The 65119-nt window shown below is 45.0% G+C and overlaps 2 protein-coding genes across 4 annotated transcripts; one reads left to right on the top strand and one right to left on the bottom strand.

The window, feature by feature from the left end:
* The first annotated feature begins 4466 nt into the window (after window positions 1–4466).
* Window positions 4467–39812, top strand: caln1 (calneuron 1). Its single transcript, XM_056611692.1, has 5 exons — window positions 4467–4581; window positions 11889–12032; window positions 17146–17258; window positions 35160–35313; window positions 39685–39812. The coding sequence occupies exons 1-5, from the start codon at window positions 4467–4469 to the stop codon at window positions 39810–39812; spliced, it is 654 nt and encodes a 217-aa protein (XP_056467667.1).
* Window positions 39813–47566: 7754 nt separating this feature from the next.
* galnt17 (polypeptide N-acetylgalactosaminyltransferase 17) lies at window positions 47567–60457 on the bottom strand. Of its 3 annotated transcripts, XM_056612293.1 has the most exons (13): window positions 60389–60457; window positions 59929–60009; window positions 59389–59770; window positions 58672–58855; window positions 57701–57867; window positions 54700–54874; window positions 53101–53298; window positions 52358–52475; window positions 50885–51070; window positions 50290–50427; window positions 49893–49988; window positions 48290–48451; window positions 47567–47757 (listed from the first exon to the last, which is right to left on the bottom strand). In XM_056612293.1, exons 3-13 carry the CDS (start codon window positions 59651–59653, stop codon window positions 47611–47613), a joined length of 1836 nt encoding a protein of 611 aa, XP_056468268.1. In that variant the 5' UTR covers window positions 59654–59770; window positions 59929–60009; window positions 60389–60457; the 3' UTR covers window positions 47567–47610. The 3 variants fall into 3 exon arrangements, with proteins under 3 accessions (XP_056468268.1, XP_056468267.1, XP_056468269.1); XM_056612292.1 differs by having other exon boundaries at window positions 59929–60452; XM_056612294.1 differs by having other exon boundaries at window positions 59389–59636; window positions 59929–60452.
* Window positions 60458–65119: the final 4662 nt, after the last annotated feature.

Genomic DNA, 65119 nt, shown 5'->3' with positions numbered 1-65119 from the left:
CCTTAACGATCCGTATTCACTGTAATTTGTCTTTTGTCTTTGGCTTAAGCTGTCTCCAGACCCTAGTCAATATTTATTCACCTCTCCATAACTTCTGGAGTTGGCTTACGTACTGATAGCTGGCCGATGGCTCACTTCAGACTCGCTGGGAGCGGACACTATTCATCTCCCTGCCCTGCTTTACAAAGGGCATTGGACAAGAAAGCTAGCAATAGCAGCTAGCCGCTAGAGAAGAGATGCTAGAGAGCAACTTGTGCAAGCAGCTAGTTCATGGACAGGACACGCTAGAATCTTTTAAGCTAGCTGACGGACAGCAGATGTTAGCTCTAGCACCTAGCAGCTGGGCAGGAGATGCTAGCAACTGTCCAACTAGTTGTCCTGTCCTGTTGGACCGGAACAGCCAGTGAAAGCAGCCATCTGTTGTACAGGAACAGCTAGCATGTCACGGTGACTCATGGGCAACTACTTGCGCTGCCATTAGCGAGCAAACGACCTCTAAATGTCAACTGTATAATTATCTCCATTCCAGAGCTGCTTTAATTGGCTGTTATTATAATTGCAGTTATTATGGTTGTGTTGTTATACTGAATTGCATTGCATTGCATTCAATGCATTCTGGATTGTAGTGTCCTCAAACACAGACATGAACTCAAACACACCCATGCACACAAGCTAAGAAACACACGAACACACACATAAGCGTCGCACACACTTACCTCCACACTTACCTACACACACCTACCCACAGGCGCAGCAGACAGGGTGGTGGCAGAGGTTTAGTTTATTTTCTGTGCTGTAATTGAGTCGGACCGAGCCGGGGGCAACGTCACCTGATGACCTATAGAACCTGTCTGACAATGGACAACCTCATTAGAGAGAGAGAGAGAGAGAGAGAGAGAGAGAGAGATGAGAGAGAGAGAGAGAGATGAGAGAGAGAGAGAGAGATGAGAGAGAGAGAGAGAGAGAGAGAGAGAGAGAGAGAGAGAGAGAGAGAGAGAGAGAGAGAGAGAGAGAGAGAGAGAGAGAGAGAGAGAGAGAGAGAGAGAGAGAGAGAGAGAGAGAGAGAGAGAGAGAGAGAGAGAGAGAGAGATAAGTGGAGGGAGGGAGGGAGAGAGGGTGTGGATAGTTTGATGAATGTCTGGGCAGCTTGATAAAGCTTGATAGATAAACAACGAACACAACAGAAAAGCACAATCTGAGTTGTGGACGTGGAGGACCATCCGCCCCCCCTCCTCCCCCCCTCCTCCCCCCCCTCCTCCCCCCCTCCTCCCCCCAGCAGTCGTTTCAGATAACTTTTTCCTTCCCTGAGACCCTCACTGTTAATTTAGCATTCTGGAAAACTGTTGATTTGACATAAACGTTAACTGAGTATGCATGTGCATCTTACGCAGAGAGCCACTGCGTGAACGAATATTTGTCTACGTAACCTTGTTTTAAATCTGTTTAGTTAATGTATTTAATGAGCATCTACTGAGCATTCCCTCCCGTTCACAGCAACACAAGTAGGAGGACTAAATCTCCCACTTCAGCAGAAAGTGTTGAGGGAGTTCAGTCATAAAGTTGAGATCAACAGTTCAAGCTTCATGAGTCAGCCCCCTGATAGCTGCAGCGCTCTGTTCTGCGTTGACCAGCGATTATGTGGAGAGGAGGACTCAGTTTGAATGGGACTCACCTTGGTGCCTCTCTAGGATGTCTGGGTGCCAGTAATTACACCTCCCCCCCCCCCCCCCCCAAAGGAGTGGGGGAGTGTGTTCAGTTCAGACCTCCATACGCTTAATCAGATCTAATGTGGGAGAGAGAGAGAGAGAGAGAGAGAGAGAGAGAGAGAGAGAGAGAGAGAGAGAGAGAGAGAGAGAGAGAGAGAGAGAGAGAGAGAGAGAGAACGTCCTCATGCCCCCGGGCGAGAGACACCATCATCTCATTGTTTCATTGCACAGATCGGATTCCTGCAGTATTAAACACAGTGAGTCAGAGCCACAGAAAATCATTTGTGTGCTATTCTTCTCTCGATTAGATTCCCCTAGTAACTGGTCCACTGCAGGGGCTGTAAGTGGATGGAATATGATATTGATTAACTCTATCACGCATTTGTGTGTGTGTGTGTGGTCTTGTGTTTGGTTGACATGCTTTGTGTGTGTGTGTGTGTGTGTGTGTGTGTGTGTGTGTGTGTGTGTGTGGTGTGTGTGTGTGTGTGTGTGTGTGTGTGTGTGTGTGTGTGATGTTGAACTTGGTGCACGTGTGGTTAGGCTGGTGTGCTTTCTCAATTAATAAGGCTGAAGGTAAGTAACTAACTGTCTCTGAGGTGGTTGAATGAGCTGGTTTTGACGCAACTTGAATCGCGGCAGTGTTTTTTTTTTGCACTGTGCTCCCGCCTCTGTTCAGAAGCAGACATTTTGAATGTCGCGCTCGCAATCAGATGCGCACAGCTGAAGAGATTGCGACCACCTGGAGAACAAACGGACAAGCATGACATCACCCACTGTCGCCATGGCTACGATGGCACAACATCTCAAGCATACGCACAAACAATCACACACACACACACACACACACAGACACAGACACACTTCTAAGAACCTTAAATAATGTGACGAAACGTCTCCTGTAGAGAGCACAGAGATTGAAAACATGACAGGATTTCATAACAGCTTACGATCACAAACTGTTGGTCTGCTTTCCCATTGAATAACAAACTCATTTGGAGAACATAACTTCCAGAAATCAATGTATATATTCAACATGGTAGCACATGGAAGTCATGCACATTACATTATGGATTACCACTTAGAAGCCAATTATTGTAATCAATGTGATTAACAGTCTGGTTGCATCAGACACCGAGACAAATTGGCAACAGACCTCACATGGCTGGCTGGCGGATTGGGTCGTGTGACAGGCAATCAGTCGGAAATGAAAACTGACAGCTGTGAGGTGATTGGATAGGTCATGTTTTTATTTTTAAATACAACATCCTGACACGGTGGATTAGCAAATGTGTCTGCCCTAGGAGCGCTTATCATGGTTAGAGGTTCAGTGATCATCGATAAGACCGAGGAAGCAGATGGCAAGTGTAGATCAGAGAGTTGTGTGAGGTGTACTTTAATAACTTTACAGCGTTATCAACCCTCCCTCACTCCTAGGACTGGGTGTCGTTGGGAAATTGTTCAATACCAGCCGCCGACGGCACTACCTGGATGGCGGGATACATGTCAAATCAATACTCTTGACACATGCTTTGAGTGTAAACACATTTTTCTACAATGAAAAAACAAATAACATGACCATCTCTCCCGCAATACTCCAGGGGATTTGTAATCTTGTCAATAACACCAATGCCCCTACCTGCGTTTCGGTTGCAATATCTAATGAATGCCTTGTTTTCACTGCTTGACTCTTCTGGAAAGCACTGCTTTTCTGCAATAAATTAACAAACTTGAAAACCAGCTACCACAAGGTAGGTGTGGGGTGGTGTAGCATCTGTACCAGTTGATATTTCAACACGCAACAATCACATACAAGATCATCTGGGCATATAATGCCATCTGCTCCTGGGTAGCACTGGCGTGCGGCTTACAAGCTATCGTGTAATCTGTTCATGCACATTATTTGTCATCTGCCAAGAACCAAACATGCTGTACGAACTGTTTGTGTCAGTGTCTATGTATTGATGTATATTACTCAGGCGTTCTTTCCCCTTTTATATATTTAATACTATTATGTCCATGCCATATTCTGTGGACCCATATTCCAGTATGTATATTGTAGTGTACACAGGATGTAGTATAGGATAACCCTTCTTCCTAATTTGCTGGTTTGTGCCACTTCACTTCAAGAAAGTATAACAAAATGAAACCCAGATTTAATTTGAAAGATTTAGCATAATTCTCTAGTGCTTTAATAGGGTTGCGATCTATGATTATTTTTTAATTATCATCTACTATGTAGATCTGACGTTGGCAAACACTAATTGGTTTCAATAAATAGAAGAACTGTTTGAACAATTTGACTTCAAACGTCATGCAGGACAATAGATGGGGAATAATGGTCTATGGTGAACGACTAAATACTGGCATTCCTCAGGAGAAAGCGTAGTTCCTGAACGACAATTGCTTTGCCCTTGCTAAATGATGGGCATTGTTCGAAACTGGCTACTTCAGTTTTTCCCAAAGATTCAGTTTCTTGGGGAGAACAATTATTCTGTTCCATGCCTGTAGATACTCTGTGTGAGATAATTAATAAGGGGAAGGATTTTGTATGGCCTCCATACCAAAAGTAACTGTGTTTGATCCCCAATGCCCACAGTTGTCCTAAATATCCTTAATGACATGCATCTTAAATTAAAGTTGCTTTGGATAAAAGCATCTGCCAAACAGTAAGCTACAACTCAACAGCTGCATTTGCATTCCTTTTGGTCCAATCTAAGCCCTTTCCTGTTCATTTCCTGTTTCCCGGCCAATAGGGAGAAGATGCCATTCCACTCTGTGACGGCAGGGCTGCTCTACAAGGGGAACTACCTGAGCCAGTCGCTGTCGGACACCGACAGTGACGTGTTGGCCAGCATCTCTGTGGAGGAGCTGGGTGGTAAGAAATCTTAAAACGTTAAGCCCAAAGCCCACAGAGCCCACATTTTTGTTTCATATTTGAAGCGTGCTACGTTCCGGCTCTGTGTGCTTTGCTCCGTTTAGAAGTGACATGACTTTATTTCTCTTTTTGGTTCACCCTTCAGAATATGAACCAGAATTTGAGCTCCCTGTGCTTTGGGCTTTAGACTCCACCTCTGGTAACTGTGCTCTCTCTGCTTCTGCTATTGCTTATACCGATTGGCTGATTTAACCGTCAGGTTGGAGGGTGATTAGTCATCCACCCACCGTATGTCTGGGGGGGACACTCCCACCCGCGAGGCCACCAGCGCACACCTGGTGCTTAAATATGGGCCCCTTCGAACAACACCATGGCTTTCCTCTGGGCAAAATGTGACTCCTCTCTCATAAGGCCAGGGCAAGAAAGACACAGTGAGACTTGACATGTTTTCATCGACTCCGCTTCAAACTCAGACCGCCGTAACCTGACAGCCATTAGTCTTTTCTCTTTTCACGAAAGCGTTGACTTGAGTGTCCACTCTGTCGGCTGTTTGGTAGTCAGTTGGCAGTCCTGTGCGTGTGTGTGTGTGTGTGTGTGTGTGTGTGTGTGTGTGTGTGTGTGTGTGTGTGTGTGTGTGTGTGTGTGTGTGTGTGTGTGTGTGTGTGTGTGTGTGTGTGTGTGTGTGTGTGTGTGTGTGTGTGTGTGCGTGTGTGCTGGCGTGCGTGCGTGCGTGCGTGCGTGCGTGCGTGCGTGCGTGCGTGCGTGTGTGTTTCCCCACACAGATCCCTAAGAACCTCGGTAGGGGTTGGGGGGGGGGGGGGCGTGGGCAGTATAGGGTGAACCCAGAGAACGGCTCCTCTAACCCAACGGCACCGTGCCAGTCAGCGCCAGCTCTCCTTGTTCCCTTTGTCCTCGCTTATCTCCGCGCCAGCAGTCACACTCTGCTTCCCGCCGTCCCTTTAGTTATCCAGCCGACCTCAGAGTTATCACCCCCGGCCCTGCTTGATAAAAGCCCCTCTCTCCCAGAGTCGGGAGGGGGGTCTGAGCTCGGACGGAGAGAGCGCCCTGCCGTGAGGGGATGTCCCCTTATTAATCCAGCGACGCCACATTAGGCGTCTGGTCGGCAGATTGGAGGCCGGCCGCGCTCACTGTAATAACCCAGCGGCTCTCTTTGGTGTTTTAATATGCATAGGTTTCATGCGGTGATACGTGCCAATTGAATGCGCCGCGAGGCTCATATGAAAGACAATGCGTTTTCCGGCCCAAAGTGGTCTGCTTAAGGTCTGCCGAATCCCATCCGGATTCAGCCGGAACTGTTGGCAGTTTGGATAAACGGAAGACATTTTTACTTATTTTTACTTATTACAGCTTGTGTCATTTGGCGGTCTGAAATCTGTTTAATACTTTTATTTGATCTGCTTTTGATGTGGAGACAGCTGCGCCAAATAAATTTGTTTTGGTTTTTCACGACAGAAAATATGTGAGCAATGTGCTAAGCGGCTCAACCACAGCCTCTTGCAGCGTGATATTTAGGATTTTGACGAGTGGGGGGCATTTATTTCAAGCTCCTCTTAGGATTTAAGAAGCCCAGGAAAGGCAAACTCTTCAAAACATCCACCACACTTTAGGTCATTTTCTATAATCGTAAGCAACAGATCTATTGATCATTCCTTCCAGGACTGCATGTTCAACAGTTTTTTGCCCGACAACAGTATATGAAGCGCTGTAGTTATTTGTTTTAATGGTGTGGAGTTCTGCTGAAACGTAGTGTCTTGTTCAGCCGAACAGAGCCCAGTGTGGACCGTAGAGACAGGAAGTAAAACATGAATGGCCCTTACGTCTTGATCACAGCTCTGACAGCGTCGTAATAGTGTCGTTTGGGAAAGCGTATATATAACACAGGACTACTGTTTGACAGTGTTGCTGGAAAGGGACATTGATTTACGAATAAAATCCCTAGCCTCTATACCGACCCTCTGTTATGTTCTTCATTTGCCATGGCACATCACATACGTGCAAGCAAGTCAGCAATTTTGATTTGTATTATTTTGCTTTGTCTTTTAAGGAATAAATATATATTCAACATTTGAGTTTATAACAACACCAGATTGTCTCAAGACGGCTCTGTAGGAAAGTTAAGAAACTGGCCGTTTTCCCAGTAAGATGTTGAGCCAGGCTGTGTGGGCGACATATAGCCATACATAAAGAACCTATTTTTCATACATTTAGAACCTATTTTCTCCTACAGTACATATTTACTGTCCTCAGTCCAAAGGTCTTTGAAATGTACTGTATGTATGTCTATACAACCAAATAAACAACACAATGCTAAGATATGCAAGCATATATATCAGTGTTTTTGTTTGACTCCTGCTGTTTAGTGATCATCCTAAACAAACACATCAGGAGACCCAGCCATCTCTCGGGTGTTGTGGTGCTGGTAGAGCGACTGAATCTGTCCTAATCATAAAGATAATACTAGAGAGCTCTAGAGAGGGGGGGGGGGGGGGGGTTGGCTTGGCTCGTAGTGAATAGCTCGCACACAGAGCACTGCAGGGGGCCTCTGAAGAAACCTCAGTAGAGAACTAACTCTGAGAAACTCCTGCTTGTAAGAAGAACCTTAACGAAGAACTCTGCTTTCCTTCTACCCTCCCTTGTTAATTTCTTCTGCTTTTCTATGTGTCTTTTATTAGCTTTTTATCTCTCCATCCTGCCCCCTCTCTCATTCAAATCGTACATTATCTTCTGGGGTATAGGTAACTAAATTCTTCCTCATATTCTTAAGCTCCTTCCTAATAGTTTCCCCACTGTCTGCCTCCTCTTTGCTCTATGTGCGGTTTCATGTCAGACTGGATCCTGATTGGTCAATAACATTGGGTGTGCATTTTCAACAATGGACACCGCTGCCATTTTTCAGCCCTAGTTCAATATATAACAAATCCAACATTTACAACAATGGTCACATACAATTATCCACCAGAAATGTCCTTGCGCACGCTTAAACAATAGCTGATTAAGTTGATAAAACGTTATGGATGAAAGTATGTGATTTGCAATAACGGTTGGTAACTGCGGGTCAACAGGAATAAACCACCCTGGGTTGGTTCAATATTGTTCCATATCGGTTACACAGTATACACAAACGCATGTTTTGCATTCTGTATTCAAACAACAACAAAACTTACAATTTGGAGATTTGTGTTTGCCCTAGTTTTTCGATCCCTTCGGTGAACAAACTGAACTTTGATAACAACTCTCCCTCTCGCCCCTATGGTGTTGTGTTGGACTCGAGGGAGCAGTTTGTGTGTAGCTTAAGTCACATTCAAACATACAGACGCTGAGAGCCTTTGTTCCATTAAAACAGCTCCCAGAGTGATACAGGGACGCACCCTCCTTTACTCCTGCGAGTGCTCCTAAAGTGTATGAAGAATGACGAGGGATGCATCTTTATAGCTTTGAACTGTGTGTGTGTACGTGAGTGTGCATGTGTGTGTTTGTGCGCCTGAGTGTGATAATCAACGGTTATAACATGCCTTTGTACATTTGTGGTGGCCTTTTTAATGACTCTGTTACATAATGAATATTTGTATTCAAGTGATACAATAACTCGTACTTACTTTCTAAACTTCAACTGTATTTACCTGTGTCTGTGTGTGTGTGTGTGTGTGTGTGTGTGTGTGTGTGTGTGTGTGTGTGTGTGTGTGTGTGGTGTGTGTGTGTGGTGTGTGTGTGTGTGTGTGTGTGTGTGTGTGTGTGTGTGTGTGTCTGTGTGTGTGTGTGTGTGTGTGTGTGTGCATGTCTGTGTGTGCGTGTGTGTGTGTGTGTGTGTGTGTGTGCGTGTGTGTGTGTGTGTGTGTGTGTGTGTGTGTGTGTGTGTGTGTGTGCATGTCTGTGTGTGTGTGTGCATGTCTGTGTGTGCATGTCTGTCTGTGTGTGTGTGTGTGTGTGTGTGTGTGTGTGTGTGTGTGTGTGTGTGTGTGTGTGTGTGTGTGTGTGTGTGTGCGTGTGCGCGCACCATTCTTTTAGTGTGTATGTGTTTGCATATTTGTCTTTATGTGACATCTATCGTTATCATGTGTGTGTGTGTGTGTGCAGGTGCGTGTTTTTTTTTAAGTGTGTGTGTTTTTGTGTGTATTCTGCAGCAGAAGCTGAGGGCTTTAGTGAAAGCAGGGGCTGTGGTTCGCATTTTGGTTCGCATTTTCAAGGGCCCGTTGGAAGTTGCTCTGTCGCATGCAGAACCACACACACACACACACATTCCAAACCAATTGTATTTACAACTCAGGACTCAGGACAGCCTTTTAACAATGGGATTCCTGTGATTTATAACAGGCATTTTCTGAAAAGTGATATATCATGGAATATCATGGTTCATTTGTCTAGTGTAAAAGCAGACCAATAAAACGTTTTGAGGATTGTTGTTTTTATTAAATACACTTGAACATACAATGAAGTCGCAGACAAGTAAAAAGCATTCTTCATGAAATACAAGGTAAACCCTAACATAATTATTATATATTTTTTTACAAATATCACCAAACTAAAGATCTCGGTTTGTAAAATCATCATATGAATAAAGTTTGATATCTTTATTATTAGGCAGAAATGAACCACCTGGAGCGAGGACTTTAATATCCTTCTAACAGATCTTTTGTGAGTTTATGGAAAACATTTAAAATGGCCGACCAGGGAAATGGGACAGAGTGTGAACAGGGTGGAAAATAAGAAGTTTATTGGATTTGTCTCTGTGTCTCTGTACCCGCGTGATAAAGACCACCAAACCGTCCCTTTTGTTGCTCTTCGGAAAGAAAGCCATGTATTACATTCACAGTCTCAAATTATTCAGTGTTCAAAAGTGTGCTCATGCATGCCATGCAATCATTGAGGTCTTTTGGAGATGTGAAAAAATACACAAGCTGTCTCTCTCCCTTTTCCTCTTCCTCCCTCTTCTCTCTCTTTCTCTGTCCTCTGCCCTCTCTCTTTCACTCCTTTCCTCTGCTTGTTTTCTATTTCTCTCTGTTCCGCTCCCCCTCATTTCTCTTTCATCCCTCCCTCTCTCTCTCCCTCCCCTCTCCCTCTCTCTGTCCCCTGCCCCCTCAGTTTAATCTCTCCCTCTCTCCCTCTCTCTCATTCACTCCGTCTGTCTGTCTGTCTCTCTCTCTCTCTCTCTCACTCTCGCTCCCTCCCTCCCTCCCTCTCCCTCCCTCCCTCTGTTCTGTGCTGGCACATTTATGAAACATGCGTTTATGAGAGCTCATCAGTGGATCCCGCTGCCTGGCTTCAGCGGGCACTGGGCTTCACGCGGTGGCGTCGGGGAACCAGTGGTTGCTGACTCAACTGTGTACTTTTTTTGAGAGGCGCGTTGGCGTCGCCATAGTGACAGGGAGCAGACAGGGGAAATGCAATATCAATTTCACTCGCAGTGCGACAGCTCATTGAGCGGGCGCAATGTGGTCAGTAATGTGTTCACACGTCGATTAAATGTATATTTATATATACGTATATATATATATAGTATTCACAAATTCTGTATCGACAGGAGAAACTTTTGGCTGATCTGTTAAGGCTTCATTCATTACTTGTTGAAATATTTGGCCATTCAGTATTCAGTACAACGTATACATCCATACTCACAGTCAAGCCTATATGCAATATTCAAGTATACTAGAGTATATTCCCATATTCATATAATTAAGAATGAAACATTGCTGAGAAAACGGTTCCATGCAATCAGGCTTGGTTGCTCTCGTCTCCTTTCAGCCAATTATATAGTCTGCAGTCAATCAATCCACATCTCTGCTATGATTGGTCCTTTAGTAATTGCCCCTTGTTACCGTGTATGATGGACAAACGATAAGCTTGGAGATTTACAGAGTTTTCAGAACTCATTTTAAGGGCAGCAGGAGGAGTGGGAACACACACACACACACACACACACACACACACACACACACACACACACACACACACACACACACACACACACACACATTCAACTTTGTATCAACATTCATAGCTTGGCTCTGGTGTGTGTTTGGCCAGAGGCCAGGCTTTATGTGGGCTTGCTTGTTGTGTTCAATCTCTCTGGACTGAGGCACTTTAAAACGTACTATGCCAAGGTAGCATCTATAAACACCTTACACAACACACGCTGTGTTTCAGGTAACGCACTGCCTTTGCATGCCGCAATCTCCATAGCATCTGTTTAGAAATGTATTACCGGTATATAGTTCAGATTTATATTAGTAGTACGAGTATACACATTTTAATGCGTGCGTCAGTATAGTCACCAGACCACAGACCACAAACCTGTCTACATCCTGTTGTAGTGCAAGCCATCAAAAACCACTTGAGATAGAAACCGAGTACCTTTGAGTGACTATCACAAAAGCAGAGATTATAGATGAATAGATGGACGGATAATGGAACGACGATGTGATTGATGATGGATGTATGGATGGATGATATATGGATGGGTGAACAGAGGTGAATGGAAGAGAGCGAGAGTGGCTGTCGAGGGAGAGAAGGGAGATTATGAATTGACGACAGGGCTTGATCACGTTAAAGCAGTAGAGCGAGGCCCCAAAATCACATCACACACACTCAGAACCTGTGAGGGGAGGGTGGGGAGCGAGAGGGAGAGAGAGGGGGATGACAGAAGGAGAGCGGGCGAATGGATGGATGGAAAGGAGAAGACGAGGGGAGAAGGGACAGAGGGAGAGAAAGAGAGGGAGAGGCTGGAGGGAAGTGTGTAAAACGATGATGATGAATGGCAGAGAAAGAGCAACATAGATTAAAAAAAGTTTTGCCGTAAAGCCCAAGGAGAGAGACCCCCCCCCCCCCCCCCCCACAAACCCTATCCCTCACCACAGAGGGAGAGAGGAGGCACTGGGAGGCTAGAGAGTAACACAGGTGATATTCTTCTCAGGGCATCACAAGCCTTCAAACCCATCAGGACTTTAACGGGAAGGGGGGTGGAAAGAGAACTATAGAGAGCGATGGATAGGGAGATGAATAGTTTTTGTGAGTGGGGGTTGATGATAAGATATACACTTTATGGTTCCCAGAGGGGGAAAGTGGGTTTCACAGCAGCAGAATTACAAGTTGTAAAATAATTCAAAAGAGATTACATTTTGTTATTGTTACATACATTGTCTGCAGAGAGAGAGAGAGAGAGAGAGAGAGAGAGAGAGAGACAAACATACACACAGTTAGAGCGATAGAGTATAGGTGAGAGTGTTCAAGAAAGAGAGAGAGATGTGTTCCTGTGTGTTCCTGAGCATGTTCCCATGTTGTTTGTTGCGCAGAGATCCGCGAGGCGTTCCGGGTCTTGGACCGGGACGGGAACGGCTTCATCTCCAAGCAGGAGCTGGGCATGGCCATGCGCTCCCTGGGGTACATGCCCAGTGAGGTGGAGCTGGCCATCATCATGCAGAGACTAGATATGGACGGTGAGCACACAGACACACACACACACACACACATGCGCGCAAGCACACACATTATATGCATCATTGTATGTCAATTCAATCACATGACAACACACACTCATCCCATATCAACGCACTCACTCACTCACTCACTCACTCACTCACTCACTCACTCACTCACTCACTCACTCACTCACTGGCTCACTCACTCACTCACTCACTCACTCACTCACTCACTCACTCACTCACTCACTCACTCACTCACTCACTCACTCACTCACTCACTCACTCACTCACTCACTCACTCACTCACTCACTCATCACATGCCAAAACAATCACACCCATACTAAACCAAATGCATCAATACCTATAGTAATACGTGTTTGGTCTGCCTGCCTGAAACACAATACATGACACACACTACGCACCATTAGGTAAACAAACAATCGCTTCTTCCAGAGACATAACCAAACATACATTGAACCATGATTGAAGTATATACACACATAACCACACACACACACAAACACACACACTGTTCTTCCACGCGTGAAAACCATTTCCTGTTTGTATTTTCTAAGATAGTGATGCACGATCATCAACCGGAACGAACGTGAATGCATACATTTCACGCTCGCCTGCACCACGCATGCCACGCGAAACATCTGTGCACACACGTGTGGCTGTGTTCCCCGTTGAGGTGATGATCAAGTGGCCCATGGATGTGTGTGTGCTTCATAGACAGCATGTACCCAGTCAGTCCCCAGAGAGAGTGAAGCCAGAGGGGAAGCTGTGTGATTATGATTATGATCTGCCGATCGGGGGAGAATTGATTCAGAAACACCGTTTCAGTTTCATCATACAGGTAGCTACGCTTCACTCATGTTTTACTCAGAGGAAAACACAGACTGAGCTGGAGATTAATCCAGACCCGCAGTGAGGAAACATTGCGTTACTGGATTCCAGGGGGTCGCAGGTATAAAGCACAAGGTATAAAGTTAGATGTTTTAGATAGAGTTAGATTGAAATGTCGGGTACATACAAGGAGTCCTGCCTAATGACTCGTACCCACGAGCCAACGACCTCATATAAACAAATGTGCTGCGACACCAGTGGCTCCACCAGGCAGGAACCTGGGTCTGGTTCTGGCTTTGATGAACACAGACACCGAGAGCAGTCCATCTCTACCTTATATGATTATACGTTATATGATATGATTTCCTCCTGAGGAATTGTGTTTGGCACAATCCTCGATATGCATTATGTAAATGTGAGGCACTGCGAGAAGGAGAGATGGCTAAAGGCTTTTGGACTTTTCCCAGAGTGACAGGAAGATCTAGTGTTTAATGCAGATCGCCTAGACGGGCACTCTGTTTCACTCCTTAAGTATTTAGGAGTCATTCAGCAGATGCTGTTATCCCATGCAACTTAAAGCGCCTTTTAGATGCAAGTCATTATAGGAGCAGGCAGGCGTTAGGGCATCTTGCTCAAGGATACCTATGGGTTAGGCTGTGGACACTGGGGATCGAACCCAGAACCTATTGGCTGGGAATACCGTTCTCACTGAAGCCTTTCCTTCAGAGGTTCTGGTTCCTGAGCCCCACACCTACTTACTACTTACAAAAGACACCCTGGTGTTTGATTCCGAACGGAACATTTTGATTTTCAGTGTCAAGGTCGCCTTCATACATTTCAGTCCTAAAGGTCTTAAACATTAAATATGACCGACAAGTGATAGACTTCCGTTTTGTTGATATCTTTGTTGAGGTCCGCTGTAGTTCTGGTTCCTTTGTCGGCCCATGTACACGTTTATAATGTGCGTCCGGTTTGGCAGTTTTATGTAACATATTATGTCACCTTTGGTTGCACGGATTCCCCAAGCTCCTGCTCCTAGTGAACTAACAACGCGGTCTCCTTCTCTTTCTGACGGCCATTTTAGGCGATTTGTTCTGCATAAACGACTGGAAGCGGGGGAGAGATCTCAGACAAGAGATGAAAGTGAATGCTTTATGTTGCTGTAAATATAAACATTACTGAATATAAAGTAGTACATTCCGCCCAGAAGCCTGCAGTCCTCTGTGTTAATGTGAGAGAGAGAGAGAGAGAGAGAGAGAGAGAGAGAGAGAGAGAGAGAGAGAGAGAGAGAGAGAGAGAGAGAGAGAGAGAGAGAGAGAGAGAGAGAGAGAGAGAGAGAGAGAGAGAGAGAGAGAGAGAGAGAGAGAGAGAGAGGGACTGTAAGTAAGAGAGAGAAGGCAGTGGCGGTGAAGGTCATGAAATGCTAGCAGTAGGAAGAGAAGTAAGAGCTCAAGTGAGAGAGGTGAGAGAAGACGCTGGCCTTTTAAGATGGGCTAGTAGTCACACTCTCTTAAAGAGCTTGCCAGTCTGGGTGATTCAAAGCATTAAAATCATCTCTCCTTGCTTCCCGAAAGCCTCTGCTACCAATACCAATATAATTAGTGTAAATTGCTTTGACAGATCGATTCTGCACTTCCATCTTTAGAAATCTTCACTCCAGTTCTACTGGTTTTGATTTAGTTTGTTCGGAGACAAACTCATGATAAATGCTCTTGGGCAGAATTGGCACTATGACAGCCAGGAGAGACGGTTATCATGGTTTACTCACCCGGACCAGTGTTAAGTTCTTCTATAGTCATACATTATCATCAATAGAATATCACTGTGATGCCAAGTCAATCTAGCATGAATAATAGTATTAGGGTCGATACTAATGTATTATCACGTTACCTTTCACATTTCCTTACGGTACGTTACCCGCAAGGTGGATATCGGTGAACGCCTGTGATGTATGAAGGAAAACTAGGAATTTAGCCTTCACTGTAGACAAGGACCAAGCAATCCTGTGCTTTGTTCTAGCAACACCACCAAACATTTTGCTTTGTTTAATAAGGATATTGATTTGTGAATACAAGCCCAGCAATTTTAACAGCTTTAATAATTGATGAAGGGCAGGATATTTATTTGTATTATTTATATACCCTTCAAACATAATGGAATTACATTTTAAAGAAATATAAAGGACAATCGACAAGGGCCCTGGAGAAGCAGTAAGCAGAGCTGCCCAGGGCGACCTTAAAGCTCCCCTGTCCTCATAACACAGAAAAAGGTTTAATAAACAATCAGAATCATTTTATTTCCGCCTTATGGGGGTTGGCAAGGACAGCAAAGAGGCAATTTTTGGTTTCATCAATCGCTCGGAATGGGGTCCAGCCTGTTGCTATGGCGATATTGTTATTATCTATCTCTATGAAGACGGCCGCTGTTCAACTTAGTGAAATTCTTTGTAGGCGGGTTCCTGATCGTAGTCACATGCACGCTCATGTTCCTCGTGCACGGTGGCTACAAAAAAGGCGAGCGCTGATCAAAAGAGCAGAGCTTCAAAGGGAAGCTTGCCAGCCTAAGCAGCTGAATGGGAAACCAGTTCGAGGGTTGTGACTGTATCTCAGCAAGCATTGCCGTTCAGAACCGATGCCTCCTCTCCGTACATCGATCGCCGGGCGCCTGCAGTGTGTCCAGGTCTCCGTCCGATCACTGTGAGGAAGATAGGTTATCTGTTGGTTCTTGTCTGTGTGTCGATGTGATAGCCATGGACCTTTGTGTGCCCTTCACGCTCTCTGCTATGCTCTTAATCTAGAGTGAGTGCCTTTGTCTGCTCAATCAGTTGTTGTTATTTTTGCTGTTAGGTTTTTGGAGCAAAGAGTCAATCGATGTTCGTTTAGTTTTTCTGTCCTCCGAGACTGGCTGAGGGTGAAGTGTCCTTGAACTGTTGTCGACGGCTGTAGAATACTTACAAATACAAACGCATCAGAGATCACGTGTTATCTAATCGTTTGTTAAGGTAGGCTAACAAATGTAATAAATCATTCCCCTTTTTGGTTCAACAGTGTTTTACACTATATACAGTGAACATTGCACTTACAACCATGGTTAAGAGAAGTCTTCCAACCTGTAAATAAAGACTTTCAAACCATCTCATTCAGAAATCCTGAAATGTGCACAAAAAGCACAAATTAGCATAATGTGTCCTCATTTTGACCCCTAATTAGATATGTGTGTTTGCCACTGCTGCAGGCCCCCCCCCCCCCACCCCTCACCCCCCCCCCCCCCCCCACCCCTGTGGCCACAACCCCCAATCTGGGAACCACCTTCAGAATAAGAATAGGGATGGGTGTGTTTGGTGATGAACTCCCTGTCCGTTCTTATCGCTCTCCTTCTATCCTCTCCCTGCAATCCATGATCTCCGCACTTTCTCCTGGCCTGGCCTTCACTTACACACGCACACAAACACACACACACAAACACATCCACACACACACACGCACGCACGCACACGCACGCACGCACGCACGCACGCACGCACGCACGCACGCACGCACGCACGCACGCACGCACGCACGCACGCACGCACACACACACACACACACACACACACACACACACACAAACACATCCACACACACACACACACACACGCACGCACGCACGCACGCACGCACGCACGCACACACACACACACACACACACACACACACACACACACACACACACACACACACACACACACACACACACACACACACACACACACACACACACACACACACACACAAACCTGCCTGCGCGGCTACACACACACATACTCTCAGGCATTCATCCGCACACGTAAACATACATACACACCGACATGCACAGAGAACTGCATATTCATGTGCAGGGAGGCGATCAATGATAAATTCTGTTGCCACGGTCACCGCCTCCACCAGGTCAGGTGACCGAGGTCTACTCTTTATTTTTCAGGTCACTTTACTGTTAGTGTTGTGGGGGCTCAGGGAATTTCATCATATAGGCTACTTACAATACTTATACTTATATGTATAAAATATAGAAGTTAACTTCTGTATTTAACTATTTAAGTGTTCAATAGTTTAAGTTTAACTGTGTTTTTGTTTTCATTTCAATAAAATATGTCGAAGAATAAGAGTCGTTGGTTTGTCATGTGACATAAAACCACATAACACCACAACGTTAAAAAATAAAGGTATTTCCCATCATTGAATTGTTTTAAAACGGCCCTGATGCTTAGTACTGTGTGAACTGATGTGGTTCCTCCCTCAGGCGACGGCCAGGTGGACTTTGAGGAGTTCATGACCATCCTGGGACCCAAGCTGCTGTCGTCCGAGACCAGAGAGGGATTCCTGGGCAGCACCATAGACACCATCTTCTGGCAGGTAGAAGGCTCCCTGACGGCAACCCTCCCTCTTCTCATGCTCAAATCTGCTGTGTCTTTGGTTGGGTTTTAACATTTTCGTCGACATCACCGTCGTTTATCGACCTTATGGTGATGTGTTTGAACAACAACACCTACGGAGATGTGTAGTTGTACCTCAGAGTCAGATTAGATGTCTGTAATTCTCACACACATTGTGTGGAACAGCTATTGGAATTGGGATTGGAATGCGTGCGTGTGTGCGTGCGTGTGTGCGTGCGTGTGTGCGTGCGTGCGTGTTGACCCGAGTGCTCGCCTGCATGAGAGAGAGACAGATCCAGGTGAGCATTTCCGAGGGGTTGTATTGTCCTCGTGTAAAGACGTAAGGGTGAGGAGCAGAGATCACTTTTCACGGTTGGTTATGAACATTACATCTCCCCTGTAAACGCTGTCCCATGACCTGCTGAGGTGTGTGTGTTCCTCCACGGCTCTAGTTCCAAGAATCACTTTCACCTGTCAAGATGGCTTCTGGGCAGCTGCGCCAGGAGAGAGTGTCTTCACTGGCTTTATTTGATTTGGCTTCGGTTGTGCTGTTTGTTTTTATTGTGTCTTTGTTCCTTGGCGTTGGTCGGATGGTTTTGCCGTCTATGTGGGGATTGTTTTTGGTTGCGGCCCGCCTCACTTCAAACTGTCAGTGAGGTGTTTACAGGTCTGTTGAGTTGTGTACATTTGGGCATGCGATACTGAGAGAGAGAGAGAGAGAGAGAGAGAGAGAGAGAGAGAGAGAGAGAGAGAGAGAGAGAGAGAGAGAGAGAGGAGAGAGAGAGAGAGAGAGAGAGAGAGAGAGAGAGAGAGAGAGAGAGAGGGAGGGAGGGAGGGGAAGAGGTAACGGTTAGTTTCTCAAGGTGAGAGAGAGACCCAAGGTGGGTGAAGTTAACTTTGAAGCTGAGACAAGGGGGGCAATTGGCAGGGATGACTGCGCTTGGCAAGCCCCCCCCCCCCCCCCCCCCCATCATACCCATTAACCGGGGGCTCTCTGGGGCCTTGTGTGTTGTGTTGGTTTAATCTGTGACATCACAAATCTTCCAGCTGAACGGATCCCCAGCCGGTCCCAGGCTGGCTGGCAGGGTGAACTCGGCTGGTGCCAGGAGAGCAGACTGAGACCTGAGACATTGAGAATAATCCTGGGGGGGCAGAAGGTAGTGTAGCGGTTAAGATGTTTGACCTAGTGGAAAGGTCCTGGGTTTGATCCCCCACATCCTAAGTCCACCTGTAGGCATCCTTCAACAAGCCAGCTGACCCCCATCTGCTCATTTATGACGTATGACATAAATAAATAATCGTCATGGAGGACGGGTTTGTGGTTTATTATGATGGTTCCACACATCGCTAGTGATTGTCAATAAAGAGAGGAAGTGATTGTTTGTCAAGCAACCCCTTATGATCAGGACCAGGAAATGAATAAGAGTCCTCTTCAAAAACATTCGATTCTGAAGCATGGTTTAAAAGGAAAGTCATTACATTTAAAATAAATTGGGTCCAGGGAACAGGTGTGAGAAGATACAAAATAGAAACTCAATTGCCAGCAGAAGAATTGAAAATGCTGTTGAACAGAACACACAGTATTTGTGACCAATAAATCCTTCTCAACAGCTCGGTTGAAATGTGAATAAATTAGTATGGCCAGCGGATCCATAGCGCATGAGTCACTCCGCTGAGCAGTCGGACATGAGCATTACAAATCCGTATTGCATTATGCCTCACCGATGTATTCATTAATGATGTGTTTGATAAATATTCCCGTTCTGTGACCAGCTGCTTCTGTAGTCAAGTCTGAACCCAACACGTGAAGTGAACACATTTACAAGCCTTCTGTCATCCACAGTCCAATTAAAACATCTAAAGGTTGGCCTCAAATGACTGAAGCTTTTGATTCCTCGTATTTCTGCAGCCAAACCGGATAAAAGACCGACCACCAACCTTGTTACATACTGTATGAATGTGGGACCTTTTCCCCACCTTTCACCCTAAACCTTATATAAGGCCTGTGAAGTGCGAGGACAAGATCCAGAAGCTTTCAGCTGTGAGTCAAACCCCCAACCACTAGAACTCAGGAGTATACTCAGGGGTTCAGATGATGACAGCTGTTACACCTTGGGTACACTCCGAGATGTACTCTCTCTCTCTCTCTCTCTCTCTCTCTCTCTCTCTCTCTCTCTCTCTCTCTCTCTCTCTCTCTCTCTCTCTCTCTCAGCCCCCTTCCCTTTATTTCTCTCTCTCTCTGCTCTTTCTTCCTCTTTTCCTGTTGCGCTCTCTCACTCTCTCTCTCTCTCTCTCTACCTCTCCCTCTCTCTCTCTGCTTGCTCTTTCTCTATGCTCGCTCTCCCTCTCTCTCTCTCTCTCTGCTCCCTCTCCCTCTCTCCCTGTTGCACTCTCTCTCTCTCTCTCTCTCACTCTCTCTCTCTCTCTCTCTCTCTCCTCCCCTCTCCTCCCTGTTGCACTCTCTCTCTCTCTCTCTCTCTCTTCTCTCTCTCTCTCTCTCTCTCTCTCTCTCTCTCTCTCTCTCTCTCTCTCTCCCTCTCCCTCTCTCCCTGTTGCACTCTCTCTCTCTCTCTCTCTCTCTCTCTCTCTCTCTCTCTCTCTCTCTCTCTCTCTCTCTCTCTCTCTCTCTCTCTCTCTCTCTCCCATGTTGCTCTCTCTCTCCTACGTCTCTCTCTGTGTATCGGCCTGGCTGTTCCTCTGTTTCTCTGTTTCTCCCCACCGAGCCTTGAATGAACCTCCATTGGGTTAAGGGGTTCTGGTTCTAAATTATTAAGAAACCGGGGCTGGTTTATTGATTAGCTCTAACATATCCGATTGGTATTGGAGGAATTAAATATTAATGAGAACTGTTGAAATAACGCTTGAGGCCTTTTTGCAGCTCAGCTGCATACACAGCCCATCCCTGTTGCTCGAGGCTACTGTTTGTTATTTTGCTGTAAATATGTTAATAACATTAATTTATGCATTTACACTTATATTTTCCAATATTATAGATTCTATAGTAGTTATTCATTCAAAACATTGTTAGACGGAAGGAAGCTGATACATTATGAGAAGTGAAGCAACCGTTTTTTTTGCTGTTAAAGTGTCCTTTTTTTCTTCTCGAAGAGCCGAGAAGATTGCTGTTAACATCCCGGATCGATAAGCACTATCGACGGCGGCAGTAGCGTGATAAACATCGTAACGATCGCCATCCGTCTGTCATCGCCTCCATTAATCTCCTTCCTCTTTCTTTTAGCGTTGTCTCTGTTGTTCTCTCTCCTCCACTCTCTGTCTTCTGATTGGTATTTGCCTCGAGAGGTCGGTTTCGAGGTTGAGCATTAAAAGAGACAGCTGACGCCGGCCTTTGCACATTCAGTATCGCGGTCTGTCTTTAAGTCTGTCTATTTATCTCCCTCTTCATCCCACTGTCAGCCCCTCCTCGTCACCCGTCCATCTTCCCTGTCGCCATCTCTCTCCCTCGTACTCTCTGTCTCTCTACCTCCCTCGTTCCTCTCACTGCCGGGGCCAAGTGTCGCATCTCAACCAGCTGGAGAGATTAGGGGATGATTCATTTTCGGCTTCCTACACGCTCACAGTCACTTAATGCTTCCAATTACCCTGTTTGGATTTCTCACGGGCGCGTGATTCAACCGCCGCAAACTTCTTCCTGTGTGTTGTTTGCTTAGGGAGAATCACGGCTGGCGTTCACAGGCCCGCTCCTGTGATGTACGACCACAGGGACAGGCTAATTGCTGCACAATTAGTTGGGATTAATGTCTGCGCGGCCCTTTTTGCTAATCAAGCTGTATGTATTACAACGTACTCCCTAGCCGTATCTGCAACCGTAGTCCTGGAGACGCCTCGGTCTGGCCCAACGCCATTGCGTTGTATTCCTTTTCCCACCAGTACAGACGGAGTGGTGATGGTGGGGGTGGAGGTGATGGTGATGGTGGTGGAAGTGATCTCAGTGTAGGGGATGGTGTCGCTGGTGGTGGTCGTGGTGAACTCTGGAGTAAAGGCAAAGGTTCCCTCTGCTTTACTTCTGCCTCTGAGTTTGGTCTGTCGTCTGGTCCCATCTGTAGTGCAGATGGGGGCCAGTGGGGCAGTGGATCAGCTACATGAAGAGCTGCACTTCTTCCCCTTAACCCTCTGGTACTAACGCTCCACAGGAGCATGCTCCCCCAACCGTCCCCTCGTTATTTAAACATTAAGATGGTACTGGGTGGTCGTGTCCTTATTTAATATTGAAATCTTGAACATTTACACGCTGGTTTTACAAAGATGTGGAGATGAGATTAACACTTGCTCCCTCAGGGGGAAACTTGGCCGTCCTCTTGGGTGAAGAGATCTCTCTCTCTCTCTCTCTCTCTCTCTCTCTCTCTCTCTCTCTCTCTCTCTCTCTCTCTCTCTCTCTGTCTTATTCCTTCTTTTTCCTGTTCTATTCCTTGTCTCTCTCTCTGTCTATCTCTCTCTCTCCCTCTCTCTCTCTCTCTGCTCTCTCTCTCTTCTCGTCTCTCTACTCTCTCTGGTCTCTCTCTTCTCTCTCTCTCCTCTTCTCCTCTCTATCTCTCTCTCTCTCCTCTCTCTCTCTCCTCTCTCTCCTCTCTCTCTCGCTCTCTCTCTCTGCGTTTCACGGCCGTCTGACATTTCACTCCCACCGACTGGCACTGGAACCCAGCAGAGCACACTTTGAGAGACCTTCAACCAAATGGACTTGAAATGTGGAGAACATATTTGGAGGATTGAACCCAGTACGACCTGGTGTTATAGCAAAAAAAAATGAATGCAATGATTATGATACATTTTGCTCTATTCATCTCATATTGGAAATTTGGGAATAAAAAGAAAAATACAAATTGTCAATGACTTTAGGGTTAGGGTTAGGGTTAGAGCTTAGGGTTAGGGTTGGAGCTCATACAGGAAACCTGAAAATATTTATTTTACTTTTGGGGACATCCTGGTAGCCAGCTGTTGATTATAAAGGTGACCGGACCTCCCACTCTATGTCTGAAAGAGAGCTGCATGATGCAGTATTTTCTCCAGTGAACTGTGTCTTCAAATTGTCCTAAATGTTAAACACATTAATGTGCATGAGAGGTCAAGCACAAAAATCACTTAGTCAAACAAAAGAGGGATTTTGTCTGCTGCCTTATTAAGCATATCTCTGAACTCCCCATGTGTATTTATGTTTCTATATCCCTCCCAGAAGAGGGAGTTTAGAAATGTTCCCCACTAAAGGCCAGTTTTTTTTATTTTTAGTCTTTTAAAATAACTTTGTTCATTATAGATTCCTGTTCCTTTCCACAATCATACTAATGGGTTAGTATCACATATTCAGGTCTAGAGTCATTAATCCAAATCCACACTTTTGACCATTATTATTATATTATTACAATTATAATTAAATATTCGTAATTATTATTAATATTTGTATTGTTATCATTGGTATACAAACAAAAAGTATATTCCTTTGTATCATATTAATTACAAGATCTGCTTATTAATTCAACTCTACAAAAACTAATCTCATTCTCACCATAGCCTGTCCTCTGCTTAGTTTAAAAAAGATTTCCAGCTTTGTATCATAATACGTCAATTTGTCAATCCATGACAATGAATACCACTGCTGTCATCGGCCATCTGTCCATGCAGCCCAACTGACTGAAGACCCAGAGGAGCTGCATGCTACCTCCTTCCCCACACCCTGTCCAGCCATCCATGGTATTACCACTGTTATGCTACTTAGCTCTGGCAGCCTCTGGGGTTGCATTCAGATAGGAGTGGCTGGCTGTGGTACCCCTCTAAATTACCTTCATTTCTATGGCTTGCATGACAAAAGCCCACTCACTCCTACCTCTTTCTCACCAACCTCATCTATCAATTCAAGATGTTTTCCGTGACCCGTGGCGTCCCACAAGGCTCTGTACTTTGGCCTCTTCTGTTGCATACATTTAGGAGTTGTGTCAACTCTACCTTGCCTGAATCATGACCAATGTCCCTTCATCTCAGTTAATATCCTGGGAAGAGACAGGAAAACGTTTTAGTTGAAGAAAAATGAAACAGGAACGCCTCGACTTCTTTGACCTTAAATCTCCCATATATTTATTTGAGGCTGAGGGGAGAGATTGAACCTGCGCGGCGTGGTAATGCCTCTCCCCTCCATGGCACCACGGTTCCACTTGAGGCCTCCTGTCTGCATCGTGTCCTGCATCATTTCCCCAATGTTTATGTGGAGGTTACCAGTTTGCTCCTCTCTCCAAAGACGAGGCAGGGCAGGAATATTAACAACCCGGTGTGTTTGGGATACAGGCTGCATCCTCTGTGTCTTCCTGCCCGTGCTAAGGGAAAGATAAATGATCCCCCATGTGAATCGTGTTCATAGAATACCTTCTGTTGGCATTGCTGTTAACACAATAGTTCTGCTAAGACTAACCTGGCAGAGAGTTATGCAGAGGGAGTGTCTCCTCTCCCCTGTTGTGCTCATCAAAGCACAAACAAAAACTGAGAACACAGAGGCATGAGGGACCAACATATCTCATGGTAAAGAGCATTGCAAATTTAAAACCGGAAAAAGGCAAAAAGCACTTATCTCTGTGTGCCGTCCGGTTAAACAGTGGATCGATTCCATCACAAAGGCTCTTTTTTCCCAAGATCTTTTTTTACAAGGGTTAAAATAAGAATCCCCTTCCTCTTGAGGCAAATCGCCCTGGTGTCCATCAATAAGAAGTCAATGAAGTGTCATTCTGTGGTTGCTGAGGGAGTTAGCGGGATATTGACTTTCTTGTACAACGGACTAACACTTCTGAAAGTTCGCAAGTGCAGCAGCAGATTAGATCATTTAAACTTTAAGGATTTCGCTGGTTTCCATGGGTGATTGGTTGAAGTGTCGAGATTTAAATTAGCCACATTTTTTGTTGAACTCACCCCCTCTCGCGGAGCGCTAGCCGTCCAAATTTGCCAATTTTGCGAATAATTTAAGTCGATTCTATTCCAAACGAGTGATTAGAAGCTGCCACTTTTTTTATACTAATTTTTATACTAACTGCCCTGGCTTGGTATTTGTCTCCAATAGTGCCCACAAACGAACAAATCTACTGTGTTGACACACCACCCTTCGCATGCTCACAGACTGAAGCAGGCACAGTATTGTGGCTGAATTACAGGCAGTGTAATTAGTGCAAAGAAATATTTCAATAACCCACAAGGATGGGGGAGTTCTTTTAACTGGTTGGAACGCAGCCTAAGCGTTCACATCTGTATCGAGATAAAGTGCTCGGTTCCCTGTTGTATGGACGTACCCAGAACGAGACTGAACACACTTCATCTCCCACAGAGTCAGTCCATTGCAACCGTTGGGTTGAAGAAATAACAATTTCACAGTTCCATCTGAAACTCAACAGTGGGCTCATGAGCAGGACATTTAACATTCACAGTCTCAAAGTATCAGTCTCTCAGTCCCTCAGTCTCTAAGTCTATGAGCAGACTGGATTATAAAGGTGTTTGTTTGTTTGTTTGTTTGTTTGTTTGTTTGTTTGTTTGTTTGTTTGTTTGTTTGTTTGTTTGTTTGTTTGTTTGTTTGTTTGTTTGTTTGTTTGTTTGTTGGTGTTGGATACAACCACCGAACCAGGGTAGTTTCCTCAACAACAGACATTTTCTGATGGCTCTCGCTATCCCAGATCAAATAGTGAAGAATAACGTTTTATAGAAGTGTGATTGTTTGTCTTGGTCTAATGATGAGAAAATGGGCTAGAAATGATTACTAATTAGTGATTTAGTAAAATACTTTTTTACTGTTCGATCAATTGATCAGGGCCCCGTTTCCCGATAACGATGGATCCACGCTCGTACGATCATTCTCACGATGGATCTTGCGATCCATCGTCAATTTCTTTGGAGCGTTTCCCGAAACTCCTCTTAACGTGAACGCGCATTCGCTGCACTCACGACGTCGTAGGATTGTAACTGTCTACTGACACGGTGCTGAAATGGGCTCCGTAGGAGGGGGAGACGCAGGAATGTCGCAGGAAAATTGTGTTAAAAAGGGTTAAAATATATCCCCATCAAGGACAACAGCAGTGTAGCCTACAAAAAAATAGACTGCAATTATATGAATGCTAAAGACATTAAAACACAATTGATTAGGCTTAAACCGACATATATCAGTCCTAATCCTGAATGCACTGTGCGTTTCACGGCATTTTCCCCCCTGAAATAATTCCTCTTCACACCTGTGAATAACCCGGGAGACGTCCATGATGAGGAATACAACGAAGCCCACCGTCTGGCCCGGTGCATCGTTGAGCGCACGATCGGGAGGTGGAAGTTGCGCTTAGATGCCTTCACAAAGTCAGGCGGAGGGCTCCAGTTTTCGCCGGCCAAGTCATGCGCCGTGATATGTGTGACGGCTATGTTGCACAACATTGCAGCTAAGGCTGGGGTGGCATTGCTTGAACCGGAGGCGTTGAGGACGATGACGATGAGGAAGATCGGTGTGAGGACGGCCTCCCTCATAACTACGCGGCTGGTTTTCATGCGCGTCGAATAGTGATTGAGACTTTTTTTAACCCCTCCACCCTCCCTCATGTCACTAAACATTCCGTCAACGTGACCAATCCCCACCATATCCAGCCTTTTGCCTGCTCCTTTGCTTGTTTTTTATATTTTTTTTATTTCTTTATGTTTTATTTTTTTAATTTATTTTATTTCGTTTTTTTTTTTATTTTTTAATTTGTTTAATTAATTTTTTTTTACATTATTTTATGCTATGTTTTATGAGTAGCCTATGTCAGTCTGCACAAATCCCCCCACTTTCTCTCACACATTTTGAGTGCCCTGCCTGCGCAAACATTTTCTGGACTGTCCCGTTTTATTTTGGCCATTTTAACATCTTTATTAATAAATTAATTAATAATCTTTATTAATTACCAAACTAAGGACATAAAGGCGCAATGCTTTTTAATAAAACGCATCCAATAGACGGAATGTCCGATGGTTGTCGCCACTGAGGCTATAGCTGACGATGCTCTTAGCGTCCTACGAGTACCTACGAGCACCCCTGGAGTACTCGTTAGCTACGAGCGTTTTCAAGACGTTCGTTCCCCACGATGCTTTCGGGAAACGCGGTGAAAACTCTACGATGCCCTTTCGACGCACTTCACGATCCACTTAGGCTAACGACGCTTTCGGGAAACGGGGCCCAGATCTTTTTTACCCAATCGTCTTCGATGAGATTATTTATTAATAATAATAATAATAATAATAATAATAATATGTTTATTTTATATAGCGCCTTTCTCACACTCAGTTATACTTTACAGATTCATGAGCACAAACACACACACACACACACACACACACACACACACACACACACACACACACACACACACACATTTAGGAGCGGGTGGGCGGTTAAAGATTAAAAAAACGTAATCAATCAATTCATTATTCAATAAATCAGTCAATCAATTCCTCAATTAAGGTTTAAATGTTTGGCCTTAATAAATGTTTGGCCTTAGTGATTCGACTCCTTAAAGGAGCTTCTGTGTTCAAGGTGCAGAACTGCCCTGACCGTGCAGAGGGACAGTAATGGTGGGCCTATCTCAAACAGATATCTCTTTCTGAATCCCCTCTTGGCTTCTTGGCCTGCAAAGGATTGACGCTTTTCCCCGTATTCGTTAGCCCTTCTGAAACCTCCTATTGTAAATCGAATCTAGTTACCTTCAAGTTCCTATCCTTTTTTCCTGGGTGCGATTTGTGATTCATAATGTTTTTGAATCACCTCACCTCTGATGAATAAATCATGTACCCGAAGGAGAGCTAAACTGCTACTCAGTTAGCCTGTCAGAATGGGGACTGGGGAGCTAATGCTATTCTCTGTAATCATTTCTCGTTTGACTGATTTCCTGTTGAATGGATCACCCATCACCGGGCAGTGAAGCTAATTTTCTGGAAGTGAATTGCTCTGAACACAATTTGCATTACAGCACTTCAAATATATATGAAATGTTTTCTCACTGTTTAAGCTTTGCAGCATCTTTGAGTTATGCACAGCACATTTAGTAGAATCGCTGAAATGCATTTAATATCAAATACATTTCCATATGCCTTTGATATAGGCCTACAGCTAGCTTATCACTATAAAGGATTCACAGTCATTTAATTATTCTGGGACCAATGTGTTTTTCATTTTCAGGCAGACATTTAAAGATGGTCATGGTCACTCAGTCATGGGCTGGGCGGGGGATTATCTTCAGAGAAGAGAGACGGGTTGGGTGTTTAAAGATGGAGGGAGATATTTACACTCTAGTTAGTGAATATTGCAAACCTAACGGAGGGCTGTACTGTTGGCACTTAGTGACTTGCAGTCAGCGTTTTATTGACAGCAGTGCCAACCTCTGGGGCGCTTGTACTTCGTGGGAGCCATTGAACTGTTTGGAACTGCCACTGGGACTGCCGTCTCATGCAAGATTAGCCTTGGTTATGGTTTATATACGGTTATATATATATATATATATATATATATATATATATATATATATATATATATATTTATACAGAGACAGACAGACAGAGAGATTGACTTGGACAGTACCGAAATCAACCCTATATATACTGTATATATATATATATATATATATATATATAGGGTTGATTTCGGTACTGTCCAAGTCAATCTCTCGCCAACTCTATCCCTGTGTCTGTCTGTCTGTCTCCGTCGTTCTATCCACTGGAAAGCCTGCCTCTCTCTCTCCATCTCCCTCTGTTACGTCGGTAACCATGTCGCTGGTACCTCTGATTATTTTAGTATGTCTGTTAGTGTCTCTCTCTCTGTGTGTCTGTCTGTCTGTCTGTCTCTCTCTCTCTCTCTCTCTCTCTCTCTCTCTCTCTCTCTCTCTCTCTCTCTCCTCTCCTCTTCTCTCTCTCTCTCTCTCTCTCTCTCTCCTCTCTCTCCCTCTCTCTAATGTAGGTCTGTGTGTACCTGAACTTATTTTTAAATGCGCCCTCAACGGCGTCGAGATGTTCCATGTAGTTTTAATTACATGTGAGTCACCTTGAGAAACTAACCATTACCTCTCTCTCTCTCTCTCTCTCTCTCTCTCTCTCTCTCTCTCTCTCTCTCTCTCTGCCCCTCTTCCTCTGCCTCTCCTTTTCTCTCTCTTTCTCTCTCTCTGCCAGGGCTGGGAATAGACAGCAACACGCTGCTCCTTCCATCTCTCCCTGTCTCTGCTCTCCATCTCTTCAAGCCTTTCTTTGTCCATTTCTCATTTCTATTTCCTTGTTTTCTTTCCCAGTGTTCTCCATCTCTTTCCATTTCTTTGTCACTTTCTTACTCCTCTCTTATGCTTTCTCTCTCTCTCTCCTACTCTATCTCTCTCTTGATCACGCTCTCACTCACGCTGTAACCCTCGTTCTCTCTCTCACACTCTCTCTCTATCTCTCTCACAAACATACACACACACACACACACACACACACACACACACACACACACACACACACACACAGACGCAAACACAAACACGTGTTTGTGGGTGTCTTGAGGGCTTGTGAGAGCAGAATACTGATGATGTTTCTATCAGTTGGATTGAACACCTCGGACGATGTCATGTGACCGTGTTTGTATTGAATGAACGAATGCAACTGAGAGAGAGAGAGAGAGAAAGAGAGAGAGAGAGAGAGAGACATATTCTTGGATTTCCTCTTCGTTGGCTCGTGTGAGAAGCAGGATGTGTTCTTCCGATATCATCATCTGCCTTATCACCAACATCACTCCTATGTTCTACTCAAACCTAAACTTATCTACAACTCGATGTATCCAGTGGATCCAGTACCCACACCGGTCCAATTTCCCTCCTCTTCTTTTGTTGCAAGTTATAATGAATACCTTTGGTACCCTCTTTAGTGGAAAAGTTGGTGCTGGTGGTGGAGTAGTTCAAATATTGTTGACAATATCCGCCGGGCATTATAAATCGGCTCCACCTGTGCCGGCTGGCCAGACTGTCATTTTTACGTGTCTCTCATGTTGTTCGGCCAACATTTTTTCTTCCCCTGTTGCTTATTTGTTTCATTACACCCCCCCCCCCCCCCGACACCCTGTCCCCCCTCATCCAATTTATTCCCCTTGCCGTGCGTGGCGTGGAAAATGCATCCTGTAATAGAGCAAATAAATAACTTGTGAGGGTCTGCAGCCTTCCTGAGCGAACCAGAGGATGGAGATCGATAACGTTGCCCAGCTTCCATTTCTGACGGAACTTGAAGTGTGCGTTTCGACGGAAACATTATGCAAGGTTGGGAGTTGATATCGGAGGGCGATCTGTTGCTAACAATGGCTCATTCAGGCACCCAGAAATTGTGTTGTGTTTATTGAACTGTGAAAGACTGTGTGTTCAATTACTCTCCGCCAGGTCATGTAATGACAACAGGCTTTTGGAGCAATTCAGGAACGGGTAATCACATAATATGGAAACTTCTGTGGCGTTTGTCATATTAATGTTGTCTCTGCACTGTTCAAACATAGTGGAAATTTACGAGTTGGTCACTGGTCTGTATAGACATAAGAGGTTCTTATAATATAAATAATAATACTAATATATAACTAATACTTGTAAGACCACTGCATACAAACATATAGTTAGGAGGACAGCGTTATCATCACACACACACACACACACACACGCACGCACGCACGCACGCACGCACGCACACACACACACACACACACACACACACACACACACACACACACACACACACACACACACACCACACACACACACACACACACACACACACACACACACACACACACACACACACACACACACACACACACACACACACACACACACTAACACACACATACATAATCAGTGGGGGAGGGCAGATTAAAGCCTAAATTCGTGTCTAATCGAGGAAGTGCTGGATCGATTTTAAGACATCAAGGTCATTAAACCGAATCAATAAGGTAGGAAATGAGGACAGAACGTGAAAGATTTGTCTGTAGCCAGCGGGAACATCAGGTGGCTTTATTCCAGTGCGTCTCAGCATGTTAAAGCCACGTCTAGACTTGGCAGCAAAAGTTGGAAGTAATACATCAACTAGCGATAAATTACTCAAGTTGGCCCCAATGTTTGGCTGGTGAGAAGGCGGGTTACTGATCAGACGGTTACAATTTTCAGGGTGAATTTCAGGGGGCCTTGACACATAGCATCGGGGTGTTTGTGGGTACAACCGTCGAGACTTGGACCCGATATGAGATTAAAATAACCAGCAATATGGTTTGTATGATAATTTTCCCATATGATATAAAACATTATAGTGTTTCTCGTATCTTGTTCATATACCTTATTTTAATTTGTTCAATATTGAATATATGTAAATTGATTATTCTCTTACTCAAAACTCACCTTTCAATAAAAAAAATTGCTCAGTGTATTAATTGTGTAAAATGTAAATTAAGATTGCTGTAATGAAGTGATCCTAAGATGTTTATCTACCAATCAGTTTGATTATTCACATAATTATATTATGTAAAAAACCTTACGTTGGTTAAGCAAATGAATGTCCTGAGGATAATGTTGTTAAGATCCACTGGATCATCATTTGATATATTTTGTCAGGTAAACACCTGTTATTGGCTTCCTTTGCATTTTTTCTGCACAGGCCGGGTTCACGTCCCCAAATTGGGGACGTGAACCCGGTAATCACTATGTTAATCCCTCTCTTGGAGGATGACCTTCATCAGATTCTTCAGCCTTAACCGCGCTAGGCACCGCGTGTAATCATGTCTTCTGGTTCACTTGCTGGTGGCGTTGGCCGCTGTTGCTGCAAGCCACTGCTGGGTACCCTGTGGGGCCAGACGGACATTTAATGGTTCAGAGGTTCTGCTGCTTATAGCTGTGGAGGTTCAAAGGAGGCCAGGGGCGATCTGTAGCCTATTGGGTGTAATGTCCTGGGAACAGTGGGTCACTTACATCCAACACACACACAGATAGGGACGCATGCACATGCAAACACACGCAGACACACGGAAACACACACACACACACACTTGCACGCCCACTTCATTATGTAAGTTAAATTGAACAGTGTGTCTCTCGTGGTGGTGTTAGTCCTCGCAAAGAAACCAATTTCCTTTTAAATCTTTAATTATCGTGTCACACCGCGTGGACCTGCATTGCATTACAAGCGTAGACAAGATTGATTAAATTGCCGGTGCGTCTAAGAACTCCAGCGATGATTGCAAATCCACACCACACTAATCGATTCACATCGTTCCTGAGCTTGATCACACGGTTGCACCCTCTTTCATATCAAGTACGGTGTAGCTTCCCTCACTGTTTTCCTTTTGTGTTGCCGTTTGTGTTGCTGTTTGTCACCTATTGGCCATCTTGGTTCTGAATGCTCATCATCTTTGTTCCATCTTGCGTCCGTCCAGCTAGGGGGGGGGAACTGAATGCCGAACCAACAAGGCCCATACTGTCATGCACTGTCATGTAAATGTAAATGTCATGTTAGTGTTGGAGTGGACAGTGTAATTTTTGTATGAATCATAAACTCCTCTTCTACCTGTTGGTTAGAAGCTCAGCTCAGAGCAGATCAGAGCAGATCCCCGTACAAACCTAATGTCCCAATGCTCCCCCAAACTGCAAACCAAAAACCCCCACACATCGGCTCCAGCGAGTCTCCTTCTCTTTCTTCTTCTCCAGTCGAGAGCTCACGTCCTGACGGTGCCGCTGCATCAAAGTGTGGCGGGAGGGCGATGGTGGCTGTTGGGCAGGACTGCTCTGCCGGCTAGATGGCAGGAAATCCGGATGGAGGGGGACATCTCGTCCATGGGGATTCAGCACTGCCACCCCACCCTGTCGTTCAGAACTGTCGTTCAGGCCCTTAGACAGGGCCTTACAAAGGAGTCAAAAATAGGGAGCCGTATTCCAGGAAAGATAATCATAAGATGCTATTGGACGCCAAGGTCATAATTGGATAGACCCGCCTGGTGGTGTGAACACACACACACACACACACACACACACCGTTTTGTTCTGATTTTGTGTTGCAGGGAAGGAAAGTAAAAGTCTCTGGGTTATGAGTCAACACTGAACAGGCTCAAGACATTAACCTTACGTCAAAACTTATAGCAGAGAGTTAGGACCTCTTCCTCAAGGAAGCCTACAGGTAGACTGTAACATCCTAACCACTGCACCATCCATTCTGTCCTTTCCCCGAAAAAGGGTTAGGCTGAGTTTGATTTGTTGAACGGGAAAAGACAGCCTCATAAAGGTGACACCCCTTCCTCCTGTAAGACTTCAGAATGCAATGAGGTGATTGTCAAAGAGACCAAGAGAGGAGAATATAAATATAGGTTATCCACACGCCCCCTCATTCCTCCTGCCCCTCCTACTTTGCCTGATGTCATCATTGGAGGAAGAGGTGGCGGCCTGTTGGTCGTGGAGATGGAGTGTGCGATTGTCATCATTGGAGGACAAGCCAGAGGTTGCTGGCATACATATATAAATATTCATGTGCGGCGTGTTGGTCTTTGGACTTTACGACAACGTCAGCGACCGTATTGGAAAGGGCAAAGACAAATAAAAGAATGCAGCGCCCCTGTTTACTTTGCCTTTGCCTCTCCAATATGGTGGCGACGTCGATGTTTCGTAGCAACGCGTCGAAGCAGTTATTGCGGCATCTGTATATATATAAGTATATTTATATATATTTCTGCGTTTTGGCGGAGCTGGAGAGTGTGAGGTCATCATGAGAGGCGCGGCGCCATCGTGTTGGACACCGAGGTGGGGGTCGAGGTGGGGGTCGAGGTGTTCCTAATGAGGCGGTCGGTGTGTCGCCGGCGGGGGGACAAACGGGCAGAGGTGCTGAGGTCGGCAGTAAGCTGCGGAGACAGGTGCCAAACGCTGGTCCCCAGGTGGGGCTCGTCTCTGTAGTGTCTGTCGGCCGGCGGCGGCGCAGCGAGGCCCCAGGGGGGGGGGGGGGGGGGGCGGTCACACCCTTAAGCACAACATCTGCTTCAGGTCGTTGGCGCTGTTGTTCGAGCTAATAGGCAAAGGTGTGCGTTAGTTTTACAAACGTGACAACAGAAGGCGCACCATCACACCGTTCTTATATTGCTGCTTTTGTGTGTGTGTGTGTGTGTGTGTGTGTGTGTGTGTGTGTGTGTGTGTGTGTGTGTGTGTGTGTGTGTGTGTGTGTGTGTGTGTGTGTGTGTGTGTGTGTGTGTGTGTGTGTGTGTGTGTGTGTGTGTGTGTGTGTGTTTTGTGTGTGTCGTTATTTTTGCTGCTTGTGTGTGTTTCTCTGTGTGTGTTTAGGTGTGACATTATATATGCTGTGTGTGTGTGTGTGTGTGTGCGTGCGTGCGTGCGTGTGTGCTGCAGTGTGGAACATGGCAGCAACAGGATGCGTTTGTCGTCAGCTATTCACACGCTGACAAATGTCTCCTCACCTGTCTGCCATCCCGTCACTGACGGTTATATAACAAGTGCTTGTAATCACTTGGCTTCAGTTTCCATCCGCGCTCCTAGGGGCAAATGGGGCTGCTGTATCACTGTGTACATTAACGTTGTACTGTATCATTGTGGTTAAGGCTGTGCTATTAGCACTACAAGTCAAGCTTGACTGTATCGCTACAGGTTAAGCCTTACTATATCACTACAGGTTAAGCCTTACTGTATCACTAATGGTTAAGCTTTACTGTATCACTGGAGGTTCAGGCTGTACTTTATCACTACAGGTTAAGCCTTACTGTATCACTAATGGTTACAGCTTTACTGTATCACTGTGTAGGCTGAAGCTTGCAGAGTTGCATCACTGAAACTGAAAACATTTTTATTGACTCCTTTCCAGTGGAGTTGTGTTAAGCAGCCTCGTGGCCTTATGTGTCCACACAGCTTGTTTGTACTTAGAAACAGCAAACCAATCAGGACCTGGCTGTCGAATGTAGGTTTCAACGGGAACTCTGAAGAGTCTTCTGTGATGGATTTGACTCTTGGTTGGTTTTTCACTGTACTTCATTTCCTGTAGTGCTGTTTCTGTATCTACTGTCCATGACATTGCTTTTAAAAGGAACCCTCTCTGCTTGTCTATTTTGATGGTGAGCTCTTTGCCACTATCTTCACTCTGTGAGACGTTCAGTGTGCGTTTCTCTACGAATGCTCAGTGTTCTTCTTCTATGTGTCTTGGCAGCAGAGTTGATCGTAGAAAGGCTTCACGATATGTCGGGCTCATGAGCATTCAGACCATAACTCTGGGTACTTTCATTATGTTAATGTTTGAGCAGGGACAGTATTTTGCACAAGCCAGATTATATCATGTCGAATATGTTGCTGTGTACATCAAAGATTTAAATTGTTTAGGTGTTTTGAAGACGCCGCTCTTGTTTTATTGGGCTGCACAGAATTGAATGTAAAACGTGTTTATGCTTGTCTTACAAAACCATACAGTGTGACATGGTTAACGATCTTTGTTCACCGTCTGTTTAAAAATATCAACTTATGCATGGAAGAGTGTGTGTCATCTCTCTGAGGAATACGTAATTGGATTGGGTTTTTATCTGTCTGGAGACACTTTGTATTCAGGCAGGAAATATGCAAAATGCAACAACGTCTTTAATATTTCGTGTGCAACACATACCATGAACCACCCTACATTAATAGTAGGCCTATGAATATTTGTTCTTTTTTTGTATCAACTTGCCGTACTTGCTGTGTTTGATATTTTTACACGCACACTTCTTCTTTTAGTTTAACATAAGGACTTCTATCGTCATTCTACCTTGAGCGCAGGAGTTGCGACAGAAGCGATCCCCCACTGGGAGCATAGTGCCGGTGTGGATCTGAGTTCCTTCATGACGTCCCTGTGTCTCTGCTCCCCGCGCTGTGTGCAGTTTGACATGCAGAGGATCACGCTGGAGGAGCTCAAGCACATCCTCTTCCACGCCTTCCGGGACCACCTGACCATGAAGGACATCGAGAACATCATTATCAACGAGGAGGAGAGCCTCAAGGAAAACGGCGGCAACTGCGTGGAGTTCGAGGGAGGTCAGTATGTGTGCGTGTGTGTGTGTGTGTGTGTGTGTGTGTGTGTGTGTGTGTGTGTGTGTGTGTGTGTGTGTGTGTGTGTGTGTGTGTGTGTGTGTGTGCGTGCCTGTGTGTGTGTGTGTGTGTGTGTGTGTGTGTGTGTGTGTGTGTGTGTGTGTGTGTGTGTGTGTGTGTGTGTGTGTGTGTGTGTGTGTGTGTGTGTGTGTGTGTGTGTGTGTGTTGGGTTCTAAACTGTTTTATGGGTTATAAAACAGTTTGTATGCATGTATATATATATGAAAGCTTATTTTTTGCCTGAGGGGGGAGAGAGAGAGAGAGAGAGAGAGAGAGAGAGAGAGAGAGAGAGAGAGAGAGAGAGAGAGAGAGAGAGAGAGAGGAGAGAGAGAGAGAGAGAGAGAGAGAGAGAGAGAGAGAGCGCTGAACCCACCTGTCTGGTAGGATCTCTCAGTGTGCCCGTCATGATCCTGTGGCATTACTGCTCATTTATTGGTTAAGGGAGTTTGTGGGAGTGAAAGTGTGTGTATAGGTGCTCCTACATTTGTGGACCCCATCACCATCGATTCATTGTACAGCCTTCACGTTAAATTGCTTCTGTTGAGTTAAAAGCATTTAACGACATTTAGCAAATATTTCTTATGGTTTTCGTATTTCGTTTTGGTGTAAGTGATTTTGTAATTAGTGGTTTTGCTTAGTAGTTTGGATGAGTCAGCCGCTACCACTGTCTCAATATTTCAGGAAAGCATGGGCCTGCCAAATATGTACTTCATATTATGAATGGCTGATAGTGGTTATCTAGTTCATTTTGTTGCAACATGCCGAAATTAATATGTTTTTTTCTGGAAATGCTCAAATCATTTCAACTGTAGCTGCACTGCCATCGGGAACAACAGAGCATTGATTCACAATAATTATTTTGACTGTGTTCTCCAGAGTAGCTATAAAACAAAGCAAAACTAAACATCCCTCCTGTGTTTTACATCTGCGCTGGTCATCAACAGAACCCAATCTGCGTGTGTTTTCAGATAGACATTCTAGGTGACCCTGAGGAAGTGGTCACCAAAAAGACCCTTTATTCACGCAATAGCTCCCTCTCTTTACATTCCAGAGGGCTTACTCTAGCGTGCTGCCCTGTGGCAGATCTGAAGGCTCGGTGCAGCGTCGAGACGTATACCACTGAGGCCAGGAGGATGTCTCCCTTCTACTCAATCAGGCTGTTTCCCAGAGTGCTCCCATTCTTCTGCTGAAGAGATGAAGAGGTGTTCCCTGTCGTGTTAGCGCAGCTGAGTGGGTATACGGGGAGTGATGGATGAATTAGCTCGCCGGCGAGACGGACAGGTGAGGCTGGGTCTCTGGTGGAGGCTGGGGGAGGGAGACGCAGCTAATCAAAAGGACTCTGGCAGTGCAGACCCTAGTGTCTGGTGTCAAACGGCTCCTTCTAGGGAGTATTGATCCCGCAGTTTTCTTTTTTGCCGGCGCCTTAGGCATGAAGGTGCTACGTGAGACACCTGCCTCTTAGATCTTTACTGGGGACAACACACACACACACACACACACACACACAGACAGACACACACACACACACACACACACACACACACACACACACACACACACACACAGACACACACAACACACACACACACACACACACACAGACACACACACACACACACACACACACACACACACACACACACACACACACACACACACACACACACACACACGCACACACACACACACACAGGTGGGTGGGACGGGGGGGGATTGCATGCAGTGTTCCTCCTGCTCGTTGATTGGCGACGGAAACAATTCTACCTTCCACATTTCAACTTCTAGCAGGGGGACATGTTGTTCCTAGAGAGAGAGGCAGAGAGGGGAAGACGGAGAGAGAGGGAGGGAGGGAGGGAGGGAGAGAGAGAGAGAGAGAGAGAGAGAGAGAGAGAGAGAGAGAGAGAGAGAGAGGGGGAGAGAGGGAGAGGGAGGGAGAGAGAGAGAGAGAGAGAGAGAGAGAGAGAGAGAGAGAGAGAGAGAGAGAGAGGGAGAGAGGGGGAGAGAGAGAGAGAGAGGGGGGAGAGGGAGAGAGAGCTTGCTGATGAGCTGCAGCAATCTGGAGTGTGTGTGTGTGTGTGTGAAAGTGGACTTTGATGTATCTCGGGTTGTATGAGCAGATTGTGTGTGTGAGTGGGTGGGCGTGTGTGTGTGTGTGTTGGCGGGCCTGCGGGCATGCGTACGTGCGCGTGTGTGGGTGGGTGTGTGTTGGCGTGTGTGTGTCTGTGTGTATCTCCATATTTGTAGGAAAAGGTCTGCATTGGGGAGATGGAGTGGCACACATTACGTCCGGACCGTTATTAGATTTATTACTTCATTAATCTGATAACTTTGAAGTCCTAGGTTTGTTTTCGGCTGTGCTGGGTATGTGTTGAGGACCTAATGTCCATATATACATATTCAAATATGACCATATGACTGCTCGGAGATACGGCCTCGGGATGGGGCTGAATGCATATGAAGTATTTTAAGGATTGTCCTTTAAATGTCTTACAAATGTCTTTATAACAAACTATGTAAAGCACGATGGGCTTTAAGTGTGCTATAAATACACTTGCCTACAGTAGCAATGAAGCTGAAGAAAGAAAGAAAGAGGGGAAGTATCAAAGATTAAAGAAAGAAAAAAGAAAGAAGAGATAGAAAGAAAAAATGAATGTCAGACAAATTGTATTTAAGACACCTTGCTCATTACATAATGTCCATATAGATTTTAGATATAGAAGATTTTAATACAACTACATAATTAACTATTTAAACAAAAAACTCTCCTTCTCTCTGTGTTCACTCTGAATGCATCCTTCACCATATCTAAAGATAAACATATTTTTTTGGGTTACCATTTGCACAAATTTCCAAGACACATGTTGGTGGTTGCAGTGCCACCTAGTGGGTATGTTAGGTAGTCTGTATTTTGAGGTTATTTTTATTGCACGTTCAGCTCTGTTCAGATCTGCCACTTTTTCGATTTTATTTCAATTACTGAAAAAAATTATATCGTAATATGAATTCTCAAGGAGGCGTGATACTGTATTAATCAAAAAGATATTGGAACGTATTTATTCTTTGACCCTTTTTTATATATTGACAATTAAATGTACAATATTCACTTTACAGCAACTTAAAAAAAGAAGAGTACTTCTAAACACTACTACCCTAACCTGTAATCTAACAAAACTTTTATTGAATAAAATAATAATCAAAACGCTGCTATGAATGCTAGGAATTCTACACAGTTTGAGCCCAATGATCGAACTTGATGTTAAAAATATGCCTAAACTTTTAACAGAAATGTGCTTATATTTAGATGTGGAATGCAACAGAAATATCCCTAGACAGTTACATTGCACTTGTAGTTGGCTCGCGTCCTGGCCGCCTAGTATCTGTCTGCCTTTGTATCATTTGCCCGTAATAAGTTAAGGACAGAAATAGCTGTCAACACCTTCAGCCTGCCAACGGAAGACATGCTTCCCTGGCCCAGAGAGACTGTCTGTGTGTCCTACTTAATGGATGCGTAGTCCTCGAAGCTCATGGTAGGAAGTAGCTTTATCGCTTCAAGGTTCTTCCTGAATGAAGAAGGCTAAATATAGCTCTAAGAGAGCGCGTCAGAGCTTCATATTACTAGCCAGAGCTATTTAGAGCTAGGGAGAGCCTATTCCGAGATAGGGAGAGTTAACCAGAGATAAATCGAGCTAGTCAGAGCTAAGTGGCACTAATCAGAGCTAACGTAAGTTACCAGAGATAGGGAGAGGGGAGCGTATCTATGTTCCCCGGGTCCTATGTTCCACGGGTCCTATGTTCCCCAGGTCCTATGTTCCCCGCTTTGTATGTGACCGGGGACCATAGGACCCTGTGAGCAAATCTTTTTTTCGTAGGATGGTAGGGGCAAGTACCGCCTTTTTTCGCCTCTGATTCGCCTGTGATTGGTTAGAATGTCTCTCCTCCGATTGGTTATGGTTAGGGTTAGGTTTAGGGTTAACCCTCGACCTTACCCTAACCCTAACCCTAAACCTGACCCTAACCCTAACCTTAACCCTAAACCTGACCCTAACCCTAACCTTAACCCTAAACCTGACCCTAACCCTTTGCACCCGGGGAACATAGGACCTGGGGAACATAGGGATGACCCCTAGGGAGAGCTAGCAAGAGCTTGGGTTATGTAGGGCTAGCCGAAGCTATGTCGCGCTAGCAAGAGCTATTTAGCACCAGCCAGAGCTACATAATACTAACTAGAGTTACATAGTGCTACCTAGAGCTACATAAAGCTAGTCAAATGATGACATGATGACACTCTGTACTTCTTTCTCCTCTCGTGTCCTTCAGTGCACCCCGCCAAGAAGAACCGGCAGACGTGCGTGAGGAAGAGCCTCATCTGCGCCTTCGCCATGGCCTTCATCATCAGCGTCATGCTCATCGCGGCCAATCAGATGCTGAGGAACGGCATGGAGTAGCCCGTGACCACTGTGAGCGGGACACACCAGAGCGACTTGTGCATGTGCATGTCAGCGGGCGTTATCTCGTCCACTGTCCCGACCAAAACCACGAGAACGGCCCACTCAACAGATGTACTACTTTATACACGCATAGAAATATATCCTGCCCCAGCCCTCCCTCCCCCACCCCCCCCTTGTCCACCTTACCCGCGGAGCCAGCATGAGGGGTCTTGACCTCTCTACCCCTTTAACCTGACAGGGACAATCAAGGGCTGACTTTCCACGTTCAAAACTCTGTGTTATCGTCTGTGACACCCCCCCCCCCCTCCCCCCAAGATGCAATAAGAAGCTGTCAGTGCAGGAGATCTGCTGTTGCCCCTCCCCCACTACCCCCCCCCCCCCCCCCCCCCCCCCCCCCCCCCTCCCAAACAGGGACCACCCACTCGCTACACCAACAGGGACCACCCCCTCGCTATACCAACAGGGTCCACCCCCTCGCTGCACCAACAGGGACCACCCCAACACCTCCAGCCCCCCCCCCCCCCCCCTCGCTGGCTCTACCAACAGGGACCACCCCCTTGCTACACCAACAGGGACCACCCCCTCGCTACACCAACAGGGACCACCCCCTCGCTACACCAACATGGACCACCCTGAACACCAGCCCATCCGCACACCACCAAACAGGGTCTCTGTGGGAGGGAGGGGAGGTGAGGAGGGGAGGCTAGGAGGGAGAGGGGGGACATAGTGAGGGGAGGGGAGGGGAGGCACAGTGACGGCATGGAAGGGGAGAAGGAGAGGAGCGGAGGAGTAGGTAGAGGGGAGCCGAGGTCACTGGGGAGAGAGGAAGGGAGGCATAGTGAGGGGATGGAAGGGGAGGGGAGGCGAGGTAGAGAGGGGACAGAAAGCGTGGGTGTCTGGAGGCTGTCTCCTGGGCTTGGGGTTGCTGTCTGTGGGGTGGGGAACTGGGGACGGGAGGCTGAGGAGAAGAAGAAGGGAGTAATTGGTGTCTTTTTTTTAGTTTTCTGGAAGAAGGGTGATGGTACTGGCTGCCACTCCGGGGGAGATGGATCAGCCTACGTCAGGGCGAGGTGGAGGAACGCCACGACTTAGAGCTGTGCGTGTCAGTGGGAGGGGCAGCACACGCTGGAAGGGCTGTGTGTTGCTAGTCCTAATGTCCCCTCGCGTTCGACATACAGGTACTACGGATAACTTCAGTCGTGGATTCGCTCACAACCTAATCAGTGGCCTAATAAGTGGCGGACAAGAACCTGAACTCTGTTGTAGTCCTGTCTGTTCCTCTCATTTCTAACTGCGGACCCTTGCAGCTCATCTTTGTCTCAGTATTATGCGTAAGAAGAGTCCTCATAAGAATTATTTGTGCAAATAGTCCCCATCAGTATTATGTGTGCTAAGTGTCCGCATACTTATAACGTGTAAGAAGAGTCCTCATAAGTATAATACGGCAGAAGAGTCCCCATAAGTTGTCAATGTGTGTGAAGAGTCCTCACTTCTGAAGTGTGTTGGTCCGCTGCGCTGGTCCCCAACTCTCCCAGTCATCCGTGGCTCTGTCACCAGTGAATCTGTATTGGCTGGGATCCTCTAAGGCTTCGGATGACCTACTACGTCACCACGGTAACCAAGCACCTCTTCCTCCCTCCTATTCATCACCCCTCCACTGTGTGCATCATCCCACCAAAAGCTTCTTGGGGATGCGTTTCATTCCTGAAGCGACGATCAAGGCGACACAAACGACTAACTTGCATGACGTCTCGTCTGTGTCTTCTGTAAATAGCTTGTAATCCAGGTGTGTGTCTGTTGTGTGTGTGTGTGTGTGTGTGTGTGTGTGTGTGTATTTATGTGTTGTTGTCGAGTTTTTGTCCAGGTTCAAATGCGCATGATTTCACGTGCACTCAAAAACTAGCGGAGAGGGTGTAAGGGAGGACGCTGGCTCACGTGCAAAAACTAAATGTGAACGTGCGGAGCAGAATAGCTCCTAGTTGCACACCATTGTTCTCTACTTTCTTGCCAAAGCCATAGATCAACGTGGATACGAACCCGAGCTCACGATACACGAGCGCTCTCCTGTTTTGCCCATGGAAGCACGATGACAAACACAACTTCGGATTTTTGGCAGGGACATGTCTGTCTTTCTGTCGTGTGTGTCATTTTTTGGTCCGATTTATACTCTTTTTTTTTTATTAATTCTTTTAATATTTTGAAATGCTCTACAGAGGTGGACTAGCCAGGGATAGAAAGCAGAAGTCCTCAACTGTTTTAACTATCTATCTTTGTTTGCGAATGAGTTGTATCACCTGAATTCTGGGTGACTAAAGAAACATGAAAGTTATTTTACTTTCTTAACCTGAAATGTCCAAAATCTAGGATTGACCTTTCATCCACATAACGGACCGAGAATTCTTTCTGGGTTTGTGCTAGAGTGCCATCTAGCGGTTGGATTGAGGGACACTGATTAATTTACATTTCTGCTTCACGTTTCTTGTCATGTATATTTCCGGGTTTTTTGTTCTTTTTTATATTTTTGTTTATCCGAGCACAAAAATCTGTTTTATGTTAGTCAGGAAAACTGTGGCATTAACTTCTCGATGTCGGTAATATTAGTTGTTGAAACAAAGGAAGATTTATATCTTATTGGATTTCATCTACCAAGTAGAGAAGCACTTGAACAAAAAATATATTTGTAGGAAATAATAGATGCCTTTCCCATGGCAAAAAAAACCTTGACCTGTAGGTTGGACTCCACGACCCATTTGCATTTCATTAAGTATGTTATAATGTATTATGTGATTGATTTCACCCGAGTTTGGCTTTTTGTTTATTCACAAATCCAGGATTATTATAGGTACTAGGGCTGTACAGTGGGGGTCAGATACCGTCTAATTTTTCAATCAGCACTAGGTCACTTTGACGTGTCATAGGTAGGCCTATTTGTACAATAGGCTACGTTATTGTCTTTTTCACTTGCATTGTTTTTGAAATGGTGGGAGAAATTAACGGATTATGAAGAGAACTAAAAACAGAAACGATAGTGTGTGACCGGAGAATTGTCATGATGAGGACTCATGCTATGATACTGTGAAAACGCCCCCTAGCCTGCTCCTGTCACCCCCAATCAACTTTGTCCCCGACACTGCATATGTTGTGGAATGTTTAACATCCGTTCCTGTTCACCTCAAAATATCCCTCCGCCGGTCACATCGCCCACCAGACCAAATTCCCTTCAGCGTGAGACTCCATAGTTAAGCCAATCACAGATATGTTGGTTTTTTAATGTTTATACATTGTATTTATTGTGGTAGGAATGAACGTGAAAGTATCAAGCATCAGAGGGTTGGCCCCCTTTGAAATGAAATGTTATTTTAATTTTATATTTTTATGAGTTTGGGTTGGTTTGCTGTGAACTCACCTATTACTGTGTTGAAAGTAGCCCCACTATCGGTGAGTGAATGCATGTCTTGGGAAGGATGTGGAATCCAACATCACTTCGGTAGCATTGAGGTCAAACTCCACACGACGTTGCTTTGTACATAGATAATATTCAATCATAGCCAATAGACAAGCACATACACTTACTTTGCATGTACGAGATTTAACCATGTAGACTAGAGGGTCCGATTTTACGTTGCAATATTTATTGAAGGGATAAATTATTATTATATCTGTAAATATTGAATTATGTACAAAAGTAATGATTACGTATTGTTGCAATAAAACTGCATTTTTCTACAAAAGTGTAAGGGTTCATGATTTTCAATTTAAATCTGTTTTGCATTGATTGATCCTACTTTCAGAATGGATAACACACAATGAGTTCAATCATAGGTATTGCTTTGCATTTTGGTTTAACTTATGCTTATTCTTCTTACAAGTAATTTGTTGGAAAATAAAGGTACCAACGGTTGGTGTCTTAGGTTGGTCGCCATAGTCCACACTGATGCAGTCCGAGGAGTTCCCTTGATGCTCTGCATGGTAGCAGACCGTTGTAACTTGTAAGGTAAGGTGGTGTTCGAGGCTACCAACCGTTTCATTGAATCATTTGTTTAATAATAGCCATGTTTCAATGTTGTTTCATCTTTCATTTTTTAATCCATTTGGAGTATTTGTGGATGATTTATTAGTATTGAGATAAATCAAATATGGTTCATGTGCTTTCCTTAAAAAAACAAACATTCAACTAATTTCCATGTTATACAATAAATAATGAAAAATCTCTTTAAATTCAAATTACATCATTTTTAATAAGTACATAGAACCGTTAAGTGTGATTACCCCAGCCATTTTATTTGGGCCTACTGTCTAAATCCCATAGAGCTTGTCGTGGATAAAACCCACGGTCTAATACTCCAACTAATTACGAGAGGTCGAGAAGGACTAGGGTTGAATGATCATGGCTTTATTGTCACCGCAGAGAGTAACAACTGTTGATTTGGTTTGCAAAGAACTGCTCGTGCTGGGCAGAACTCTGAGGTGCTCCAGCTCTGTGACTTTCTAAATCAATCACAGAGCTCCAAAACCAAATCTACAGGCCCTCCCCGGTCCCCGATCTTATCCTGTACTACAGTCTTATACATTCAAGCATTACGTACAAAAGAGTTGCATATTAAACAGTACAGTTATATGAGGTTACATTATGCCTTGCAGTTATATGAAGTGAGGTCCTTGATTAAAATCCATTCGCCGCCTTGTTTATTAACCTGATCTAAGTCACCATGACTTACAACATGTGTTTAAGAGATGAACCCTGTGAAAGCAATATTAAATTAAACAGTAAAATATGTATTTGTAATAGTTAATGCCACTTTATCTGTCTGTGGCATATACAGTCATAATCCTAAAGCTGGTAGTGTCTGATTTTAACCGGGTTATGAATTTTTTAACTTAACGTTTAACTTCAAGCCTATCGAATATACATTCTAAAACCAAAGACGAGAAACCATAGGAGAGTGTTTCCTCTCACCGTGACGTGAGCCAGACGTCTTTGAGGGGCCACGTGAATGAGGGGGCTGGGGGTCCATCTTTTGTAACGCGTGAATGAGGAACACATGTAGATGTCCCTCAGAATGCAAGCACTTGTTGGCCAAGGAAAGCCAGGTAATAGTGTTTAACATTTGGAAAAATATTTATCTTGTATGCTTTATACTTATAGTTAACCTCACTTATGCTTATAATCTAAGTGAACTGAGAAATAGTCATTGACTACAGAGGGATTTCTGTCTGAGTGTTTGCCGGTCGACTCCGGAGTTGTTGAATAACAATGGAACATGGTCTGGAGCCTGCCCCCCCCACCCCCCCCCCCCCCCACCACCTTGCTGGTACATTTCACTCCTCTAATATATTCCAACATTTGGCAGAGATATCCTTTTTTAAACCTTCACTATTTTCTACCATAGGCCCACAGTGCAGGTACGTCAGGTAGCTTAGCTCAGTGCCAAAGTGACTGATTAGCATTCAGTGTGTTGACAAGATATTTCTCTTTGCCCTTCTAACCATCTTTATGCTGTAGGCGAGAATCTTGGCCTTTGTGCTTATCTGAAGACTCCTGTTTCCTTCAAATCAATATTCACACTTAAGCACACATCTTCAGTGCACTTATCCACTACTCAAGTAGTTTGGAAAGTAGACACAGCTTTACATCATTTGTCAATCACGCCTTAAATGAATGCCTGATATGTGTCAAAGTAAACATACTGTAAGTATGAATAGTATCATTAGTGACATAAATACGTTAAACTGAGAATGGTCAACAGCATGTAGATTCATTAAATTATGAACAAAATTACCTATCCATTTTTTTCACTATTTGAGTGTTATTCTCTATTAGGAATGATTCCTAGTAGAGAATGATTCTGAACATACTATAATCCAGTGGGTTCCCACTGGCCTGCAACCCCACGTCTAAATATATTCATTATGTCCTAGTGTGAGTGAAGGAAAAGCGTAGTTTACCTTAGGCTGTGAAACGTAAATTACATTTTTTAACAATTAACACTTAAAAACACTTAAGCCCACAACAACAACAACAAGCACACAAACACACACCAAAACCAGGTTACCCGTTGTTTTATTGGAAGACAAAGCGGGGACCGAAGCCCGTCGATTATCATCGACTCGATGGGACGTTTGACATCATATCTCAATAAAAAGACTGGACCAGCCTCCCGACAGCATTGTGCATGAACCTTTCTATATTTAAACACTGCTCATAGTTTCCATGACAACGTCAAAAAGAAAAAAAGGCAGTGCCTCGACCGAGAGTGGCCTTGTCAGACGTCTGTGTCCCTGTTATTCACGTGGCCCTCGGCGACCGACAGTAAAAACCCAGAGACATTATCAAGGAGCTTTACCATAACATAAAAACACATTTTCCACACGTCCATAACAATCATGCTACAAGACTTGACCCAAATCGGTGCTACCAAATGCTTGGAGTTGAAAAGAACCCAACAAACCTTAAGGAACAACCACAGATTAATCGACCAAATCAAAACACACAAAAAAATAGATATCAGTAAATTATTTCCATACCATAATCCTAATGACACTTAACTGATGTAGGCCCTCAACCCTAACTGTAAAGAAAGAACTGACAACGTTTCTACATAGTCTGAAGACAAATATTAAAATAATTCCCTTTGACATATTAATACATTTCTCATTAAAAGCTTTGATATGATTCTTTTTAAAAGTTAAACCTGCAATTCGGAACTACGCAACTCCCCTCCCAAAGTCTGTTTTCTTCCTTTTGCCTCTTAGTAGTTAAAATAAAAAATAAAAAAAAGCACTGCAGCAAAAATGTATCATAGTGCAGGTTTAGTCACACACTCAGAAGTGCAAGAACTAAGCATCACCCCCTGCCTGAGTTAGTTCTGGTGACACCACCCGGGACGTAATTTAATGGATGTGAGAACGAGGAAGCGATGTGTTCTGCCTTGAACTTTTCATCATCGCAGAGATGAAGTCATCTGCCGGGACCCATCTCACCATAGAGCACCATAAAATGGTTGATAAAAAAAAAGCTGTTAAAATCTGAAACCTCTAATGAAATAATTTATTTCTCTCCCTCTCTCTCTCTCTCTCTCTCTCTCTCGAACTTCATTCCCATCTGTCCGGCTGTGATTTGGGGTGGTGATAACACCATCTGTACACCCAGGGACATACTGAGGTCAGGGCCACAGCTTGTCAGCATATCAGAGGCGAGGGAGAATCACACACACACTCACAGGGGGAAGCAAACAAGTTTAAATCATCTCGTCTGATATTTTAGGGGTACACTGTGTGTGTGTGTGTGTGTGTGTGTGTGTGTGTGTGTGTGTGTGTGTGTGTGTGTGTGTGTGTGTGTGTGTGTGTGTGTGTGTGTGTGTGTGTGTGTGTGTGTGTGTGTGTGTGTGTGCGTGTGTGTTGTTTAACTCCTGGTCGTTCAAGATTTGATCCTAAAAGCATTAACCAAACCTTCTGTCCAGCAAAGACCCAGAAATACCTTTGTCGTCATCATCATCATCATCATCATCATCATCATCATCATCATCATCATCATCATCATCATCATCATCATCCACACACATGACCTCTGGGTGTTTGTCATTTCAACGCTCCTGGTGGGGTCCACAAAGACTTTGTGTGTGTGTGTGTGTGTGTGTGTGTGTGTGTGTGTGTGTGTGTGTGTGTGTGTGTGTGTGTGTGTGTGTGTGTGTGTGTGTGTGCGTGCGTGCGTGCGTGCGTGTGTGCGTGTGCGTGTGCGTGTGTGTGTGTGTGTGTGTGCGTGTGTGTGTGTGTGTGTTGGGGCCGGGTTGACCAGCTAGGTCAATAGTTGCTGTCTGATGGTGTTCTTGATGGTCCACTTCTGGCCAGTGCACGGCTGCAGGACCAGCAGTTGCCCAAAGTTCACGTTGGCTGGAACCACCTCCAGGCATCGGCCCGACGCACCGTTCTCCATGGACTCGTTCTGAAGGGGGGGGACGAGATTGGGTTCACGGTCAGAAATTCTCCGGGCATTTTGCTTCAATTATTTTTATAATTCCCATCAAAGCTGGCGATGAGACATCAGGATGGGGGATATTAAATGCTCTTCCAAATAAATAGTTGCTTTTAATTCTTAATTTATGCATTAATTCGTTTTTATTCTTAACTCCAATTGAATTAATTTCACATTGGTTTCTCATGCAACACAGAGGAAATACAGTTTTTGTACTATTTTACTATTATTATTATATTATTATATTGCTATACTATACTAATTTATCATCTAGCCGTTGCTGGCCGTCTGCTTGTAGGCCGACCTAACCCACTGGCTCCTCACTGACGTCTATCTGAAATCATGGCCAGTCTTCTTTGATAAAGGCACCCACTAAACAACTCAATACTAAAAATAAAATTTGTAATAATTGCTACAGCTAAACACGCACCTCGGTGGGACGAAGAGAAACAACACGAATGCCTTCTGGGTAATATCAACGGTTTTCTATTCTATTCCTCACCTGGGAGAACAGCCACGTCTTCTGCCTCACATTGGAGACCTTTTCACAGTCGCGCAGCTGCGGCAGGTGGCTGATCTGGTCGTCCACCAGGCACCTCGTGTCCTCCCCCGTACTGCCCAGGGGCCCCAGGTACAGCTGGCCGTCCGCCGTGTAGCGCCCTAACTGGGGGGGGGGGACCAAGAGAGTCAAGGACCAAGGCCCACGGAGGAGGCAGCGGTCAGGGTCCGTTTCAATACCTCGCATGGATCGCTGGAGCTCGGAGCACCGGCAGTAGTGAACCAGCAGAGGGATCCAGCCCAAGCTCGAGTGTGAAGACAACGTATTGAAACGGACCCTAAGGGTCCACAGACCTCGCCAGTCTGCCAGAATAACTAGCTAAATAAATCTTAACACATACCCCTTTTTAAGTTATGCTTTCTTCTAATCGAGTAGTGTTTTAAAATCTCTAAATATATATATATATATATATATATATTTATTTGTGTGTGGTTCTAATGTATCTGCATCTCAGATTGTTTTCATTGTTACGTCAACCTCTTTGAATTATTGTGTTTGTTTTGCTCCCTTCCCCTTCTTCCCTTTGCCTGGCAGTTCTGCACGGAAATTCATTTAAACGAAGATGATTGATGGATGGCTGTCCTAAATATTTCAGATTTACAGTCTCAGAAGTGTGTGTAGCAATGCAGCTGTGGTGTTGATTGAACTCAAGGTGACTTCATGGATAGGATTATTATTAAACATACAATTAATTTATGGTCCTGCCCTTCCAGTTCTGACATAACCAAGTAAATATAATAAAAGTGATGGACAACCAGATCCAAAAGCGGAAAATAACCATAACATAGACCATAACATGTAGTCGCTACACACCTAGCAAATATCTTGTCAGGGAAGTGTCAAAAGTATGTATTAATATACATCTCAAAGTCAGCTACTGTGTGTATGTGTATGTGCGAGTGTGTGAGTGTGTGAGTGTGTGTGTGTGTGAGTGTGTCTATATTTTATGGTCTCTTTCTCTAACACCCCAGTTTGACTTACATAATAAGTCTAAAGTATAAAAATATCTATCTAACTCACTTTCTCTGATTGAGGACAGTGGCGCGTTCTGGACTGGGTTCATTTCAGAGTGCAGATACAATGAATGAAAACTCCTTCCCCCAGGAGCTGTTCTGTGCTATATATATTCTTTAACGTAGGCCCTCCCGGAGGAAACCAAATCCACACTCGCTGACTCAGTGTTTTTGGTAAAAATGCAGAGTACAACCTTTTCGCCTGAGTCTGAGCCAGAGCTGAAAACCAACAGGAATGTTTTGTGATGCTGAAACAAACGATTTGATTCATCAAGTGCCACTTAATGTGATTAACTTCTTTCACCCCAAAACGTTCATTGCGCTCACAACACCTACATGAACAAAATGCACGATACAAACTCAGTTCTTTTTTTATACTCTCTTTTTATACTATACAATCTCTGCATTATGTCTTTACCCTGTACTGTTTGTTATGGGGATTCCTTTGCGTTGACCCGTCAAGGGAATACAGATGAGAACCTAATGAGAAGAAAGACTGAAACAAGTCGATCTGGTTAACTGTGAGGGGTTACCTGCGGGCCCCAGCCATGGCACGGGTGCAGGGTAGCCGTGTGGTTGTCCCTCTCTCCCTGGTCCATGCACAGGTGGCTGGCCTTGGAGTTACGGATCTGCAATCACAGGTGAAGACCCCCTTAGTGAACCACCCCCACACACAGCAGTGCCTTCTGCAGTGGCCACAAACAAATTCACAATGACCTATCTCCTATTGCCCACCCTCCCTCCCTCCCTCCCTCCCTCCCTCCCTCCCTCTCTCTCTCTCTCTCTCTCTCTCTCTCTCTCATCTCTCTCTCTCTCTCTCTCTCTCTCTCTCTCTCTCTCTCTCTCTCTCTCTCATCTCTCTCTCTCTCTCTCTCTCTCTCTCTCTCTCTCTCTCTCTCTCTCTCTCTCTCTCTCTCTCTGTGTACCCACCTCTCCGTAGTGGATGGTGTTGTTGTATCTCCTCATTTCCGGGTACACGTTGTCCAGGTACCACTCAAAGTTCTTGCACTGCAGGTTCTTCCTCAGCGCCCGCCTCTCTGAGACGTCCCCGTAGTCGACGCCGTGGTTCTGCGACGTGAGGGGCAACCGTTTACCGACATGATGCAGGGGTTCGTAACGACTTTGTTAATGAACTGCGATTAGCACGCAAACGGCTTACTCATTAGCACGAAAAACACTGCATATGTGTCAGCCGAAAAATTAGGGTTGTTGTTCAAATCCATTGGTTATGAATGTGTGTGACAATCGTGCAGTGCGGTTCATTTAAGTAAATGTATAAACAATCCTAATGCCTTTTACAGATGAAAAGAAACAATTAAATTAATACAAATATCTGCAGTAATAAGAGGAATTTGTAGGTGATTTATCAGTTCAAAAATTATCTGTTAAAGGACTATTTTTTGTTTTACAGAGGAATTGCTACAGAAGCAACATCTAAAGGCTGAATCAATCTCAATAAATCTATCTCTAAATAGCGTTTAGAAGTTGGCGTGTTCTCCAAAATGGCGTTGCCCGCCGCCCCTACCTCCATGGGGATGTTCCAGGCCTGGTAGACGTTGGTCTTGAACTCGTCCATCCAGACCTCGGCCACTCGCAGGGCGTTGCGGCGCGTGTGGAACGCTATGTTGCTGACGTACGGCTTCTTCAGGCGGGCAATGTGAGCCACCCTTGAGCAAGGCAGCACCTCCATGCTACCCCCGCACATCCACACCTGCAACGGTACGATGTCAGGTTGTTGGTCTTTTGTGGTGTGTAATGTGTTCAAACCTCCACCAAAAAACACAGAGTGTATCTGCCACACACACAGTGTGTGTGTATATAACGCGGAAGAGATTATCTTGTTTGTCAGATGAATAGCAGTTAGAAATTTAAATGAAAAAAAAACGAATAACGTGGATTTAATTACTTAAAGTCTGATTTTGTTTGTAAATTTGTATAATTATGTTTTTGTTTTTTTAAAGATATGGCTTCTATTAATCCAGATTATTCCTTTGACAGTGAACAATATGACAACCTCTTTAATCATACAAGGAAATGGCTACATAGTTGTGTAGTTCTGTTAATTCTTGTCCCTTCGCAACCTTGGGGGACCTCCTTAGCAAATGGGCCACGGTTGGACGATCCTATGCTGAGTTTTACAAGGCTTCCTTAAAGTCTCTAAAATTTAACGGCAGCTTTTTAATGTCCGCCTGTTAAAAGATGCAACTGGTGATAAAGATCAAACGTCCTATACGAACATCATTTAACGACCCTAAATTACATGACTTCATATTATCTTGATTTTTATAGGAAAATTATCATGCACAATACCTTGAACGAAAGTAAAAAAAACACCTATCCGAAAAAATAACAATACAATTCTAAAACAAAGTACTATACATAACATTATAAAAAGATTATTTGTATACTATTCTGTAACTAGATAATTATACAATTTATTGCAAATTAAAATAACATTAAAATGATGGTGAAACCTTTCAAAGTTTCTCTTCTGCGACCAGCCTATACAAGTATTCTCACTTCCTCCTCCAAGAGGAAGCGGTATTCGGGAAGGAGTGAGGAAGAACACCCACAACCCGCTGGGGATGACCCAGTTCCAGGCAGTGGCCTCCCCCACCCGGGTCAGCATTGTCTGCTAGCCCCTAATGGACCACCATCCATCACTACTGCTGGGCCACTGGTCCCAGCGGCCCACTCACAGTGAGAAGAGGACGGAGACGGAGACGAGAGGAGGTGAAAAGGGATGGGAAGAGGAGACGGGGATAGGAGAAGAGGTAGGAGAGAGTTGGGTTGAGGCTGGAGGAGGAGGAGGAGGAGGAGGAGGAGAGAGGAGGAGGAGGAAACGATAGATTCAATTGGGTCGAGGACTGGAAGAGGGGCCAGGAGATGGAGAGAGGAAGACAGATGTGGCGAAAAGAGACAAAAGAAGAGGTGGGAGGAGGAGAGAGGATGGGAGGAGAGAGGGAGTCAGAGAGAAGGAGGGGGAGGAACCTCTGACCTTGATCCCCAGCTCAATATTCTCCCCTCCGTAGACGTCCATACCCGGGTCCAACAGACCCAGTTCTCCAAAGTAGGCCCGCTGCACCACGAAGGAGCAGCCGATCATGGCTGGAGTCCTGCCAGGGGGGAAATAGGACACAGTCACACTGCTCAGACCTCCTCCTCCTCCTCCCCACTCAAAAATATGTAGGCCATGTATAGAATTACATAGTATGTGCGTGTTGATGTCCTCTGCCTCGGACCACGTGGTTTGTGTTTTTATTCAATAAGAAACAGTCGAAGACTAGGTCACTGTATGTATGAATACAGGTTTACATAACAAGAGAAATATGAAGACATACAACTAAACATGGTTCAGTGAGTGAGACAGTTATATTAGTTAGTATCATCACTCATTGTTGTGCCGCTGTCTTTTTGTAACAAAATAATGTTTTTATTTCCTTTGAATGTCTAGAGCCTTATTGGGTCAGAGCTGGCTGATCTGCAACATAATTGGGTCAGAGAAATGGGCGTTCTGGTATCTGATTGGGTCAGAAGGGGGCTGTTATAGCACCTGATTGGTTCAGAGTTTGGAGATGTCTGTCAGCCGTTTGGTTCAGAAGGAAAATATCTCCACCCTAATTGGTTCCAAGGGGAGGTGTCCTTTACCTGATCAATTTAGAGGGGGGTGTCTGCTGCCTGATTGGTTCAGAGGGGACGCTTCTAACAACCTGATTGGTTCAGAGTAGGGTGTTGTGGTACCTGATTGGTGCGGAGGTGTCCCCCTCGTCCCACCACTGCTTGGGGGGGTTGATGTACATGCACCACAGCTCCCAGTTGTACCCGTGGGCCGAGTTCTCGTAGCGCTCCAGCTCAAAGGTGTCGTGTCGGATGTTGTCGATGGAGGGCAGGATGATCCTCCGGCGGTCCTCCTTGATACGGGCCAGCACCGGCTCCGCCCTGGGAGAGAGAGAGAGAGAGAGAGAGAGAGAGGGGGGGAGGGAGAGAGAGAGAGAGAGGAGAGGAAAGAGAGAGAGAGAGAGAGAGAGAGAGAGAGAGAGAGAGAGAGAGAGAGAGAGAGAGAGAGAGAGAGAGAGAGAGAGAGAGAGAGGCGGGGCAAGAGGGATGGCGAGAGACAGCGAGAGTGAGAGGGGGGAGAGAGAGGGAGAGAGAAAGAGAGAGTGAGACTTGCATGTGTCTTTGTTTCTGTGTGTATAATTTGGCTGATGATGTTGGTAATAAGTAGCCCCTGCTTGCTGTTGGTTAAGTATGATTGCTTATTTATGAGAGAGCACATAGACATAGCATAGGTCAGGTATATAGTCAATACATACACATATATAATCGGACAAAAAGACATACACACATATGTATACATATAAAGAGACAAAAAGACACACACAAACATGCACACACAAACCATCATGCTCACACACACACACAAACGCAGAAAAAACTGAAAAGACACACACACACACACACACACACACAATCGCACACACACACACGAACGCACACACGGCCTAGCACAGTTGGAACAGCTCACTTCTTCTCTTCCTCTTCTCTCTGAGTTCAGTCAGCCAGGCTTCGTCCCAACCTATTAGCTATTCCATTTGGATGTGCTATCTTCAGACCAGAGTGCCCAGGGTACATATAGACTAGAGTACACACTGTGTGGTGAAGCCGGTAGTCGTCATTGTCATATTTTCTCTATTTTGGAAGATTTACTTCTTTTTTTTATTCTTTTTTTTATGATGGTTTTGTAATAACATTATGGCAGTGTTTACTAATGTTAGATTAGAACAAATATTATGGCAGTGTTAAAAACTGCTTGGAATGTAACTGACCTATCAGGATCAAGAATTCTAAAACGCTTTTGTTATAACAAAACATAATGACAATATGTCACAACTTGAAGCGGTTATTAAAGAAATTCATGTATTTCAATTCCACACTAAAATGTGGAATTGTCATTTTAATGACAGGACCCAACCTAACTATATGTAGGCCATCAAATGTGGACGTCCCCTTTCATATGGGAGAACTCTGATAAGAGAATGAATAAAGGTTTGACAAGACTTTTGATTATTAGGTACTCTGAGACTTGGATGTAAATTCGATGTCGGTAAAAAAACTAACCTTATTTGCCGTCCTTTCTTTCTGCTTCATACTTTTTCTTTTAGAGTCTAAACACTGTATGTAGTTCTAACTAAAACTATGACGTTCACAGTGTTTTTCAACTTTTTTAAGCCACTTAGAAGAGTTTGATTTGACCAGTACGCTCTCTATGTAGAGAGCCAGAATGGCACCTTCTCTTAGTGCGGCCATGTTGGCCCCAGGGCCAACATGGCCGCCACTCACCAGGAAGGGGTGAACTCCACGTGTGCGTCAAAGAAGCCGGTGATCTCGGCGGTGGCCGCCTTCCAGCCCTCGATGCGCGCGCGGATCAGACCCTCGCGCTGATGGTTCCTCACGATCTTCACCAGCCCGGGGTACCGCTTGTTCACGTACTCCTCCAGCGGGCCCTTGAGCTGCTCTGAGGGGACATGAGACCCAGAGGGGCGGAGTCAGTGGGACTGACACCATCCACATGTCCCTCCAGCCTCCGCTGGACATTGGCCTGATGGAGGTGATTTAATGGTTGTTGTTTCTATCATCAAATTCAAATTTCCTTTTTTTATTGCCCGTGTTGCTTAGCAACTGCACCCTTTCACCCCAGCCACACTCCCCCCACATCCCCCAGTGTCATGAAGTTTTCAACGCAGTGTTTGTGACAACCTGCGAACACATTCTGTCTGATCTCCGTCGAGTAGGAGTTAATCCGGTATCACCGCAGGCAGCCGCGAAGCTGTCATTCTGACATCAGGTGTGCAAATATGGCGGCTATGCTTCTCTCTGAAATATGGAAAACACCCATACACACTCATCGACACACACACACCCCGCAGCACCTTCACATGTTCAGAAACAGAAACATTCCCGCATGCAATTAATTTACAAATATTATAGCAGCAAAGAGAGAACGCTAGAGAGAGATCAAAAGCAAGAGAGCAAGAGAGAGAGAGAGAGAGAGAGAGAGAGAGAGAGAGAGAGAGAGAGAGAGAGAGAGAGAGAGAAGGGAGAGAGAGATCAAAAGCAAGAGAGAGAGATGAAATAATTCCCAGTTGCACTGCATTGTGTGAGTGTCTCCAAACCAACGGGATTTCATGAGCAAGGCATCTGATGATCCTTTGATCTCCATCTCTTCCCTCCTATCAAATCACAACCCTTTTTCCTGCGATATGACCAGCCAATAGAAATGCAGCCGCACAATCTCTGACTGCTCATCACGAGTTACATTGAGGCTCCGGGTTTAGATATGCATTTGTCACTCGTGCATTGACCGCCCAAATCTAAATTGTTGCTCAATTGTGCATTCTGGCTCAAACCAGCAATCTTCCTCTCAAACTATGGAATCATTCATTCTGTTTCTGACCTCTCACAAAGCACACACTATTTCACACCAGCACACACCTTTGTTCAAACATACTCAAATGCCACAACCACACTGTGATACACTCCGGTAGATTACCCATGTCATCGGGATTAAATAAATCATTTTAAAGTGGAAACATGCAAATCTGCTGCATTTCATAAATAGCATGTCTATTAAAGTGCATGTGTCTTTTATTTATAGGATTCTCCCTTCTTCTATCAGTCTCCGCCTTCCTTCTCCCCCTCGCTGTGCTTTTTAACACTTCTAAAACTCTGTACGTGCTATATTTTGCCTTGCATTACTTCAATCACATATATCCATTTTACTATCTGACCTAATTTCTCCTCTGCTCTCTACTATGACTCTCTCTCTCCCTGTCTATATCCTCTCTCTACTCTCTTCCCTCATCTCTCTCCCTCTTCCTCCCATCTCTCTTTCCTTCGTTGTCTAGCTCTACTCTCTCCTTCCTTCTCTCTTCTTTCGTTTCATCTCTCCTCTCTCTCCCTCTCCTCTCTCTCTCTCTCTCTCTGTCAAGTGCTGTCTCTCTCCTCTCCCCTCATCTCTCTTCTTCATGCAGATTCAAAATCATTTAAAAGATAATTCAAAAGTGGGGCAAACATGGGAAAATGTACACATCCGTTGCTACAGGTTGAGCGGCTGGCTAGCCATCGAAACCTGCTCACTTATAACCATGTAGACCACCAGTTGCTTCTAATCTTCAATGACATTGCCAAAGCCATGTAAATGTAGGATTGCCAATGTCTCTCTCTCTCTCTCTCTCTTCACCTGTCCCTCTCCCTGCCTTTCACTTCCACTAAAAGCCAGGTTTTCTCACCCGGAGTTCCATTCAATCTGCCTCCACCTCCACTCCTTCCGACCGTTACCTTCCTCTCACCCTCTCTCAGCCCATCTCCACCCTCCTTATCCCCATCTTACCTCTGTCCCTCCAATCCACTTAACGCCCCCCCCCCCCCCCCCCCCCCCCCCCCCCCTGCCCCCCTCCACCTCTGCTACTTAAAATTCTTTCTCCATCACTCTCTATTTTCCTTTCGCTCTCTCTCTCTCTTTCTTTCCACTTATCTTCCTCCTTCTCTATCTCGATCTCTCTCTGTATCTCCATCGCTCTCGGGTTGGCTCCGGATCTCCCTCTCTCTTTCCAACTCTTGCTCATTTTCTCTGTCTCTAATCTCTTTCACCATCACTCTTCCCTCTTCCTCTTTCTCTCTCTACCTTTCACTCTTTCCATCACTTTTCCCTAGTTGTCACCTCCCCCCAACCACACAAAAACACACTCCCTAACCCCCCTTACCTCCCTCGGTCCGCTTCAAGAACACTGTCATCCCCAGTGAACCCCAACCAAACTCCTCCTCCACCACTTCAGAGACCACCTCCGTCCTGATACCTTCACCTGAGACCCCTTAACTACTCTTTCAGAGCATTCCACAGCAAATTTTATAGCAGGGGTACGAAAAGGGGAGATCATTGACCATGCATGCAGACATGCAGTCATGCATGTTAATGCTCATCAATTTAGTAATTCCCTTCGCTTTCTTTAAGTTTTCAAACCTAGAATGATCCAATGAAACAGCCTTGGACTGAGTTTATAAATTTCCATGACACGATATTAACAAGTTATAATGTTACCACAACCTTATGCAGGGAAATTGTCGGGAACACATTTTTCAGCACTTTGAATACAGCTCCTTATCCTCACATGACCCCCGTCATGCGTGGATGGGGACACAGGTTGTGAACCACCGGTGGCCTACAGGGTTTGGTTAAGTTAATTCAGCAAGACTTTTTTACCCCAGCCACTCAACCCGTTTGTCATTATAAATGTCCTGATCCAGAAATGTTCAAAAAGCCTCGGTTGCCGTGGCTACTGACCGTCGTCACTGTTGTCGTCCACCAGGATGATCTCCTTCAGCAGGTGGGCCGGAGTGTGATTGACAGCCGAGTGCACGGAGCGCAGGATGACGGACAGTGCCTCGTTCACAAAGATGAAGATGAGGGACATCTGAGGAAGCTCTCTGGGGTAGCTGGTCTTCCGGCACCTGGACACACACACACGCACGCACACACACACACACACACACACACACACACACACACACACACACACACACACACACACACACACACAGACACACAGTACGGTTTATATCTCATCATAAATCTCATACCATTTAATTTTAGTTTGGGTGGGCTCTCTGGGTTCGGGAGTTTTTCCCTGGGCTTCAGGTGCATTCTGTGTGCTACCTAGTTTATTTTGCATAAACAAAAACAGCAACAACAAAAAATATACATGAATATGTTACCTTTATCCTTCAATCTATATTCCTACATAGGAACAGAGAGAGAGAGAGAGAGAGAGAGAGAGAGAGAGAGAGAGAGAGAGAGAGAGAGAGAGAGAGAGAGAGAGAGAGAGAGAGAGAGAGAGAGAGAGAGAGAGAGAGAGAGAGAGACAGAGACAGAGACAGAGACAGAGAGAGAGAGAGAGAGAGAGACGCACACACACACACACACACACACACACACACACACACACACACACACACACACACACACACACACACACACACACACACACACACACACACACACACACACACACACACACACACACACACACACAGAGAAAGGCAGACAGGGACAACACTGAGGGAGAGGCAGACGGAGAAAAAGCCATAGAGACCAAGAGGCAGAGGGACAGATGGACGGACAGGGAGACAACTCGAGAGACTGACGGCCAGACAGGAAACGAACATCCACGAGAATAAAACCCAAGTGATATCCATTTCCCCCCCCATGTCTGTGACGGGCTCCTCTCTGCCGCGTGCAGTTCACTCTGGACTCACTTGCCGGGACGGTGGTCCGGGATGCTCCGGTCCAGGGAGATGGTATCGCTGAGGTAGGCGTTGTAGCCGTACTTCTCTCTCAGGTGTTTGGCTTCGTTCTCCTCGGCTGGAGCCAGAGTGGCGGGGAGACCCCCTCTACCTCGACCTCCGAAGCCTTCGATGAGACCCAGAGACTTGGACAGACCTGTCGGAGAACACGGACGAGATGAGAGGTACAGAAAAGGGTGCTGAAACAGTCCCCCCCCCCCCTGCTGAAACAGGGGGGGGGGGTTAACCCTAACCCCGCAGGCCAACTCTCTCTCTCTGAGAGAGAGAGAGAGAGAGAGAGAGAGAGAGAGAGAGAGAGAGAGAGAGAGAGAGAGAGAGAGAGAGAGAGAGAGAGAGAGAGAGAGAGAGACAGAGAGACAGAGAGACAGAGAGACAGAGACAGAGTCAGAGTCAGAGTCAGAGTCAGAGTCAGAGTCAGAGAGAGAGAGAGAGAGAGAGAGAGAGAGAGAGAGAGAGAGAGAGAGAGAGAGAGAGACAGAGAGAGAGACAGAGACAGAGAGAGACAGAGACAGAGAAAGAGAGACAGACATCTAGCAGCACAAGTACCAAGAGCGGGACAGGGGGATGACGCCTTCGGTATGACGGCAACGTATACAAAAATAAAATCCGTGGTGTGGTTCGAAGCGCTGCTTATAGCGCAGTGTAGGTGTGAGGAGGCACGCTGCCTACCGTTCAGCTGTCGGTAGACCACGTCCTCCAGCGAGCCGAGCCTCCTCAGCAGCACCTCGTGAGCTATGCTGGAGCCCAGAGCCGTGCCGTTGCTCTGGGGTTGCTTCCCGCTGTCTCCATCCCCACCGCCGCCACCGGACGGGTCCGGCCCCAGGGCTCTCTTGACGCTGCTCGTGTTTGATTTTGCCCAAAAAGTCACGAAGACGGCCACCATCAGCACGTTCAGCACAAGTAACAGCCTCCAGCTTCTGAAGACAAACGCCATGTACGTATGTAGCTGATGTCCCAAAACCGAACCGTGAGGGAAGGGCGCACTATGTCATTAAAAAAGGTGTCATGAAGAGAGAGAGAGGAATCCTCTTGCTTTGCGACGAGCCAAAAGCTGCAAGATGAGCAGTGGGTTAGGTGTGATACAGTCAGTGCATTGCATGGGGATACACTACGACAACAAATAATCAGTAAAGCCTATAGTGTCGTTATAATATTCCGGTCCGCATAAAGCCTTGGTAATGTTAAAAGCCTCTTCAGCTCCTCTCTTACCCTTTCGTATCATGGAGGTTATTCCAGGTTGCGTCTTCCTCCTGACAGCCCCCTCGTCGCCAGCATCCCGGTCGGGGAAGTCTGCGTGAAGAGATCGAGTGAAATCAATTAACGAGCCCGCGCTCAGCAGAGGAGTCCGCGTCCTTCAATTATTGACGAGCGTCAGATCGAAGTGGAAGCTATTATTTTCTCGTCCGACAAAAGTCCAGAATTTACGATGGGAGACTGCGCGCCAGCATCCTCGGAGCGACGCATCCCCCCCGCTTCCCGCTGCGAAACCGAGTGGGATCAGCGTTGGTCTTAACGAAATTGTGTGCAATCCTTCACAGGTTGTAAAAAAAATTGTATAATCCTTGGTCAATTAAAGACACCGCATTCAGTCGCCGCTTGATAACATACAGAGGCTATGCATTTGCTTAGCAGCGAGGATGGTGCAGCCTTTCAGAATATTTTCCCACACCTTTTTTTTTTTATTCAGTCCCAATTATCATGAACATTTCCCTTCATCGAGTTGCAGTGTCTTCTTGTGCCTCTCGTATGCTTATTTTCTACCCGATGCTCAGTAGGAGACAAGCTATATAGACCCCTAATAAGGGAGAGCAACGAAACACGGAGTGGATTCCGGGATCAGATCGGGGTTTTGATGAGCGACCGCAGCGGACATTTGGTTGGATGGATTGACTGAATGAATAGTCAGGCGCGTCGCTATGGGCGGGCCATAGGGGGCCGCCCCCCCCCCCCCCCCCCCCCCCCCCCACAATGCTTGTACCCCCCCACTTGAGGCACAGATCTCAGATAATTCCGGCGGTGAATTATATTTGATAATTCACCGTTGCCAAGTATAATTGACCGCTGTCAAGGTAAACAAAGGCTTTTTTGCCTCTAATGGCAAGACCTTTTTTCTTTTTGGCCTTTTTTGGGTGGGCTCAAGCTCACCCAAAACTTGCCTTAGCCCACCCTATCATTTCGTCCTCAAATCTAATATTCTACCTTTTTTTTTTACACAAGCAATGAGAGAATGGATGCTGTACACACTAATGAACAGGCATAAATGGGCTAGTGAAATCGAGCGCAACCTTCCTGCAGGAATCTCTAACCTCTGATTGGTAGGTGGGCGTCTCCTGTTTGACAAAACCAAAAAGGCAGCACGAGCACACTTAAGCTAGTTTCTGCTGTTTTGTCTGTCAAAAAGGCTTGCTAGTCTTAATCAGAAAATCCACGATTACCAGCTGTGTTATAACATGACCAGCTAATAATAATAATAATAATTTTAAAACCTTGATATAATCTGTCAGATGACTATTAAAGGCACCCAGTGCAACTTTATGTAAACATTCAATGAAAAATAAACATTCAATTTCTAGTCTTTTTTACACGTAGTAAGTTTCAATAACCCCATACCATCATATATCGACATTCAAGGAGCAAAGATGAGACGTCGTTGTGTGGTGAGAACTGATAGAAAATCGTAAACAACAACAATCGCCGGTGGGGAGAAGCCATTTTTCCATTGACTGGAAGCCTGCTTTATTTATTGTAGGTCACAAAAAATATAGAAAATGGCGGCATTGTTGTTGTTATCGATTTTGTATCAGTTCTCACCACACAACGACGTCTCATCTTTGGTGCTTAAATGTCGGTATGTAATGGTATGGAGTTATTGAAACTTACTACGTGTAAAAAAGACTAGAAATTGAATGTTTATTTTTAAGCCTCGAAAGTTGCACTGGGTGCCTTTAAATGACAGCTGACCACAAGGCGATTCTAACTATGCCGCCTCTTGAATTGTTTAATTTTTTAGTCGGCAGGGGCTTGTAATTCTGCGTAACATGATAAGCATGATAAGGTGCAAGGAGCAGAAAAAGTTGACATGGGTGCTAATTTTCAGTTGAAAAAAGACGCTGGCATTATTTTATCAGCTGAGGGCGTATTCATTGCCATAACAACTGAGCTAATCAACAAGTACCACATGTTCTAATACTATGAGGCTCATGAAAACGCCCTCAGCTTATAAAATTGATTTATTTTAATAAGTTACTTATTTTAATTTAAATAAACATAATACCAAGGGTCAGAAGTTTTACAAGAATTTTGATCGTACAAAGTCATGACAGAGGGACTTGGTGTCTTTATTCATGCTTGAAAGAAGAACATATATTATTATTTTTGAAAGGGAATAAGCTGATGAAGCTGACAAAAAATAATTGTAATTAAATGCAAACCCCAGTGAATCATGCTCTTGTTTCTCTGTTTTGAGATTCACACAGACTTAGCAGTCTTGTTTAAATGTTACAAATTGAGTTAATAAACTGAACTTGGAAATTGTTTTAAGTTGTTGCAGAGGTTATCTCAGCTAATTTTATTAATCTAAATAAATAAATATTAGCAAGTTCCCAATAGTAGGCTATTTCAATTCAGGGAAGGCGCAAAAAAATATCTGTCTCCTAGGGGGAATGACTGAATGAAATAATTGAGAGACACTGGTCCAGAACATGTTGTACTTGTTGATTAGCTCACGTTGTTATGGCAACGAAAACGCCCACAGCTGTTAAAATAATGCCAGCGGTTTTGTTTTAACTGAAAATTAGCACACAGAGCAAACATCCTTAGCAAATTAAACTGTGCACTCCAGGCTATGCCGACTGTTCTCACAGCCTACACCCTTGCCCTAACTGTAGGAGCTTCCACAGCATTGTGTGAAAACTAATTTTCCACTTTGAAAAACGTCTCCTCAGAGCATCTGCACGGTATGCTGCACAGACGCAAGGCCCAGCTGATTCAGCTTGCTTTTGAAAAGGACCTAACTCACAAGTTTACGTCCGAGTGGAAGGATATGTTGATGAGGAGGTTCTAATGGCAATGCATATCTCTCTGTTAACTGCTTTTACACCTAATAGCCTATGTTGTATAGTCCAGTGTTTTATGGATATATATTCATAGCATTGCTTAGCATACAAAAATGTAATGTATTGCTTTAAATGATGAGGAATGATGTGATGTTGTAGGCTATAGGCTATAGGGTCATATTGCTGTTGGTTATGTTTAACGTGATGATTATGTGCTGAGCGAATAGAGGAAATATATGTACTGTAGACTAATAATAATTGTGCCCCCCTATGCATTTGATATGCCCCCCTTAAGACTCAGGTCTGGCGACGGGTCTGTGAATAGTATGAATGGACGAGTCATAATTGGCAATATTGCAGATGCGGAAGCCACGTAAAGGGGAGTATCTTGAGAAAATATCTTCTAAACAAGTAGCCTATCCTATAGACTTATTCCGTTCATCCTTGTGTTTCTTAAATATTCATATATTTCAGTTGTGTCATGCAACTATTTCACTTAGTTACAACTGTATAACTTATTAACTGTATTCATATTGATAAAATAGTCAATTAATGATGGCCCCATAACTGTATAAGTCACTGTACTCAGTTCCCCCTATAATCACTCAAATAAAGTAGGCCTCACTTATAATTCTACTCAAGCATTGAATGCAACTCCAAGTACAAGAACCATTTATTAAAAGTACTAAAGTGTGTTAAAAGTAAATGATATGATATAATGTAATCTTCAGAGATTTTGGTTACACTGATTACTGTGTTAACGTTTATGGTTTAGCTTGAAGACACAACAGCAGAAAAAGCTGGCCAGGGCGGAACCCTGCAGGGTGAAACAGGAAGGTCCTTTGAAGGGCAGGAAGTGAAGGAAAACAACAACTGACAGATGAGTTACATGACGGCTAGATGGGTACTTTTCTTTAAAGAAAGATGTGGTTATTATTGTTACATTTAATATGGTTGAATTAGTGTTAACTAATGTCATCCGCCTCCCTGCCAGACTCCTGTCTTCTGACCTTTCTTTCGAACAGACCAAACACAGTCCCCCCGCAGGCCAACTGTTCTGTGTGCCAATCTCTGGCAGATATCACATCCCCCCAACTGTTTAAGAGAGAGAGAGAGAGAGAGAGAGAGAGAGAGAGAGAGAGAGAGAGAGAGAGAGAGAGAGAGAGAGAGAGAGAGAGAGAGAGAGAGAGAGAGACAGAGGGAGAGAGAGAGAGAGAGACAAAGAGAGAGAGAGCAGTTTGTGATTGGCCTTTTCATCTAAGACAGTAAGTCACAGGAAATACTGTTGATTCCTGCTGTGCATTGTGTCTCGGTAGAATAGCAAAGTGAGCTGTACATTTTAACTTGTGTTTTATATCCTTGATGCCAACCCATAAGGGTGTTTACAATTTACAGTTAAGTATTTTAAGTGTTAGTTTACAAGTAGTGATAAAATAAGTCTATAAGTCCAGACCAGTACAGTGGATTTGTTTAACGTGTTTATCTCCACCTGAAGGTAATCACATTTTTAGAAGATGTAAATTACTTCAACCACCCTCCACCCTTATCATCAATTCATTAACTATAAATCATAAAAGAGACAAAAGTATTGAGGATTACTAGATGTCTATAAAGTATAACCTTCAAAATGGCCGCACTGGCCAATTCTCCGATGCGATTACGGGACAATTCTCCACCACCAAACCTAACCACGCCACTGTAGTGTGTGATATCAATACAATCCGTGATTCCATCAAGTCCTGTCAATGGGAAGAGAAAGAAGAAGGGTATAAGCAATTGCACAAAGAAAGCAGGCCCGTACACTCTTGGGGTCAGTGGGATGCTCGTTCCACTAGGAGGTTGTTTGACAGTCTTTGAGAGGCGTTGGGCTGGGTGTATGGTTTGGACTTGTACTAGATGGGGATTGGCTTGAGGATTGGCATGAGCCCATTAGGCAAGTACCAGTGACTTGAATCAGATTTGCGGAGTCACCGGTTGCCAGTGCAGAGTGTCTGGTCCAGGTTGGGCTTCAGAGGGTGTGTCGACATCCAGTGGGAGAAGTTGGACAGACATGCAGAGATTCGTGCTTCAACCTGGGTGGTAGGAAGCTTGAGTGAGTGAATGACATAATCCAGTACAGAGAGGGAAATGGCTGCAAAGAACCCTAATGGAGCCCAGTAATGAGACTACAACGAGCGCTCCGCTCAACTACCGCAGCTGGACACCTGGTACCGCCATCGCTAAGAGCAAGAAAAGGTTGCGCAACAGAGGCACAACTCGTCTCTGTTTTGACACAGTGATGGTGAAACAAGCTCCCTGCCAATGTCAGAACAGCAGAGTCACTCACCAGCTTCCACAAGAGACTC

This window comes from Gadus chalcogrammus, chromosome 16, assembly GCF_026213295.1.
Source record: "Gadus chalcogrammus isolate NIFS_2021 chromosome 16, NIFS_Gcha_1.0, whole genome shotgun sequence".
Lineage (NCBI taxonomy): Eukaryota > Metazoa > Chordata > Actinopteri > Gadiformes > Gadidae > Gadus > Gadus chalcogrammus.
This window is presented reverse-complemented; position numbering and strand designations above follow the sequence as displayed.

Excerpts from the sequence above, each read along its gene's own strand:
- caln1 (XM_056611692.1), top strand. The coding sequence starts at position 4,467 with ATGCCATTCCACTCTGTGACGGCAGGGCTGCTCTACAAGGGGAACTAC. Across the intron at positions 12,033-17,145 it reads GCAGAGACTAGATATGGACG|GCGACGGCCAGGTGGACTTT; the intron begins GTGAGCACACAG and ends TTCCTCCCTCAG. Across the intron at positions 35,314-39,684 it reads CTGCGTGGAGTTCGAGGGAG|TGCACCCCGCCAAGAAGAAC; the intron begins GTCAGTATGTGT and ends CGTGTCCTTCAG.
- galnt17 (XM_056612293.1), bottom strand. The coding sequence starts at position 59,653 with ATGGCGTTTGTCTTCAGAAGCTGGAGGCTGTTACTTGTGCTGAACGTG. Across the intron at positions 53,299-54,699 it reads GTGGAGTTCACCCCTTCCTG|GGCGGAGCCGGTGCTGGCCC; the intron begins GTGAGTGGCGGC and ends TCTCTCTCCCAG. Across the intron at positions 51,071-52,357 it reads ATATTGAGCTGGGGATCAAG|GTGTGGATGTGCGGGGGTAG; the intron begins GTCAGAGGTTCC and ends GTACCGTTGCAG.